Raw genomic sequence first — 70,340 nt, 5'->3', positions numbered from 1 at the left:
TCTCTGCAACTACTATTTTGCGTTGGGAACCCCGTTGGGAACCCCCCCCCCCTGTGCCCAAATTTGTACTTTATTATACAGGCCATACTAAGGAGGATGAAACGTATAAAGGTTATTACATTCAGACCAGCCTCTCGTACACCTGAGCCACCACACAGGAAGATGTTCCTCTTCCCCCTAAATTGGACAAACCTGTTCGCCACAAAGGAGGGAATTCAAACAAAGCCAGCCTAGTAGAGAACTGAGGAGTGAGAGTATTTGAAGGAAGGAGATCACAAAAATGTGTTTCTGGATATATGTGCTAACGGAGGTGGCTGTTGATCCAAGAACTGGCTGGTTTTGTTTCAACAATATTCCTGGACAGAGGCAAATGAGCTGATCCCCTGAAGCCTGATGAAAGATTTGGAAATTGGTCTAAACTTCTGGGATGGGCTGCGATCCCCTCTGTCCTGGTTGAACCATAAATTCCGAGTCTCTCCGTACTGAAACTCTCCTGGCTTCCCCGGTTCCGTTAGCCTTAAGTCAGTTACCCCTCAACCCTGTGGCTCCGCACCACGGTCACTACTGTGCAGACTCTGACTCAAAATAACACCAAAAGTGCGAGAGAATGTTATATCCAACATATTTGACCTCCATTTGTGTCAAACTAAAGGGAGTGGAGTTCTGTCATCCATCTATATTTACAGTCTGTGATACCGACATGTATGAAGACTGGTCTATGTCATGTTGAATTCTGTCACTATGATTTAACTCTGTATTACAACTCATAGAATCGTATTGTAATTTCCAACATTGGCGTGAATGTACATATGCAGGTCCTCGCACCTGTCAGAAGGGGGCGCTAAAATCTCTTAATACATAGGGATAAAAAAGTTTACCCTGTCTCTCTGTCGGACCTTCGCAGTGTGACACAGACCGGAAGTCAAGACAGCGCTAGCAGCGTTACCTCGGTACATGCTAGCTGTTAGCTGGAAGACAATAGAGTAGTTGTGTCTCGGGTAAATATTCAAGTAGTTGACGGAGCAGTGATGTCTTCGGTTCAGTGCTTGAGAGGTTTCATCAGTGAGCGACTAACCGCTGCTGCCGAAGAAATATTCACAGTGTTTGAAAAAATCATCATCCAGTACGAAGAAGAGGTCGCTCGCCAGCGCAGACTGCTAGACGTCGTTTTGAAGCCTGAAATAAGGCTACACAGGATCGGTATGTACAACCACAATGTGACTGATATGGGATTTCTTGGTTGCTCTGTGTTTCCTCCACTTAGATATCGGTCGACCCTGGTCTCATTTACAAACCTTGCCTTTCTTACTTTTTAAATAAAAATAATTTCGGATCACTTTCTTTCAAATGCACAACATGGGTCAAAAATGACCCGTATTCATCTATGTTTTTGGATGCATAGCTGAGTGGTTTTTTTTGCTATATCTTTGAAATCAATTTAATATTCTAAGTATTCAATAATTATCTTGTTTTTGATTAACAGATCATTATTTTTATGGGTCAACAATTACCCGTACAGGATGTATTCACATTAGGGCACCTGCCATTCATTTCACATAGCTGCAGATACAGGCCTTATTTTACAATCCATGGCTAGTGAGGAAGAGAAATATGCAAAATAATATTTAGCTTTTATCTAGTTGACATATTATTTTCTAGCTAGCTAATGATAGCTGCATCACCAAAATAAAACTTGGAATAGAACAGTATATAAAAAATAGACTGATTGATATGCCTTTGGAAATATTCTTGTGCTTTTTATTATTTTTATCCAGAGTGCTGGTATCGCCGTCACACATTTCTAGTTTTATTTTGTTGATCTAGCTATTGGTAGCTAGTTTGAAATGAATTATTCAATAGCTTTTTTGCATATTAAAGACTTGAGTGCATCAGTTGTGTAGAGTCAGCCATGTGAAATGAATGGCAGATGCTCTGTAGGGAATACACATCTGTATGGGTAATTTTTTACCCATGATGACTCAATTTCTTGAATTGATGTAGAAATACAAAATGTATGTTTTGTTCATGAAGTAAGCAAATCAAAATAATGATTTGAGATAATGTTTATAAAAAAACAATACTCAGCCAATGAACAATAGATTCAGATTGTTCAAGTCAGGACTAGATGATCACAAATAAGCAAATTACTCTTTAGAACATACTTTCATCTTTGTGAAAAGATGTAAAAAAAAAAAATGTATTCTATTTTAAAATAAGGAAGCTGGTTTACTTTCATGTCAAGACCACATCACACCAGGTCCTGATCAATAACATCTGAACCTGGACTGGTACCTAATACGGACCTGACCTTATATGGTCTGGATGGAGAAAACACTACATGTGTCCTTTATTTTGTTATTGCTTTATAATTATCTTCATGAATTTAAATGTTTGTTTCAAACAACAAATTATTCAATGAAAATATTAAACTCTTACACAACAATATGTAGAGCTAAAACTGGAGAAGCAGTTAATAATGTTACTTAGCTTTCACAGTAATTAACAAATCTGAAACTATATTGTCTTACTTATATCATCACAGTTTTAACCTCTATCTTGTGCCTCTTTGTTCCTCCAGAGCTCCCTCAACAGAATGCCTGTAATGAGGAGGAGGTTCTTACTGACCAGCAGCTCTGTAACCAGGAGAGGAACTCCAGTTTGGACCAAGAGAACCCAGAGCCACGACAAATTAAAGGGGAACAGGAGGAAATGTGCATCAGTCCGGAGGAAGAGCAGCTCGTACTGAAGCAGGAGACTGATACCTTAATTCTGACTCCTGATTCTGAGGAAAGTGATCCCAGAGAACCAGAATCAGAGGGTGAGCACCAGCTCCTCTCTCACAACTCTACTTTAGCTGAGAGTCAAGATCAGAACAGAAGAAAACATGTGGAATCAGGATCAACTAGAAATGAAGAACCAAACCCACAGAAGAGTCTTCATGAAACAAGGAGTCACAGTAAAAATGTTTACATATCAGAGATTACCGCTGATGCTCATAGTAGTGGAAATTCATTCAAATGTGACAACGGTGAAGGTTTTATGTATAAACATCAAATGAAAATACATCTGAGAAACTGCACGGGTGAGAAACCTTATTTATGCAAAATATGTCAGAAAAGTTTTATTGGGATGGTCTACTTCAACGTCCACATGAGGAGTCACGCAGGTGAGAAGCCATATTCTTGCAAAACATGTGGAAAACGTTTTTCAAACTGTGGGCATTTGAAAATCCACAAGAGAATTCACACAGGCGAGAAGCCATTTACTTGTCAAACATGTGCAAAACGTTTTAGAACCTGTGGGCATTTGAATGTCCACATGAGAATTCACTCAGATGAGAAGCCATTTACTTGCCAAACATGTCAGAAAAGTTTTGTAGATAATAGTACATTGAAAAGCCACATGAGAATGCACACAGGTGAGAAGCCATTTCATTGCAAACTATGTGGGAATGGTTTTGGACGTAGGAGTGATTTGAAAGTCCACATGAGAATTCACACAGGTGAGAGGCCGTATTCTTGCCAAACATGTGGGAAATGTTTTGGACGTAGTGGTGATTTGAAAGCCCACATGAAAGTTCACGGTGGTGAGAGGCCGTATTCTTGCCAAACCTGTGGGAAAACCTTTGCACGTAATAATGATTTGAAATCGCATGTGAGAACTCACACAGGTGAGAGGCCGTATTCTTGCCAAACATGTGGGAAATGTTTTGGACGTAGTGGTGATTTGAAAGCCCACATGAAAGTTCACAGTGGTGAGAGGCCGTATTCTTGCCAAACATGTGGGAAAACCTGTGCACGTATTAATGACTTGAAAGCGCATGTGAGAACTCACACTGGTGAGAGGCCATATTCTTGCAAAGCATGTGGGAAAGGTTTTGGTCAAAGTGGCCATTTGGCAGCACACATGAGGAGACACACAGATGAGAGGCCTTATTCCTGCCATATTTGTCAGACAAGTTTTGGAGAAAGAATTAAATTGAACGTCCACATGAGAACTCACACAGATGAGGAGCCATTTTCTTGCCAAACTTGTGGGAAATGTTTTGGACGTAGGGGTGATTTGAAAGCCCACATGATAGTTCACAGTGGTGAGAGGCCGTATTCTTGCCAAACATGTGGGAAAACCTTTGCACGTAATAATGACTTGAAAATGCATGTTAGAACTCACACTGGTGAGAGGCCATATTCTTGCAAAGCATGTGGGAAAAGTTTTGGTCAACGTAGGAATTTGGCAGTACACATGAGGAGACACAAAGAGCCTTATTCTTGCCCTACGTGTCAGACAAATTTTGGAGAAAGAAGTCAATTGAACGATCACATGATAACTCACACAGATGAGGAGCCTTCTCTTAATTTACAACCATGAAAGGGCATTTAAGATTCATACAGGTAAAAATGTTTATGTTTACAAAATGAGGCTTTATATAAATTTAGTGTTGTTGAAGATGATAAATGATCTGGTACTGCATGGTCATCCTGCAACTACTCTCTGCAGGGGAGATACCAACTCATGTAGTAGATCTTCTATGTGGCTTAATGAAATGTACCATATTAATAAACTTGTATTTGAATAACCATAATTTTTTCTTCAATGCTGGTTCTTCAGATCGATGTTGCCTATTTGAGGATAATTATGAGCATTTTTACTCGATCGACTATGAAAATATATAACTATTTCCAACTCTGTATTCATCACTGTCTACATACTACCATGTAGTGCCGGGAGATATGGAAAAAAAAGCTTAAATTAAGGGGGATAAACTTAGACTTTCTAACATTGACAACAACAGTATAAACCTATTTAATAGTGAATATGGATACATAATTAAATATGAATATCAAACTAGTCAAAGATTAACAACTAACAATCTAAATAAGGAAACAATGGGTCTCATTTACTAACGTGCGCAAAAATGTTCTTACTCCGCAGAAAATAAGTATGGGTCATTTTTGACAATTCTACATATAATGTAGAATTGATGTAGAAATACAAAATGCATGTTTGTTCATGATGTAAGCAAATCAAAATAATGATTTGAGATAATGTTTATAAAGAAAGATTTAACAAATACCTGCAATAATAAATGATAAAATCAATTTATTTCAAAGATACAGCAAAAACCATACTCAGTCAAGGAACAATAGACTTGGATTGTTCCAGTCAGGACTAGATTATCACAAAGAAGCAAATAACTCTTTAGAACATACTTTCATCTTTGTGATGATGTATTCTACTTTAAAATAAAGAAGCTGTTTTACTTTCATGTCAAGACAACATCACACCAGGTCCTGATCAATAACATCTGAACCTGGACTGGTGCTTTATACAGACCTGACCTTATATGGTCTGGATGGAGAAAACACTACATGTTCCTTTATTTAGTTATTGCTTTTTAATTTATATCATAAATTTGAATGTTTGTTTCAAACAACAAATTATTCAATGAAAATATTAAACACTTAAACAACAATATGTGGAGTTAAAACTGGAGAAGCAGTTAATAATGTTACTTAGCTTTCACAGTAATTAACAAATCTGAAACTATATTGTCTTTATTATATCATCACAGTTTTAACCTCTGTCTTGTGCCTCTTTGTTCCTCCAGAGCTCCCACAGCAGCATGCCTGTAATGAGGAGGAGGCTCTCACTGACCAGCAACTCTGTAACCAGGAGAGGAACTCCAGTTTGGACCAAGAGAACCCAGAGCCACGACAAATTAAAGGGGAGCAGGAGGACATGTGCATCAGTCCGGAAGAAGAGCAGCTCGTACTGAAGCAAGAGACTGATACCTTTATGTTGACTCCTGATTATGAGGAAAGTGATCCCAGACAACCAGAATCAGAGGGTGAGCACCAGCTCCTCTCTCACAATTCTACTGTAGCTGAGAGTCAAGATCAGAACAGAAGAAAACATGTGGAATCAGGATCAACTAGAAATGAAGAACCAAACCCACAGAAGAGTCTTCATGAAAACAGGAGTCACAGTAAAAATGTTTACATATCAGAGATTACCGCTGATACTCATAGTAGTGGAAATTCTTTCAAATGTGACAAAGGTGAAGTTATTATGTACAAACATCAAATGAAAATACATCTGAGAAACTACACAGGTGAGAAACCTTATTTATGCAAAATATGTCAGAAAAGTTTTATTGGGATGGTGTACTTCAACGTTCACATGAGGAGTCACGCAGGTGAGAAGCCATATTCTTGCAAAACATGTGGAAAACGTTTTTCAAACTGTGGGCATTTGAAGATCCACACGAGAATTCACACAGGTGAGAAGCCATTTACTTGTCAAACATGTGCAAAACGTTTTAGAACCTGTGGGCATTTGAAAGTCCACATGAGAATTCACTCAGATGAGAAGCCATTTACTTGCCAAACATGTGCAAAAAGTTTTAAAACCTGTGAGCATTTGAATGTCCACATGAGAATTCACTCAGATGAGAGGCCATATTCTTGCCAAACATGTCAGAAAAGTTTTGTAGCTAATAGTACGTTGAAAAGACACATGAAAATGCACACAGGTGAGAAGCCATTTCATTGCCAAATATGTGGGAATGGTTTTGGACGTAGGAGCGATTTGAAAGTCCACATGAGAATTCACACAGGTGAGAGGCCGTATTCTTGTCAAACATGTGGGAAAACCTATAAACGTAGTGGTGATTTGAAAACCCATGTGAGAACTCACACTGGTGAGAGACCATATTCTTGCAAAGCATGTGGGAAAGGTTTTGGTCAAAGTGGCCATTTGGCAGCACACATGAGGAGACACACAGATGAGGAGACATTTTCTTGCAAAACTTGTGGGAAATGTTTTGGACGTAGTGGTGATTTGAAAGTCCACATGATAGTTCACAGTGGTGAGAGGCCGTATTCTTGCCAAACATGTGGGAAAACCTTTGTGCGTAATAGTGACTTGAAAAAGCATGTGAGAACTCACACTTGTGAGAGGCCATATTCTTGCAAAACATGTGGGAAAGGTTATGGTCAACGTAGGCATTTGGCAGCACACATGAGGAGACACAAAGAGCCTTATTCTTGCCATACATGTCAGACAAGTTTTGGAGAAAGAAGTCAATTGAACGACCACATGAAAACTCACACAGATGACGAGCCTGCAACACTTGATAAAAGCTTCTCTTAATTTACAACCATGAAAAGGCATTTCAGATTCATACAGGAAAAAATTGTATATTTACAAAATGAGGCTTTATATAAATTTAGTGTTGTTGAAGATGATAAATTATCTGGTACTGCATGGTCATCCTGCAACTGCAGTCTGCAGGGGAGAAACAAACTCATGTAGTAGATCTTCTATGTGGTTTAATGAAATGTACCATATTAATAAACTTGTATTTGAATAACCATAATTTTTTCTTCAATGCTGGTTCTTCAGATCGATGTTGCCAATTTGAGGATAATTATGAGCACCATTTTTACTCGAATGACTATGAAAATATATATGTCTATTTCAAACTCTGTATTCATCACTGCCTACATACTACCATGTAGGGCTGGGAGATATGAAAAAAAAGCTTAAATTAAGGGGGATAGACTTAGACATTCTTACATTGACAACAACAGTATAAACCAATTTAATAGCAAATATGGACACATCATTAAATATGAATATCACAGTAGTCAAAGATTAACAACTAAAAATCTAAATAAGGAAACAAAGGGCTTCATTTACTAACGTGCGCAGAAATGTTCTTGCTCTCTGCAGAAAATAAGTGCGTGCCAAAAATTTCTCGCCGGATCACGACACCTGTGCACCAGCTGATTTTATTCTCACCACCATGCGTTTGTTTGTGAATTAGAATCAGTCTACAGTGGATATAAAAAGTCTACACACCCCTGTTAAAATGCAAGGTTTTTGTGATGTAAACAAATGAGACAAAGATAAAACCTTTAATGTGACCTTTAACGTGAACAATTCAATTGAAAAAACAAACTTCTTTTAGGGGGAAAAATAAAAATAAAAAAAATAAATAATGTGGTTGCATAAGTGTGCACACCCTCTTATAACTGGGGATGTGGCTGTATTTAAAATTTACCAATCACATTCAAACTCATGTTAAATAGTAGTCAGTACAACCCTGCCATCATTTACAGTGACTCTGATTAATCCCAAATAAAGTTCAACTGAGGGGGAAGTGAGTATGGCCTGTACTTCAGTCAGCCTCCAGGAGGCAGTCAAGACTCGGCATCACCATTCACATTGATATAAAGTCATCTATGAAAACAGATTTCATTGTGTGGGTGTGAGAAGATCTGTAAACCGGTTACTTTGGTTTGAGTTTGAAAACCACACTGAAATATAAACTGAGGGAGAAAAGTTTAAAAGGATTTTGAAGTTATCAGGTGCAATGAAAAATGCTTTAAAGTTGCATTATGGGAAATGTAGGTCACAGACAGTCCTCCCTTGGCCTCTGCTTCCATGTTTTTTTTTTTAAATAATTGTCTCTGACATCAACATTCAAACCCAAGAAACCAGAACTTTATAATGAAACAGGAAGTTAAACGACTTCACACACATGATCTGTTTATAGAGATTAGGAAATATTGAACTCTCACACGAAGCTCTCAACTTTCTCTCTGAGGATTCTACGTTCTTTTTACCCTGTTAAAGGGGATTTTGGTACTTTTTCCTTAGTGTAGTTAAGGCTTAAGGGCAGAGTATGTCACACCTTGTTAAAGCCCTATGACAGGGGTTTTCAAGTGGTTTTGTCCCAGGGACCACCATTCTGACTAGAAAGTAATCCGCTGTCCACTGATGTGCCTACGCGCGCGTGCGTGCCTACGTGTGTGTGTGTGTGTGTGTGTGTGTGTGTGTGTGTGTGTGTGTGTCTGTGTGTGTGTGTGTGTGCACACGTGCAAGTGGATAGAAGGAAGTTTTAACATTTGGTTTTCCATTTTGGTTATATTTAAAACCTCAAACAAATCTACAAAAATTTGTAAAATACAAAAAAAATGACCCCTGGTTGAAAACCCCTGCCTTATGAGACTAATATGTGATTTGTGAATATGTGCTGCACAAATAACATTTGATTGATTGATTGAACTTTATGGAGGGACGACACTCAGTTGCTGGAATATACCTGGGATAGTTTTACTGATCATCACTAACACATAGAATCTTGTTTTTATATGCAGTATATCAACAGAAAGATTTTCTACATGTTTTTGGGAGTATAAGTGTGTACTCATGATCTAGATATGTTGGTTGCTTCTTCCACACGTCTTTATGAATGTACTCTCTTGAATGCACAGTTTATATGTAGTGCAGTTACCCCCCCCCCCCCCCCCCCCCCCCCCCCCCCCCTCTTACCTTTCCTGAAGCCTCGTGGGGAAGGAGCGTCTCGTACAGATGTTACAGTAGCACCTTTGAGGCCCAGTGCAGGCTGCAGGCTCGAGGCCTTACTCCGTCCGAGAGCTTGCATGCCCTGCTGACCAGGGTTTTTACACACAAGCTTTTGTTTGCGTGTTTGAGTATGAACTGCAAATACACAAGGAGACAATCAATCAGAAGGGTTGTGTTTGTCTTACAGTTGCAATCAGAAATATTCAACCCCCCAAAGATTTTAAGGATTTATCAATTAAAGTTGACAGAATCTTGCTCTTGAGCAAGATTCTGCTTCGGATGACTTCTTTATGAGTTGAGTGATACAGAAAATCAACACGTAAAATGCATGATGTAGTATTTGTGTGTAGCAGTATATTTTGTTAAGATAGCCATGTCAACCCCTATATAATATTGTTGTTTTTAAAGCTGTCTGACAGTTTTTTGTCCTAAAGTTGAGTTGAAACATTATTAAGCCTTTGGGAACTCTATACTGATCCTTCATTTGCTTCAGCTGTGATGCGTATATAAACCCCACCCATGAAGGTATTCAAGGTGAGTTGCAATCATGGGAAAGACAAAGGAGCTTCCACAAAAGCTGAGGAAGGAGATTATTTCATCAAACCTGAAAGGCCTTGGGTAGAAGAAGATTTCCCTAAAAAATGATATTCCAAGAGACACAATTGGGAACATTATAAGGAAGTTTAAAACTGATGGAGCAGCTTCAAACCTGCCTGGCCGTGGAAGAAAGCCCAACATTTCATCAAGGACCCTCAGCAACTTAGTCAGAACAACTCAGATAAACCCCTGTGTGACTGCAAGACACCTACAGGATGACCTGATGAAGGCTGGTACAAGTGCGTCAGTGGCAACTATAAGACGTGCACTGAATAAAAAAGGACTTCATGGCCGGCTTCAAGACACACTCAGCTCTTGACCACAAGGAACATCAAAAGTCGACTAGAATATGCCAGGAGGAATTTGGATAAGACTACTGAGTTTTGGGTGACAGCTCTATGGACTGATGAAACCAAACTGGAACTGTTTGGACGTATGGACCAGCGGTATGTCTTGCGTGTGAAAGGCCAGGCTTAGGACCAGAAGAATACCATCCCCACAGTCCAGCATGAGGTTGGTCAAAGATGATGTTGGGCTGTTTTTTCTGCGGCAGGAACTAGCAATCTTTATTGTGTACATGGCATCATGGATTCACAGAAATACCAGGCTATGTTAAAGAGGAATGTGATGCCTTCTGTTGACAAATTAAACCTTGGTGATCATTGGACTTCCCAGCAAGACAATGATCCAAAGCAAAACCTCCAAGTCCACCAAAGCTTGGTTGAGAAAAAGATCCTGGAACGTCCTGGAGTGGCATTCACAGTCACCAGATTCAAATTTGATTGAAAATCTTTGGTGGGATTTAAAGAAGGCAGTTGCAGCATGGAAGCCATCAAATGAAACATCACTGATCTAGAGGCTTTTGCACTTGAAAAATGGGCAAAGATTCTGATCGAGAGGTGTGAGAAGCTTGTCTGCACTTACCGAAAACATTTTTTAGAAGTTATAAAAGCTAGAGGATGCGCCACAAAGTACTGAAGCTGGGGGATTGAATAATACTGCACATGCACATGTGTTGAAAGAGTTACATTTTTCATTTGAACTTCATAGTTAAGTCAGCTTCTGTTGTCAAAATAACTAAAATACACATCAATAAATATCTTTTGTTGTTTGATGAGTTTTTTTTGTCATTTATTGTCATTATCTGTCATCCACATCACCATAATGTCCATTGAGTTGAGGGGGTTGAATATTTCTGATTGCAACTGTATATGATGTCTTGTTACTCTTATATATTATTACTTATTTATTTGATTTGAGTTCTATACACTCAAAAACATTATTCAAACCCTTCTTAGAGGTGATACATTTAAATATCATTTGCTTTATTATTATATATCCATCTAAATAATGTACATAAATATTTTACAGATGAAACACACAATATTTAAATAGTTTCAGTCTCAGTGGTTGATTCTTCAGATTTTCTTTGGCGGCTATTTTCTCACTCTGCTTTGAGCTGCAAGCCAGAGTCACTGCTGCATGTGGAAGAACAAACCTTGGTGACTTGATATATTTAATGTTTCCTGCTGTCAAATAATGTGCATTCCATAATATTGACCGAAATATGTGCAACAGCCGTCAAAACTTAATCCACAAGCAGACAACTTCTGCTTGGTTTTTAGTCAAATCGGAATTGGCGGGCAATCTCGCCAACTAGCTAGTAATGTCCGCCTTTTCCTCACTGCAAAGTGAGGGTGACTGTAACTCACTAAAGGTTTAAGTAAGTTACAGTGGTAACTTGCCCAGGTCTATAACCACGAGTCTTAAGCCACGGGCATGTTTAGCCACCACAATGTGTATTATGTATAGGAATTATGAGCTCATATAGCCACCTAACGGCCGCAGGATGTCCGCACAACGCCGGCACTGCGGAACGTCGCTATCGTTGAATGGCTCAGTGTCACGGTTGTCAGTTGTTCACACCGGCAGCGGCTCTGTGTCATCATTACAACTTAGTATCTCATTATTATCAGATCTGAATAAACTAATAACGCGTAAAGAGCAACGTGAAAAATCCCAATTATTTTGCAGCTTTAATGTAAAAACATTGTTGGATGATAATCTTTAAATGTGGAAATAAACTTGATTCCCACACTGTGATGCACCGCTCTGCTTCTATTTACATTAGAACGACAGATCTGGCTGTTACTGCTGCCCTCGCTCCTCCCATCAATCCACAACAAGTGAAATGCATGATGGTATATATTGTTGGTTAGTGACCATTGGTTGTACACTACTTATCATGTTGCATTGAGGGAAACAATGACTCCATTATATAGGGTATAAAAAAAAATCTGTAAACATTTGGACACCAATGAAAAATGGCGAACTCAGCATTAAGTGCACTAAACAGTGATTAGTGAGGGATTTGGAACACAGCCCTAGACTCACAGATGAACTGATTCGTTCTAGTTGGTGGTTAACTTATAAAACATGTTTTGGCCTCTAGAACGTGATATTTCAAGTCTGTGTTTCGATAATTTCCTCACATTTTGAGCAGTTGTCACCTGAAGATGTTGAAGACAGACAGATTCGATTTCAGTGGTCAATGGTCAGGGTGACCTCATATGAGTCCAGAAAAAAAAATGATGCAGAAATAAACTGCACAGGTTGAAGGCGGAGAACGAACACAGGGTGAAAGTTTATTTCTGAGTTGCCTGGTTTTGTGAATTGTCTGACGGGCATGATAAAAACTGTCTTGTGGGCAACATGCAGCCTGGAGACCAGAGCTTCCTCACTGTGTTTTGAATAAAAGATCCAAGTATTTCTTCACAAAGCTAGTACCACTGTAAACTTGTGTTTTCTTTCTCTCCTCGTTCTTGAAGTGAAGCTGCAGGACTCCTCTGGACCTGAAGGACCCTGCTGTGAAAGCAGACATTCTGAAATCAGCAAGTTTCCAAAATCCACCCTGAAACACATTCACCCAGGACCCAGGACAGGACAGATATAATACAGAGTTGATGACATCAAATAACCCTGAGGGAGATGAGTGAATACAAAGAACTCCTGCCAGAGAGGATTTACAATGCAAAGCAGCCAGAACACTGGAAAGAAGAGTTATCATGTTGACTCCTCTGAATTATTTTAATAATTCTTCCAGGCATTGCTGCTGTTTTTGGTTGAGATCAGGAAACACACAACATGCTGGGGCTGAGGTGGTGCTCGGGCCTAGAAGGACTGGATCTGAGACATGTGGTGCAAATTGTGTCTCCATGAACACATCCATGTTGTACTGATGAACACTGGATACCTGAAAGCAGGCTTCAATATCCAGTGGGGTTACATTGTCAGATTGGTTGTTGTAATGAAAATAATAATAATAATAATATTTTTTAATAATACTCATCGTTTATTGTTCTTCTCTTTTCATCTGATCTACATTTTGGATGGAATTAGATTTTGTTTGCATCTTTGCCTTTTTGCATAAAGAGGCAAAGATGTCAGTGTTCTGTTAAACTCTTTTTGCATAAAGAGTTCAACAGAACACTGACTATTGTCAGTAGAAGAGGAGGAGCTGCTGTTACATTTCCCTAAAGCTGCACTAGAACTGGTTAAGTTAGGTGTTAGTGGTGAACACTGGCACAGACAGTCCACAGAGCAGGATCAGGATGGAAGGGATCTTCATTGGTGTCTTGTGTCTCTCAGGTCAGTCAATTTCACTGTTTGTATGATATCTAACAGGAAATCTGAATATAGAGATTAATTTGAGTCATCATACAAAACAAAAATAACTGGTTTCTCCTCAGGGTGCCTCACCTTCTCCACATGCCTCCTCCATCAGTACCACTTTGTGTCTGATGCAATGAATTGGACTGAAGCTCAGAGCTACTGCAGAGAGACGTACACAGACCTGGCCACTATTGAAAACATTGAAGAAATGGAGAAACTTAACGACACAGTTTCCACCGCTGGTCACAGCTCTGAGATTTGGATTGGCCTGTACGGTCATATTGACTGGAAGTGGTCAGATGGGTTCAACCAGAGTGGAGCTGAATATAGCAGATGGGATACATATAATCGTAACCCAAACTATTATGAAGCCAATGAGTTCTGTGTGGCCATGATCAATAGAACATGGCATGCTTATGACTGCAGTAAACAGATTCCATTTGTCTGCTCCACAGGTAATGTTGTGCTTTTAATTGATCTTTAATATACAACATAATGTATAAGATATGATTTTGAAAACCATTGTGTGATCTCAACAATCCCTCTTTTGTTCTCAAACTTAACTGCCGGAACATTAGATGATTTGGACCTTGTGCTAGTGAATCCAGCAAAGAATTGGTCTGAGGCTCGGAGGCACTGCAGAGAACACTTCACAGATCTGGCCACTGTGAGGAACGACACTGACTACAACAAGATACTGCGCAAGACATCGTACTTGAAGGAATGTCCAGAATCGGCGTGGATCGGTTTGTACGGAGATCGTCAGATTTACTGGTCCGACGGGAGTAACTACTCAGTCAGCTTCTGGTATCACGGTTACAACCCACTTGGCTCAATGGAGGTCGTATGTGGTGTTGCAGATTTGGAGAAGGGAGGAAAATGGAAGTTATTTTCCTGTCAAGAAAGAAAACCATTTGTCTGCTACAGCATGGACAAGCGTGGATGGTGCTTCCTTGAGTGAAAGAGAGAGAACACATCCTGACATTAGAAAAACAGTTATTGTCTCAATAGTGATCTAATAACATTATAGCATTAATGAATATTTGGATGATGTTTGTTCTGTCCATTGTTTGTTTACAGTGAGAGAAACTAGAAATGTCGTTTGATGTACTTGTATGTTGTCACTTCATGAATCTGCTCTGTAATGGTTCTTCAAGACAAACTGACACGTTGGAACATTTTGACTGTTAGTCAAAGCTCTTAGCTCTCAGCAGTTTTTTTGGGTTAGATTTTTTTAATATTCACTGGTTTTGGTTTTATGGAAATCCCTGTCTTATAGTAAATTGATTGGTAAGATTAATTAGATAGTCAAAAAGGTGTAAATGAATAAATGCATCAATAAATATATTAAATGCAACATAAATAAATGACTTGTATGTTCTTCTATTTTCTTTTTGATATAAAATACCTTGAGCAGCACACATTAGGAGCTTCATTAAATATATTGTATTGAAATAGTGACCAGCAGAGGTCGCTAAGTGTTACCAAATTCCTCATATCTCCAAACATGACCTGCTAATTAAAACTTTTAATGGATTTTTTCCTCCTCTGTAAACGGTGGACGAATCAATTGGCCACGGCAGTATTTAACATCGGCTTTTTAGGCTACTTATTTAATCATTAATATTTAAATGATAATAATGGATTGCTTTGGTGGTGAATACAATAAAAAATCTATGTAACAATAATATTTAGCTGCTCATTAGAAAACACATGAGGTACAGAAACATAAAATAAATGGAACACTTGGTTATATTGTAGTGTTGGTTCTCTGAGTGAAGAGACTACCTCTCCACTCTACAACATATTCTATATGTATAGGGAATGATCCCCCTGCTCTCAAGGTGCGTGGACATTTATTTTATATATACAAGCTTGCCCGGCCACACCCTGCAGTTCACCTATAAAACACCTGTGTTGGCGTGAAATCCATTGATAGTTTGATTGACACATGTGTCTGAGAGGCCTAAGAGTGGGAGAGACAGTCTCTTCACTCAGAGAACCAAGGTGACAACGTAACCGAGCATCATCAGTTGCATCAAGATTATCTCTAAAACATTTTCCATATGTAAAGGGCAACTCTTTTAGAAACCTTGCAAAGAGACAATACCTTCCCAAAAGCCGGTATTTGACAAATGCATAATTTACAAATCCACATAACATTCTGAAATCAGCAAGTATCCCAAATCCACCCTGAAACACATTCATAGACCCAGGACAGATATAATACAGAGTTTGATGACATCAAATAAACCTGAGGGAGACGAGTGAATACAAAGAACTCCTGCCAGAGAGGATTTACAATGCAAAGCAACCAGAACACTGGAAAGAAGAGTTATCATGTTGACTCCACTGAATTATTTCAGGATGTCGGATAATTCTTCCAGGCATTGCTGCTGTAGAGCTGCTTTGGTTGAGATCAGGAAACAGACAACATGCTGGGGCTGAGTTGGTGCTCGGGCCTAGAAGGACTGGATCTGAGACATGTGGTGCAAATTGTGTCTCAATGAACACATCCAGTGGTGTATAAAGTACTTGAAAATTGAAAATTTTGAACCCTAGATGCTGAGGTTTAAATACTATTGGACTAGTGCATCTGAACCTCTGTGGAAGACAGAGAACCAACACAACAGAATAAACAAGTGTCTCTTGTGTCTGCCTAAGAACACTAATAGTCACAGTATAACCACAAAAAAATACTGTAAATATCCCTAAACATGGACCTTCCACTTCCTAATCAGCAGGAATGATACGCAATGCCCCTTATGATAACTCCTCAAAAGGAAAAATGTTCTAGAAACACAAAATAGGATTGTTTTCCTCTTTTGTTAACAACTTGGACAGTGCTAGAGAAGAAAAAACCACTGGACACAGTATAGTTTTGCTGCGGGCCAAATGTCAAACAGAATAATAAAGACTGAAGTGAACTGAGCTCCTGCATGAGCACCTGGATAATTCTAATGGGAATAAATGGATGGGGAATGTGGTTTAGTGAGGTCCTCGGATCGGCCCGGCCAGAGTTGGTCACGATTTCATTATATTAGTATTTAAGAGTTTTGATATTTTATGTTTCTCTAATCTCTCCCAATGTTGAAGAAAATTAAAAAAAAATGGATTCCATCTGATCTGATTGCTAAGTTAGACTGTCTAATTAATATCAACAGTTGGAAGGCACAAAACTACGTGCAACTCAACAACTCAAAATCAGAAATAATATTATTCAAACCACCCAACCCCATCAATCACATTGAGCATATACTGTACCTGGTCATTTAATGTTAAGCCTGTTGCCAGAAACCTAAAAGTTAAAAATCAGAACCATCTCCAAAATCACACCTGTACTTTCACACCCAGACTTGTGTCGAGGGAATTTAACCCAGACATGTAACAATGCTGTAAGAACTGAATCAAACACCACACATACACGAGTACTCAGTTTTTACTTGCAAGGGAAGTCCTTGCAAGGGAAGTCCGCACCTCTGAAGCAGCCAACTTCAACGGACCTTCCCTAACACAGTGTATTTATTCACATAGCTCAGTATTACAACACATCGTGGGTTGGGTATTATAATTTCTTGATAATTCCTTAGTCTTCAGGGATTTGCCTTATCTGGTAATAACCCATTCTACACATAATGGAAAAATAACCTTTATGGTTTCATAACCATAACAGACAGTTCCTTAAAAATCAACTTTAGGCAAGGCACAGCTGTGGTTAGTCAGGCAAAAAAGAGGCTAACTCTTGTGTAAGAATGTCGCCTACAGCTTAGAAGCTTACTTCAGCATTTTCCAGACAGCACTGAATAACAACTCCTACACCAGGTCATATTCAGTTCATGCAGGTCATATTCAGTTCATGATAACTTATATACAATTATTCCAACACTTGCAAAAAGTAATTCATACACTAGTTTTCTCTAGACTGGAGTACTGTAACTCCCTCCTCTCTGGCATAAGCCAAAAGTCACTCTCCCACTTCCGACTAGTTCAGAACGCAGCAGTTTGGCTCCTCACTGGTCTTAAAGGAAACATCACATCGCCCTGATCCTTTCTTCTCTCCATTGGCTCCTTGTCCATTGTAGAATTGTTTTAGGATTTTACTGATCACTTTTAAAGCACGCCAGGGTTCAGCCCCAAGCTACAACACAGAACTGTTGACCCCTTATGTGCCTGCACGTACCTTAGATCTTCAGGTGGAGCCCTGCTTGCTGTTCAAAGGTCAAGATTGAAAACTAAAGGGCCCCACAGCTTTTAAATGGCCTACCAGAGGAGACAAGGCTCGCAGAGTCAGTGACATCCTTTAAGTCACTTTTTAAATCCCATTATTATAGACTTGCTTTTTATAGACCTTTTTTTTCCTTGTTCACTTGTTTTTATTGTCATAATACTGCTTTTACGTGTTCAAGTTTTTATTTACTTTTCTTGCTTGTTGTCAAAGCACTTTGTAAACTCTGTTTTTTTTTTTAAGTGCAACATAAATAAAGTTTCTTTTTATTAAAACTAACTAACAGACAATCAGACGAACACATCGCGGATGTAATAAAATCGATTCACTGTCTGTCTTCACAACATTAATTCTATAGACATTAAGACAACGTGCAGGTTGTCAGTATTCTTGATTGCATTGTTGGAATATTCCTATAGTTCTATAATGAGATGACATAAGAGGGCATGACAGTAGTTTGGCTGAAAAGACAAGGCTGCATACAGATAGGCCAGCATTATTTAAAATGTTCTATATGTTGAGATATAATAAAGAAAATTCGGATGTCAAATAGACATCAACTATGCACTGATAGAATATTTTTTACCACTTTAATTAAGGCTTTTTCAACAACTAATCACATAAAACCTGAGGCCGTTGGGTCAAACTATATTGTAACAATCATTGATCTATTAATTACTTTTGATTTGATCTTTATTTTCATCGTCTGCAGCCCGCACCACTTTTTGCCCTTCAGGATACAGATAAATAAATATATTCAACATTTTAAACTATATCAGCTTTTCAGAATGCATAAAGGAAATTAAAACCAAATAATGTGGTCCTTTGAACAACACTCAATAAAATATAATTAACCTCTTGGTTCTCTTAGTGCTGTTTATATATAAATGTCCAGTTACGCATTAATCCTTCCAGCTCCAGTTGCTTAAAATAAATTATCTTCCTCCATCTATTCCTCTCTTCTTCCTCTATGGTAGTATTTATACTCCACATGCACGTTTACCGGACTCAGAGTTAACTGAAATGACTCAGAACAGCTGAACCATCTCAGGGTTGATCAGCACAGAGGTCAGGGTTAGCCTCAGTTTGTTGCTTTCTGCAAATTACACTACAAACAACACCAACATCACAGAAAATTTTAACAAGTAAATGAAAACGTGTCAAAATGAATAGCTGGTACTCAGTTGATGAAGGCAAAGGCATTATTTGAACATAAAGTTAAATCATGACACGCAATAATTAATAAAATATATTAAAGATGACATTCATATATTTATATAAACTGTGAGTTAAAGGTGTGTTGATAAATGGAATTTCACTCATAAATTGTAACTCATGTTGCTATCTGGTGGTTGATATGCATATGGGTTCTTGTTTTTGAAGATACAGAAGATGTTGAAAAACAGCGATGAAATAAAAGTCATAGATGTAAAAGTATATCTTTTTTAATAAGGCACAAATGAATATTGCTTTATATAACCTTGGAGTAAAAAGAAAATCTGAACATGGTCCCATAGTCAATTTAAAAAGCTTTTATAAAGTATATTTAGAAAAATGGTTTATACAGGGAATGAGCCAACTGGCTCGTTAAAACCAAATCATCCTCAACATCACCACCCAGTCTTTCTTAGATCAATCACATCTGATGGTAAACAAGAGCTTCAGACAAATCTGCATATTTCACTCACAGAGAAACAACATCTTGAAGACATGTTTACGTTTTGACATCTGCAGATGAGTTATCTCCAGACATCCAAAATATTTAAAATAAGTTTTCAAAATTTCCCTTGAACCTTTGATCTTTTCCTTTCCACTTAACATTTACGTGGTAATTTCTTTCCAAATGAACCTTTGAAAAATCTGCATAAGCCATGACTGTCAACGTGCAGTACATGAAGCCACATTCCAACGTTGCACTGTGGAGGAGCAAAAGAGCCAGATTCCTTCCATGTTGAGAATTTCAGCTGGCATGATTATTGATCGGGGAGGATCTTGTCACATGGCAGCAGCGGGCTGACGCCGATTTTCTGCGCACATTCATTCTGCAGACAAATCAAAAATCAAGTCAGGTTAACTCAGCCTAAAAGATTGTTTGGCTTAATGCACTAGCGGGACATTTAGGGTAATATGCTCAACTGATTTCTTGCAGAAGTTATGCCCCTTTTCTACCCGTCAATAACCCACTAACATACATTCACTCCTGGATCAAGTGTTTCTGCAGTAGACAAGGGTTTTAATTGACTCTGGCCCCAATAGGAAGGGATGGAAACATGACACTTGGGTGAATCCGCCAATTTATTCTTCCTCTTTATTTTGCCGGTATCGTGTTGCTGAACTTTCGGGCATCGACACATAAGAGCCAGGAACAGGAACGACTCAACTGTTTAAAAACACCAATTGTACTTTCTGATTTTGGTCTGAGGGTTATTAGATAAGATGATCGATGTCATGTGTGTACAGTAAACATGAAGCTCGAGCGGCAGCTAACTGTCTCAGCTTAGCATATGAAGTAGAAGGGACACAGAGAGCCTGGTTTGGTCCAAAGATCAACCTACCGACACCTCTAAAGCTCACTAATACACAACATGCTCTACAGGGCTCCACGGGCCAGACTGTTTGGTGTCGTCACTTTCTGAAATCTTACCATGTAGTTGACAACATTGATGTGGTAGGGAATCCCACCCATCTCCTCACACTTCTTCATATTCATCCTCTCCGGGTCTCCAGCAGCCAGGACAGGACTCTCTGCCTCAGCCTAGGACCACAGAAAGAAGTTAAATTGTTACTTTGTTTTAAACTTGAATAGTTTTTCAGCATTGCACCATTAGGATGCACTCACGGGGTCCAGGCCTCTCTGGATGGACAGCAGGTCAGCCATCCTGTCGTTAAAACCATCAGCAAAGTTCTCTGGGTTGATCGCCACAAAACACTGACCCTGAGAACATAGAGAGGACAATGACCACACTGTGCACATAGAGCCAATATAAAGAAAAGGGACTTATAAACATGTCAAATTCGAGCCACGGCTGACTCTCTGATTTCTTTTAGATAACAGTGGCTGTAAAAGTCTGCTGATACAACTCGGCTCCACAGAACTCTGCCCATCATGCCTCATTTATTTGCTGTCGTTAACAAAGTAATAAATTATACTGATGCTTAGTCAACTGGGCAATAATAAAACAAACAGGTTGTTCATCTCCATGCAGGAGTTAAATACATTTCTAAAGATTACTTTTCCAATCCAGATTCATGAGGTGTTTTGAAGTAACTAATGTGTTCAAGTAAAAAACTAAACGTACCAGGTCTGCAACACGATCCGTTACTTTCCAAGTGCGGACATGTTTGCTGTACTTGGCGCCGGCCAAGATACCACAGAACACCTCCACCATCATTCCCAAGCCGTAGCCTTTATATCCTCCTGAAACAAACAGACACAGAATGACATGAATGTAATGAAGTCATTTAATATATAGAAAAAATCTGTACAGTATAGACAAAAAATGATATCATGGGGCAGAATGTACAATTATACAACAACAGAGTGAGCTAGGATATTGCCCCTCCCACCCATTAAGAACGCAAATTAAATCAGGTACATGTTATTTCATGTGGGCCTTTTGCATTTCTTATCTAGTGAATGATGAAGGAGAAAACAGCTCTGTTTATTTCTCCTCAAAGAGGATGTGATAAATTTCATCTCCTGACCAATGAAAATAAACTTCTACAAGAAGTATAAAGTGTGAAGGCTGTTTCTGTGTGTGTTCTTTCACTCTACACCTGCCGCTGACGGCTGTGTCACAACTCAGACACAGTCAGACACCTCCAACTCACCTAAACTCAGGGTAAACTGAGACAATTGATAACCAGCTTCGTAGTGCAGGTTATCAGAACGGCTTATGTTTGGTTGAGTGAGGCCGGAAAACAAAAATATGTCCTGGCTACGTTGAACTCGCTTTGCAGTAAAGGCCCCAGGATTTCTATCTCCCTGAGTTGAATGCCAACAGTTGTATCTTCTGGTTTCTGACCTGTGGCTTCACTGCCGCCGACGGGCACCAGTCCTCCTCCGTCTAGGACTCTCTTGGGATCTGTTGTCAGCTTTCCCTGAGCGTCACAGCCCCAGCCCTCGGGAATGGTGTCTCCACGACGCTCATGCAGCTCCACCTGTGCACATTACACATTCAGGACAAGAGTGGGATGACTTAACACACACACATCTCATTTAGCTGATAAGAACACAACATGTGATGTCATTGTATCAGGTAGTCAATTATTCTGAGTAGTCATTTCTGTTTAATCACAAACTTAAATAAGGCTGGGTGTACATTAGTCAAATAATTCAAAACTTCCTTGTGTAGGTGCAGTTTGTATGGCATGCCCTGAAGACCTAGAATGATAAACCTGATCTCACCTTTCCCAGTGCAACCGCGGATGTGGCCATATCCAGAACAAAGCTGTCTCCGTCTTTGGAAGGAGCTGCCACACTGATGGGGTTGGTGCCCAGAGTGCACTGCAAACAGCAGGATCACAGTGTTAGGAGGGGACAGATTTTCTACATGCAATATGTTTTTTCACTAAATAAATAAATACATACAGTAAATACATTAAACTTCCAGAGTACCAAAGGACCCGTTCATAAGTGGCATGCACTATGGTTTATATTATCAAATACATTTACCTCTTTAGCGCGTGAAGGAACCACCAGGGGGGATGTATTGGTAAAGGACATGCCCTGTGGTGGTCAGAAAATTATTAGAATACATGTTTAAATTCCAGCTTCCATCTGGATAAGAAAAAAGAAATGAAACTGAAAGATGAAAAGTGTTTAAACTAGATGCTAAATGCATGTAAGCAATCCTCATCCATTCTTCTCCCCTTTTTACATGACCTGCATCAGACTTGCAAAGATAATACAAGCCTTAATGAGAAAACAGGAGCTCCTTCAAAACCAGTGATGGGGAACCTCAGGTCTACATCAAAAGAATGAACTTCTTTATTGAACTGTCCACAAGGTCTTTGTGTCTACCCTCATCCCACTCACACTTCAGCATGTTAAATTAGAGATCTCTGTAAAGCTGAACCAAATCCCACACAAAACCCATTGCATCACAGTTCAGATTTTGTTTTCTTTCTCATCAATGCTCTCTACAAAGGACATCTGTGTCCACTCAGAGACAAAGTCCAATAATCAGGATCCTGCTGTCTTTCGGCCCAGACAGAAATCACTGCTTATACCCTAAACATGCAAATATGTCTGACATTTCCATTGATTCTTATCTTTAACTTAAATGCAGCAAAAAAGAGTCAATTCAATCAACCTCAACCCATCTTTCTTTCACATCCAGGCTTCCATCCCTGCTTGTAGGGAAGATGATGTGAAAACGTCTCAGTCACTGGTCTTCTCCAATATCCTTACCTACAATGTATGTAGATGTATAGTTTCTATAAAAGATCTACAACAATCCGGACACCATCTACATCTTTTCCAATGAAAATTGTCCTGGGGGCTTTATTCATCAAACTTACAGAGAGACAGGCCCCTGACTAGGAGTCTCAACTCCCCCGGGTCCCTATGGTTTTCCCACTGCTGCAGCTGGCATCAGCACATCTTCTCCCATGACCTTGATTCATAGCTTCATGTCTTTCCCTTCACCCCCATCTCTTAATTTTTCAACCATTACCCAAAGCCTTCACCCTTCAACCTTCCTCCAGACCCTCAATCATTTCACCTCACCTCCACCTACATTGTACAATAAAGTATTCTGATCCATACGATTATCGGTATGGTCTTGGTAATGAAATAAAATAGGAGAATCTTAAGATGATTTTAACTATTTGTCCTCAGCAGCAGTCTAAATGTTAAAGACAGATCAATAGGCTGATAAATGCTTCACTCACAATCATGTTTTCCTTCAGAGCTTGCATTGCATAGTATCCGGCAATACCATAATGATTGGAACCTACAAAAGAAAAGTGGCATCAGTCTATGATCAGCACACATGGTTTAAAAGAAATGGTATTTCATTGTCGATGTCAAAATCGACTCGAGAGGGATTTTAATTGCTGAAATTAAAGTGAATTGTATGGAAACACCAACTTGCTGAGTGCTTATTATCCTGTCATTCATCTTAACTACAGTTTACTGTTGTGTACCAAATACTATTCATCTTATAACAGGGAAAATAATTCCTTTTGAACACTGAACATTCAGTCTACTCAAATGAAGACCTGTATCTAATCCCTGAGCATGTTGGTGTGAAACATCGGCTCTCAATAAACCAGTTAACATGGTCTGAACCTTTATTGTTGTGGCCTTCTACAGTGTTGATGCAGTTAAAAAAAGACGGGACTGACCATGTGCCACCACCCAGCCAATGCCGACTTCCTTGGCTTTCTTTACGGCCATATTCATACAGAAGTTTCCCACCACAGGACCCAGGAGGTTCTTCCCATCTACCAGCGCAGTGGCCACGCTCTCCTTCTCGATCACAGGCTCACCGTCCTTGGCACAGATCCCTGTCTTGATGTCCTTCACATACATGTCTGTCAAAAAGTACAGCAATAGTTCTATTTGACCTACATCTTTATTACATGCAAAGACAATTGTGCTACTACCTTAAATTAAATGTGCAGATAAGTTCCGGCACTAACCCATCCTGTTGAGTCCATGGCTATAGTGGCCTCTGTGGTCTCCTTCCACCAGCACCTCAGCCAGGCTACGGGCATGATGCGGCTTGGTGCCAACAGCCGTCATACATCTCTCAATGAAGCCCTGCACCTCCAACTGGCTGATCAGACACCTGCAGAGAGGAAAATGGCATCAGATGTGAGAGGCGGACAACTTTGACGAAACAACCTTGATGACAAAGAGCCAGTCAGACACACATTTTCTCAGTTAAGGCACTTTAATAGCAGTTTTGGGTCAATACTGAACATGCAACTACACAGATATCCACAAAAGAGAAACCCATAACTTGTATAGGATAAGCATACAGATTGGATAAGATGTGGAGCTATCCTCATAGTATAGTCTGTATAGGGTGTCTCCTACACATCTGCAAACCATCAAACAGGCTGCACACCAACTGGTGCCCATGGAACAACAAATTTTTGAGGAATGTAGCCTGACGCCATCAGCAGATTATTACACAACAAGGAAAGATTGGTTGAGCATGGATCAATACAAACTAAATAGCAAGATGATCACATCATTGTTGGAATCGATTTTAGCTCTAGCAGAGTAATGCATTCAAAAGATGTAAGAAAAACTATTAGTATAACATTTCTTAAGAGATTACAGCAACATAGATACAGACAAAAAACCTTAATCCAAAACAAATCTGTGAAGTGAACACAATGAGCTCTTATAAGGATCTAACCATCAGAAAAGCAACTGCTGTAAAATCTTGAGAGTTGCATAACTGGTTCAAAAAACAGAGGCTCTGTTTTCGACATTAACTTTTTAAACATTTAGGGGGGAGGATGATGGGAAACTATCCTCCAGCCATTACTTAGGAGGAAACGTGTGTAAATCAAGATCTGGCAGAAGTGAGAACTCAAGAAAGAACTCTGTGTACGACCTCAAACTCCCTCACCAAACTTGAGCTGTGAGCAAAAACACACAACGTGTTGCATTTCTTTTTATCGGACACCACTGCGCTCTGAAGTGTTACATAATTGAAAGATCCCTCACCATCTTACAGCAAACACACTGAACTTTAACACTGATCCAAGGAGTCAAAGCAGAGAAGTGTGCATAGGGTTAGATGAGAAGATGCTACCATCATGTGCCTACAGTAAACATGAAGCTACAGCAAACAGCCAGTCAGTGAGGGTAACAAAAGTATCAGCACATCTAGACTGTAAAAACTAAACGTAGGTCACATCCTGAAGAGATAAACTCCCCAAATACTGCACATGCAACTACACAGATATTCACAAAGGAGAAACCCACAACTTGTATAGGGTATACAGGTATGATAAAATGTGGATCTATCCCCATATTATAGTCTGTATAGGGACTCTCCTATCCATCTGCAAAGACATACTGGTGCCTATGGAACAACAGAGGAATGTAGCATGAAGCCATTGGCAATTTGTTACACAACAAGTAAGAATTGGGAATGGTTCACAGCAAGATGATTACATCATTGTATGAATCAATTTTAGCTGCAGCAGAGTTATCCATTCAAATGATGTAAGAACAATAATTAGCATAACATCTCTTTAAATTAAGACAACCTAGACACAGATAAAAAACCTCAATCCAAAAAAAGTCGGATAAGTCAACACAACAGCTTTCGGTTTACATAAATGTTGGACTCTGACATCTGGTCTAAAAAGCAAAGCAAGGCAAATGCAAAGTTGCCAATGCATGTCATTTTCCACAAAGGTCAACACTGCCATTGCCCCACATTCTGCAGGGTTTGACAGCATGGACAGTGCCATGCTAACTCAAAGTTTGAAGTCTGTGTTTGCAGCACAGACTTCACAACCTGTAAACATACTGATGATGTAGGTCAAACAGTAAATTCCAATCGGGGTTGCATTACTACTGAAAATAGAGCTCAGAAGAAACATTAAGAAAGTTTGACCACTGGAAACTAAATTACAACCATACTGTTGATTTTGCAAAACAACGATAAGCTGAGTGAAGATTGGAAGTAGCAGGACATCATGTTCCAGATGTTTTGGAAAAAACTTTCTTGGTCCAAACTTTGAAAAATGGTATCACTGTCTCCGTCAAAGACTTATTTATTTATATACACATAATATTGCTTATACATTGTGCTAGCACAATACGGAAGTATAATTGAGCCACCTCAAATATGCCTATAATTCACAGTTTACAACCAGAACCTGAAGGAGCAGCAAATGAGACGTAAAAGTTGAAAGAAATAATAATGTTCACATTATCGAGATAAATATAGATATCCACTGAAGGGATATGATCTTCAAAAAAAATCAATTCCCTATGCAGTTAGTTTAATTAGGGATTAAGGAGTTACATGTTTGACTAAATGCATGACTATATTCAGCCCACTTACTCTTTGAATACACATTACGAAATTAGATAATGTTCCAGGGTGAATTTCAATAAATCTTAAAGGCCAATTTAAGTAGTAACATAATGATCAAGTGCCATTTCTACCATAATTCAGCAAACGCTATTTAACTGGAAAATGATGACCACAGTTATGAAAAAATCTTGTCTTAGCACTGATTTTTTTTTTTTTAAACAACCCACATCTGTGTTACTGAACTGTATTATGCAATGCTCCCTTCTTTTTCCTCTGTTCTTCTTCATTTCCCCCAGGTTTCCTCCACTGAGCTTTGTGGTATTTTTTATCGACTTGTGTCATAAATTTAGGAATGCACCATGATTGCATCCAGACCTAGGCAGGAGTGTTGGCGGGCTGGCCTCTCGCTTCCTGTGCAAAGAAACAGTTTTTCTGTACGAACGGCTTCACCAAGGACTGATGCAAATCAGTAGGAGCCTCTGCATTGAGCATCGAGACTGTATTTGGGTAATTACCGTGTGATGCATCACTTTTAGCTGGCTGGTTCTAGTTTCTTACAAGGACCTAATCATAAAAATATCACATGTTATAAAATCTTGACTTGCATAACTGGTTAAAAAAATAGATGCTCTGATTTCGACATCAACTTCTTGAACATTCAGGTTCCACACTGAAAAAATATTGGGGGAGAATAATGGAAAACTGTCCTTCAGCCGTTATTAAGGAGGAAACGTGTGCAAATCAAGATCTGACAGAAGCAAGAGCTCAAGAAGAACTCGCAGGACCTCAAGTCCTCCCCCCACCAATCTTCAGCTCTGAGCAAAAACACATAAAACGTGTTGCATTACTTTTATCCCAGACATCGGACACCACTGTGCTCTGATGTGTTACATAACTGAAGGATCCCTCCTCATCTTACAGCAAACATGCTGAACTTAAACACTGATCCAATAAGTCAAAGCAGAGAATTGTGCTGAGGGTTATATGAGAAGATGCCCCCGTCATGTGTACAGTAAACATGAAGCTACAACAAACAGCCAGTCAGTGAGGGTAACAAAAGTATCAGCACATCTAGACTGTAAAAACTAAACCTTAGCGTTTTGACTCCTTTTGGTTGGCAGTCACACCCTGAAGTTTTGCTAGTCGCCTGATAACTGCTTAATGAAGATATTTTCTGGCAGATAATCTCCCCGATTAGATGTTAAATATTTAAAACGTATTGACTGTATCTGAATTAAATAAATGAGGCAGATTTTGTAACATTTGTATAAAACTATGCTAGGCTAGCTAGCTACTGGCTCCTGCCACAATATTTAGCATACAGATGATTTATACCACTTGTATAGGTTTCCTACTAATAGCAGAAGGTCAAGCTTTAATTTGACCTCACTAGGAAATATTGGTATCAGATGTTATATTAATCCATTTATGCATAAATTCAGATTGCTCTGGTGTATACAAATCACCTGGACAGAACAAGGCCAGCAGCCTCCGTCTTTATCCAGTCTTTATGCTAAGCTAAGCAACAAGCTGCTGCCTCCAGCCACATATTAAGCACAAAGATGTGAGAGTTGCATCAATCTTTTCTCTGCATAAAATAATTTGTATATTTCCTTCAATGTTGCTCTCCTCTAAATAATTATATACAGCAGCACTTGAGTGCTACCGAGTTTATTTTCAGCAGGTCAAACCTTAACTTGACCTCACTTGCCAATAGTAAGTAGTGAAATCGATCAGTTTTACATGATATTTACCAGTTAACACATTAATTCAAATTGTCATTGTGTGTTTGTAACATTTGTACAGGAGTAGGCTATTTGTTTTCCTATTTGCAGTCTTTACGCTAAGCTAAGCAACCACATATTTAGCATACAGATAAGGGAATAAGATCAATCATCTCTTAGAACTAACCTAATAAGTATATGTTCTACAGTGTAATAAAGAATCTCAGCAACAGCAGTTGTGTACTTTCAGCAGAAGGTCAAGCATTTGACCTCACGAGCAAATAAGTAAGCTTAGAGAACTCCACCCAATGTCATAGCCACACATTCACACTATATTTGCATTCATTCACATTGTTATTATGTCTTCTCATGTTCACACAACTCTGCAGAAACCGCATGATATTGCAGTGGATGATCAACTAAAGCACATTGAATTGAACTGTTGGAACGAACTCAAAATGTACATATCTGCATCATGGTTCTGGTGAGGCGTCACAATAACACGCACACAAACACAGGTTCAATTGTTTGCACTGGTCTTTGAAAGTTAAAATAAGCACATCCGCCCGCGAACATGTGAACACGATGGTCACTTGTGCAGAATACAGGCTCTGTGCACAAAGGCAGAGATTGTAAACTGATAAAGCAGCCGAGAATCACACGATTCAACGTTAAAACCACTTTTAACCCTTGTATTCTCCGTTAAAACCCTTTCAGTGGAGCGGTACTTATTTCCTCTATTTCCTCATTGTCACATATATTGCTGACACCCACACGCTGTCCATTTTTGAGAAGTTGACTGAAGTTAAATGCAGTCCTGTATTTGCATTCATTGGAATTTGGGAGCGGCACAACCACAGCATGTTGCTTGCGGTGCAGTAGAAGTAAAGAAGATGCCTGGATCCTGAGGTGCAGAGCAAGCGGGCCTTCCTCTGAGTCCTGAAGCAAAGTGAAGTGTGTGAATCGGACTCATCTAGAGTGGAGATGCTTTCGGTTTCCGTTTGATACCTGCAGGACCCTGGCTCACCTCTGCACACGGACACACTGTGACTGGAGAGAGTTCCTTACCTGCTCATGTTGACTGTCCTTCGTGCTTCCACAGGTCGGTGTGAACGTCGTTCTTTCCTGGTTGCAGCAGCTTGTGACCTACAGCTGGAGTCGATGATTCACCATGGACTCCACCTCCTTCAGCCTCAGGCTCCACACAGCGGGGTTTGGAAACGCCTCCGTGTCATAGACTCTCCCAGGTATCCGGACTCCTGGCTGACTGGGTGTGTGTTCAGTGGGAGGGTTTGGTTTGGGGAGGAGAGGCCCGGAGGGGGAGAAAAGGGGGGGGGGGGGGGTCTCTCTCTGCCTCCTTAACATAGCATCAGTGCGTGATACTGTAAGTGGGGGCGGACGTGGGAAGTTATGTAAACCTTACGTGGTGTTGCTGCACACTTTGACATTGTTCCCTTGTAGGGAGGCCACCAAGAAGAATATCCACACAAACTTAATTTAAGGACTTCTTCTGTAGGTCACCTATAGACTGATCAATTAAGTCAATATAGCCTGTTCTCACTTGGAGTGACATTTAACCATAAGGTAATGGCCCTGAATGTAGCTGTGTGCATACTTATAATATATATATCATTATTCTGTGTGGGCATTTGGCCCGTCCCTTCTTGGAGTGACAAGACACCCCTAACTTACAAAAACATACAACCTATTAGATATTGTATCATATTTGTAATCATACTAAATATAAATACATACATAAAAACATGTGGGGGAAATGATAAAGAGAAGAGACGTAATAAAAAGAAAAATCTAAATGAATTCCAAATTAACTTAAAGAATTGTATTAGAAATCTGTCACTGGATTTGATAATGAGCTTTTTTCTCTTCTCCCAGGATTTCTCCAGGTAACTGTCTAGTTCATTAACTTATACTTATATAAATTAGCCTACTTATACAAATTTTAAAAAGTTTTCACACTGAACTGGTACATAGTGTACCTCATGAGACAATGTGTACATTTTGGTTAATACAATTATATATACACGATTTTTCTCTGTACATGCGAGATATTTTTCTCCTCATCTCCTCTTTCAAATAAACAATGATTTTTTCACTTATTGGCCGTCTAAAGTGTCTCGGGTAAATCTTTGTAATTGCACATTGTAAGAAAGGATCATGCACAATGCGTACTGCATATAATACTGACATGACTAGTGCCTTTCAGTTGGCTGTGCAGTCTGTCTGTGAAGCAAGAAAACATCTTAAGTGCTCGAAAGAAGTGGAAACATGAGACGTTCTTTAAACTTGGGGCGTTTTCAGTTACATAAGACCCATGGAGGAAGAGGATCACTGGAGAAAAACTTCTAACCATTCTGAGCATTGCTCCCCCTAGTGATGCTGATCATCTGTTTTAGATCAAGTCCACCATTGTACGTCTTGAGCTCATGGCGGAATGTGGGAGTGGAAGCAAGAGGAGCCGAGGAAAAACAAAACACAAAGTTGACTCTGGCTTCAAGCTTATACTTAAGGAATAGGAACCTGATTAGGATTTGGTTGTCACGTGTTTTTGTCTATTTTTTACAATATGTATATATATATAATTTACACAACATCTCTGAAGTTCAGCAGGCCACAGGATCAGCCACTCACTCATAAGGATGGTGAAGATGCACACAGCAAACTGCATATAACCTGTTCAACACACAAGTGTGTTCCAGTTGGACACAGTCCACACAGTCCGAGTTATGAACTTCAACCTCATTTACACGACAAATAAAACTAGATAAAAAAAGGCTTATCTTATTCAGAAGGGGAGAAAAGCGTATAGCTTAATGTGGCCAGTGTTTTCTTTTATAGGCTTAACATCTATAAATATGTTTGATAAAGGCTTAACCTAACTTTATCTTGCTTTTGAAACGGGGAGAGCAAAGTGTGTGGAAACCAGTTTAACGGCTCTATTAATTACCGGTCACATTACACAAGAGCTTCTACTGTTCCATGTTTCAGGCACTGTAACCAAATCATGTAGCAGGCTGTGCATAGATACAATAAGTTTACAACCTTTTGACTAAACTCTGTGCCCAATCACACATTTATGGTCTGGATATTTTAGAGCTACCACCTCCTGTGTCCAGGAAATCTCACCCTTGTAGTACTGGCCATAGTCAGTGGTTTATTGTTGTGTTCTCCAGCAGTCAATGACAGGAATTGTCCATTGCTACTTGCCTTCAGTCACTGTACGACATGCATCTGTTAAAAATACGGGCTGAGACAATGTGTTCGTCTGTTTACCAGCCGGAGGATTCCACTTGTCTGCAGTTAACCCCCGGGCTGGGAGGAGCACATCTGAAATGCCAGGAGACACAATGAAACCCTGCTGCTGCAACTTTGAAACATGGGTCATTTAGACGTTAATAATTTTCTTTCAGAGGATGGTCAGTTTACATTTGATTGCAGTGACTTCTTAAAAATGCAAATTGCAGATAGTGCCTAACTTTTACACATGATATAAATAATCTGAGTTTCAAAAAGAGTCCAATGTGGTGAGCAGCCTGTCTCAACAGCGGCAAACAATGAATCAACAGCTATAATGTGTCAGGAGCAATGATGGTGTCTGTAGATGGACGACACGTCTCCACTTCATCCCACTTTCCAGAAATATCCCCGATGTAAACACTGCCATCTTGCGGCGATTAAGAATCCACAGACCACACAGTTGCGATTGGGGGAGGGCCAAAGAGTCAATCTTTTTATAGCATCAAATAACTTACTGGAAAAACTTCAGTGTGACAAGAACTACCTAAAATTAACAGAAACCACTGAGAAAATATATTTGATCTGTACTTGGAAATTGGGAGTTTTTAACTTTGTCCAAATCGCTATCCTATAACACTGAAGAGGCAGGGTTGATGCTGTATACTATAACCAGCCAGCCAGCAGGGGGCGACCGAGACACTGTGGCCTCACTTTTGGAGAGCAGTCGTCCATTGTTTTTTAACAGCAGCAACCAAAGGCTCAGATCAACAGTTGCTTAATGAGTGTGTGTCACAGGATGTTTGCATATGACTCTGTGTACTTCACGTCCCTCTCTCTCCACTGGCATCTGCGAACAGGGCTGTCATTTAAGAACACCTCTGGGTGTCGTATCTGTATATGTGACACAATTCAGATGAGATTGCTGTGAAATGCTTTGAATAGTCTGGGCGTAACCTCAGAGTTGCTCCCTTGGCAGGTGTGTGTGTGTGTGTGTGTAGGGGGGCGGGGGGGCAGCTCATTTTGGTTGACGTCTCCTATAACTTCGGTTTGATCGTTAATGTTCTATTCATCCTTACAGAGACTTTAACTACCTGATGATGATAAGTCTAAAAATACCCCTTACTGTTAGTAAAAACATTTTTGTGTGTGTTCTTCCGGCATGTCTTCCAGGCAGAAGTCAGCGCCCTCTCCCTCAGCAACGCAAGCCTGTAATTCTCCACTGCTCGAGGACATCTGTAAGCCATTCTCTCCAGCCACAGGAGGAAAATAGAAAGTTGGAAGCTTGAGGCTGTGATTTGGGTATGTATAAATAAAGTAGCGAGCAGAGGAGAGGCTGCTAATATGATGGCTTTACGGGTGGGAGGTCAGCAGGAGCGGGACACCCAAGTCATCAAAGACGAGGGAGAAGGAGCGGATATGGCGTCCACATTTAGTGTCTGAATTGCTCAAGAGCTTCTTCGCTGGGTTTATTCCAAACTCTGACATGTACCGACTGGAATCGTTCTCAGCTATCACATCCTTCTTAATTTACATGTTGCCCCTCCCCCCATCTGTTCTAATCATCACATACTGTATGAGATGTTCGTTAACATGGCTTCACACTATACAAAAAGTGCACATCTATTGTCTGGCCCAAGCCCAACAGTCCCCTTAAATTCAAGACGCACCAAATTTCACACATTAATAGATATCAGCAACCTAAGCATGTAAAAAAAAATTCATCGGGACCAACGAATTATTCCCTTGTGAGTCATTGAAAACATTCTATTTCGCAATGTTGAACACAGCGAATATTATTTCCTAGATCCGCCCCCTGAAAAGCCTGATAGGTTGCCATGTTTAGTCCTTGGAAACATGGACTTTGGACTTTTGGTTGCGTTCTAATTTATTATTATGTGGTCCAACACAACATACAGCTGTGATGGTGATGCAAGAGGCATTGACTCAGGCTTTGTAGATGAACCAGGACCACTGGAGGAGTGGATACGAGCCATCGTACAGCTGCAGGCTTTCAGACTGCTGTTAACTCCTCTGTAGTGGTCTGCCCGGGCAGCCCTGCCTTACAGCTGGACAGCACATATACACTTCCCTTAAATGGTATGTTCTGTTTATAGCTGGTACAGCAGCGAGCTCACAGCTGGGATGAAAACAACCATGCCTCGCCTGTTTCACACAGACACCACCCCAGGATCAAACTCGAACATGGAGCCCATAAGTATCACTTTAAAGTTGGGTGTAGGTGCTGCAGCAGAACCGCAACCGCCATTTGAACCTTCATCGCTTCATCCATGTTTTCATTAGCTGAGAGGGGATCTGAAAAAGACCTGAACGTTTTGGTTTAGTTGGTAAAAGGAGAAAAAGAAGGTTAGTTTGTTTTCTAATACTGAGTTCACAGTATCTGTTTTATTAAGCTCACTCACAAGAGGTTGGAAGAAGATCAAGATACGTAAAACAACAAATAAATGAATAAAATACATGAATAATGACATAAAATATATGAAGCCTATTGTAGCAGTAATACAATAAAAAAAATCTTTAAGACATAAAATAGAGGACTTTCAATGAGAGGTGAGTGTTGATTGTTCTTTGAGTAAAGTGGTTTTTCATCATCACGGTCTTCAAACTCTGCAGTTCTCTCTTCTCTCTCTGCTCTCTCTGTCTCTCTCTCTCTCCTCTGTCTGCGCTGACCAGAGGGAACTTCAGCTGTCATCCAAATTCCACATTCATCATAAATACAATAAATAACAACAAATATGACTCAGAGTAGCTGCATGCTCAGTCTTTCAGTCTGGATTCAGCTCTAAGTCATTCTTTGTTTTATATTTTGTTTCAGGCATCTTCAATCTTTGCAGCAAATTTCTAACCATTTTCTCGAGACTGGCAGGTGCAGGCTGAACAGCCTCTAATACTGACATTACAATTAGGAATGTTCTGATACTTATGTTTTTTAATAAGAAATACAAATTAGGAGAAATGTCAAATCACAGGCACTGAAAATGTAGGTGATCTATTCAAAAGTCTTGCGCTTTATTTATAATTCTTTTAAATGTGTAACTCTCAGATATAGGTCAAATTTCCTGTCTAGCTTTTTTTTGACAAAATATTTGATTTCAGCATTTCAGTATCGGTGCATCCTTTGACAGTTATTCCTATAACACACAACCCCAAATTTACATTTACTTTTGCCAATAGGGTTATTTTAATACTGAACAGGTTTTCAAAAGCTCGGCAGTCTCTGACGTCCGTACAGAAAAGAACGCTCAGACTTGTATCACATGCCGTACTCTGGCTCAGGTTATAAGAAGCTGTCACGTCTGATCTAATCTGCGGAGCCTAATCAAATGCCCTCTCCTGACGGTGACTGTGAATGGGTCGACACTTTGAGATTGATGTGTTTGTTTGTTTGTTTCTTTTCTCTCTCCCTCCCCCCAGTCCATCTACCAACTGAAAAGTTTGAAGAAGTTTTTGAGGCCGTCCTCTCCGAGGAAGTCAAACGAGCCCTGGGACGAGCCCAGGTGGATGAGCAGGAGGACGAGGATGACGACAGCCAGGAGAGGGATCAGCATGTTCCAGCCGGCCGCCAGGATGTTGTACCACTTGGCTTTGTCCGAGCACTCCTGGGCCAGCTGCAGGTTACCCTGGGTCTTCTGGTCCCTGGCCTGCACACACACACACACACACACACACACACACACACACACACACACACACACACACACACACACACACACACACACACACAAACAATGTTTTTGTTTATGCCCATGTAAACAGTAGCTAAGTGTAGTGACAGGAGGAGACCAAACAAAGACATGTTATAAAGTTTACTTGTGTTTTTCTTTATAACCAGTTCATCACAATGTCTCCCATAGTTCTGAGTTGTTCCACACACAGTGCAGATAGACTGTGCAACAGTTGGCGAAATCTTTGAGCTGCTTCCGAGGCTATCTTAGTATTTCTTGAAGCAGACTGGGCCGAATCTTTCCCCAGCACTCTCTAATTTCCCATGAGTACTTGCCCATTACAGAGATGCCAATTACACCATTTTTAACTCCCCATGCAGACAAGCAGCCAGTCCCTGTCTTTAATTTGAGCATTGAGCCAATGCATGCCTGGCCTGTCATTCAGAGCGGCACCCTACACACAGACAGAAATAAAAGACTTAAGTAAAGGGTACCCACACATCTGTGGTGTAACCTTTTTATTCAGGTGACCTTACAGTCTGTCCCACCCTGCTTTGCACTCGGAGTGTTCAAGGATCTTTTGGTCGTCTTACAAGTGAGAAAGGATTTTGTTTAGGTTTTTGTTTCTGCACAGCCCCATTCCTGCGGTGAGGGGCACACCAACCTTCTCCTGTGTGTTCCAGCTGACCAGGGACAATACCAGGTCCCTATACACATCTGCATTTCTCCATTTTACAACAAATGTATTTGCATGGCATTTACACGGAAGACAAAATGCTAAACAACCCTTTTTAAGGAATCTACTCTACGTGTTGCAAAATTCTGGCATGGCAAATCCTGACATGGCAGTTTTTTACCTTGGCTTTGGCAGAGAATTGAAAGCGTGTTCCCACTTGTTGGTTTAGAAATCGGTCTGTGCTTCAGTTCCCAAAATGGCATTTGGCCTTGCAAACTGTTCTTTGTTTCTCTTGGCAGTTTGACACATCTATTGTCTGGTATTGCCAAGCTTGCATTACAGAGGGCTTCAAAATCATTATAGAGATGGTTTTGTTGCAGATTGGGATTCATCAGAGTGGCCTTTATTAAAATCTAGTGTGTTGTATTATTAACAAGTTTCAAAATAGTAAAATCTAATATTTCTGCCTGTGCTGTGTTCCAAATCACTCATCACTTAAAATTAAAAACACTTCTACAAATAGTGGTTATTATCAAAAGAACAAAGTTTAGTAAAACAGACTTTTATATTCGATCAATCGGATTTAAAAGACTTAAAAAGAACAGTGAAAGTGTCGATTGTCAAATTCAAGTATTTTCAAATGACAGTGAACAATTCAATTTTTGGGATCCCTCTATACATCACTTGCTGCGACATCCTTATTTAAGCATAAAACAGTTCATGCTCTTGCTATCTTTTCCCTTTTGACAAATTTTCTTTATAATAATAACGGCAAAACCTTAAACTTATCACTAAGGCTGGCACAAAAGTAAAAGACAAGGAGCTCACCTTGATGGAGTAGATGAGAGCCATGAATCCCAGGCAGCAGAAGTTAACGTACAAGGTGTTGCACAGTGACCAGAGGAGATAGTCCCGGGGAGGACTCTTGCCAGCGTTGCCCATGTTCACCACGGTGGATCCAGCCGGCTTACGGGCAGACTTGCAGTTGGTGAGCGGGGTGCAGTCAGAGGGGAAGTTGTATGAATGGTTGTCCATGGCTTCGTTAAATCAGGAGTCTTGAATAGAATGGATTGCTTTGCGAACTACAGCTAGCCCTTGTGTACAATCGCTCATTGGAAATTAGTGCCCCCCTCTGTTTGACACGCTTATAAAGGCCCACGGAGAGGGCGGTGACCGGCTGAGGACGCATGGGCAGGGTCCTTTAATACACAGCAGGTCTGTCATTATGTGGTGAGGCCTGACAGAGAGACTGAAATAGAGATAGAGAGACTCAGAACGTTGTATGAGAGAGAAGCCCAGAAAAAGAGACAGCAAATAGATACGGGCTATAGGAGAACAGTCCTCCTCAATTTGATTAGCGGTCCTTGTGGTGTGGGTCAGGTGGTTGTGTTGGAAGGTGGCGGCAGGGAACAGTGGAGGCAGGGCTGTGCTGGTGCGGAGGGGTTCATCTGAAATGTTGCCTGCCAGGGGCCACAAGGGATGAATCTAGTTCAGGAAGGAACCTGAGTCTGTATAAAAGGTCCCACTTTACAACAGATATACAAAACATATGACAACGCCACTATCTCCATGGTAAAAAGAACTCTTATAAAAGTTCTCGCTGAGTATCATCCGACACTTTTGTTGAGGGTAGAGCTGAAATGCTTGTTCAATTAATAGAAAATGATCCTGTAACTTTTGTCTAGGTCACAGAGGAACGATGCTGTAAGCTGTATGTAAAAAAGGTTGTGGAAGCCAGGTGTCTTCAAGATGTGGATTCAAACCTTCCTCTCTAGTGTTTTAAAGGTTCACTCTCTAGAATGTAGTGACATCCAGTATTGAAGTTATACTCAGCTGAAGTTGCAGCTAAGTACCCCCTCACCTCAGCTCCCCGCACGAACATGAAAGAGAACCTGCCTTCAGTTGTCATAGGAACTCTAAAGTTGCTTAGTTCGTCCAGTTTGGACGACTGTACAAAACATGGCCGCCTCCACAATGTATTTAAATATAAATGGTTAATTCTAGGGTAAAGAAAACAACACTTTGTACAATTCAGATGAAACACACTGGTGAAAACATCACTAGAATTATTTTACGTTCAATTTTCAGCCAAGAGATTCTTTCACCGAAATCTTACACACTGGGCATTAAACATTGTTGTCGACGTAAAGTCCCCAGATGTGGGGAAGATTTCAGGACAAATAGGGAGGGAGGGGGGGGGGGGGGGGGGGTTCACGGTTCAGATCGGCTTCTTCACTTATAGCCAATCTGTGAAAAATAAACTGTAAATTGTGTTATTCCTGCATTATGTGTAGTTTTGCCATAACATAAAAAACCTCTCTCTCTCTGCTTGGTTCTTCTTGGCAGAGGTTGTGATTTTTTTTTTTTTTCAGTTGGTTGCAATTTGCAAATGACATCACTAGGTGTCACTCAAACCTTCACAGGGAGCCCACAAAATGGCTTGGAGAAAATACATTATAAATACGTTATTGTGAAGTGTGCAGATAATGTTCCATGTCACATGATGTATAATAAGAAGAGGGAATAAAAGAAGCATTACAAAAAAATGATGCAACAACTGATGTTGTTTCTTTTTGCACGTTTTTCATGTTTGACCGTTAAACAGGAAACCCCCGAACTTATTTTTCTTTGAATGCTTGTAGAAGTTGTTACGGTTAATCATTGCATGGATTCAAATCTCATCACCGACGTGCTTTAAAAACACTTAGCTTGAGGTAAAACTGTTACCTCAAATATAAGGCTTTTAATCAGATTGTGTGTGGAAATTAAAATACAAACTAATATGCGGTCAGGAAAACGTCTGTAAATAGGAATCCATGTTACTGTCGCTTTATTGTTGTGTTAATATTTAAAAAACAAATGCGTAAGAAAAAAATAAAAACACATAGCAGAGGATGGTTTCGATCCATCGACCTCTGGGTTATGGGCCCAGCACGCTTCCGCTGCGCCACTCTGCTTCATGACGATATTGAGGTTACGTAGCAATATATAGCGTACGGGTTAGGGCTTTGATGACGCGCTATTGTTTTGTCCACACTCGATCGAGGGTTAGTTTATAATGACACCACGTCTTTCTCAGCAACATAGTCAACAATAAAGAACACAGCAAAGGAGACGTATAGGCAACATGTAAGAATAACAACGCCTCAATGAGAAGAGTGAAGCTTATCAAGGAAGTCCCCGTTTACCTCATATAATGCAGCTACGACCCGGCTCACGAGGGTAACGGAGGTAACGTAAAACCAGAAGATTTGGGAAAAAAAGGTCGTTTATAACAGCCCGGTGGGGTCTATTTCAAACCAAAGAAACAAATATGTAAAAACAGGACTCTTAACAAGAGCTGCACAACAAACCTAATGTAAAGCACAACGAAAAATAAATCCTCAATACCAAGACAACAGGTTCAAAGTAAAATAGCGCCCAACTCTTAGGTCTCAACCATATATACAGTCTATGGTTTCAACATACAATTCTCAAAGAAAGAACTCTGAAAACATAATTGTAGTCTGGGCGGACTCAGGCAACAGAAACAAGTGTCTCACAACAACAGTGGGACCAAACTCCAACCTGTATTTCTTGGACTATGGTAAGTTGGCTAAACAAACTTGACATTAAAGACATTTAGACAATCAAAACTAAATAAACCACAGGTTAATGGCTATTGGATGTTAAGAAGCCAAAGCCAATTCTGATAAAAAGTGTTCCCATACCCTACCAGAGGCTATACATATTTAACTAGAATAACTGCAATGAAGCAAGCCTCCGCCAATCAGTGCAGTGTCCATGTACATATTTTTTTCCAGATTCCTATAAGGTCACTGTGACCTTTGACCACTGAAACTTAATCACTTTATCTGAAAATCTTAGTCCAGGTGACAACTGATCAAAGTTGAAGAAATCCCTCACGCAGTTTTGAGATATCACATTCACGAGAACATCGAAATTGAATCAGTTAATCAGTGAGTCCAAGTAACATGTACCAGATGTAATCAAATTCCCGATGGGCAGTCCTAATGTGTCACATTAACATGAATGTGAGGTCACTGTGACATTGACCTTTAAAACTCCAAGCACCAAAGTCTAATCAGCTTTCTTTGAGTCCAGGTGAAAGTTGCTACCAAATTAAAATACTGCTGACAGAGACCCATGGTTAGTTGTGCCTGGTTAGTGATTAATTTTTGTGTTAGTGGCATGACTGAAGGCACAAAACTCCTGGTCCAGCATTTATACAGAGACATTTATGTTCCCCTGACGATGAATCCTAATACATTTTCTGCAGCACCTCCGGCGTGTCAAGGTTTTCACCTCATCTCAATACCTTCTTGATAACTATATGAACCTTGATTAGCAGCAGGATATAGTTTTGCGATAAGCACTGATGGGTCTGTAAAGACACAGGTCGCTGCTGTGTTCCAGTTCATGCTCAATGAGTGTGTAACAGGTTCACAATCCAGAAAAGTGGCAAAATAAACCAACATGCATGCAGACTAGTTACGATTGGTTTTCAAGTTATAATCATGGTGTAATTATTGTTATGGAAGTTTTCTGGAAGCTGATGAAAGGAAAACTCAGGCAGCAGCTGATGTCTTATGCAGAAGTGTTTAATGTAGAATTTATGCATCGAGGAGACCAGAAGGTGAAACAAACGCTATAACAGAGTTACATGAGCAGGTCTCCCCCCACCCCCAAGTCTGAAGATGTCTCCCACAGCATCCCAGTATATATCTCCCTTTACTTGCATCACCTATTTTAACAGCACATCCACTAATGGCTAGAATTTCCTCAACAATTATATTTTGATAAAATGAGTTGTATAATTGTTAGAATTGTTTAGTTGATGATGCAGAGTGGGATCAATCTGGATCAGAAATCAAGTGACATCAGTCGTTCAGAGGCGGAGACAGTATCTGTTAGTGTGTTCAGGAGGGTGTATGAAGACTGTCAGATATTTGATCAAACTGAAGTACATGATTTATTAAATGATGCATTCAAAGGAGAAGTGGAACGGAAGAAATGGAGACAAATAAAAGCTGCGGATAAACTTTGATTATAAAATAATTCATACAGACCAAGAAGACATCTCAGTTGAAAAAAAAAAATTCAGATGAGATCAACACATCAACAGCAGGTTAAATGGAAAATTCGTATTAGATAGCGATGCATTTGGTTTGAATAGCTTAGCGTTGTGATCATGCTCCAACACGACAAATGTATACTTCTCCAGTGACAACAATGTGTCACATCTGTAATATACCATTTAAACCCACAGAAATAATGAGATGAATGTTATTCATTTCAGATTTTAAAGTTTCACAACCTGTAGATCTGACCATTTAAATCTTCAAACATTATCTCTCCTTCTACATCTGAACAAGGAGGCATATTGTCTTAAATCCAAACCAGGAAAACAGATTATTTCAGATTAAAGTCACTTGTATTTTCCAGTTTTTGTACAAAAAAGGCACAGAAGAGTGTTTGGTTTTTTAAGCTGGGGGAGATATGTCATCTGGAAACATATTTTGGGTGAATTCCATTTCAGTAGAGACACGCAGACACCCACCGGGAAACAACCATCTAGTGATTTCTTACTGCCTTTTTTACTCATCTGAATTTAGCAATTAATTGTTGCTGGTGGTTCAATCTATCATGAGGAAAAGCTTCAAACTCGTCTTTACGTATAGTGAAAACTAAAACGCCACAGTCGGCAAAGTCTGGGTAAATCCTGAATCACAATTACAGGCTCAAAACCCAAATCCTGAATTTAAGTAGCTCTCATGCAAATTACATGACAATGACTTTTTTCCCTAACAGATGTTATTTGAACGTTGACAGCTGTACCCGTTTTCTTTCAACTTTACTTAAAGAGAAATCTGATCATAACAACATAGTAGCTAAATCACAACCTGAGGAATTATTGGAAACAAACTTAACTCAAACTACCTAGCAGTTGGAATTATTTCATTATAAGCCATACAATCATTAACATGAAAATCATTTTCAAGGCTTATTGTAGCAGAAGGTAAGACGTATAAACAAACAATGAGCTATGGTCTATGTTTTAATCAAAAAGAATCATGAGCCTCTTGAATATTGCCAGCTTTGAGAATGTTGAAAAAAATTATTTGTTCAGATTGAGTTAAAAATAAACTAACTCCAACTCTGACAATACAAGGTTTACATTTCAATCATGTTTAGTAATATCTAATCTGGTTACTGGTAAAAGCTGTTGGTAATCACATAAGTGCATTTGATCTGAGTCAGCGCTGATTCTCTGACAGAAATCTAAGGCATCACATCTTGGAGGCGGCAGCAATAGCTGAGGCACCTGGACGGCTGTAAACATGCACAGCTGAGTTCTGAGGAAGACAAAGAGGAAAAGACAGAAATATTTGTATCATTTAATGTACAGAATATGCAGTCGATGACAACAATGAAGTGGTGTAATGTAATATGCAGAGTTGCCTCAGTTGTCTTCGTTCTGTAAATGAGGCAAAATCTAATTCTATTTGTAAACTTACCTGCAATGTTCAAAATCGCTTTAAATAGCCTCACTTAAGTCAATTCACTTATTTTCACACAGTATCATTCAAGATCATTTTTCATGTTCACATATTCAGAGTTAATGAATAATTGGAAAATCTAAATAACTATGTAGAGTTATTTTTTGCTTCCAATGCTTGCAACCGCATTAAGACAAATTTCTGTATGTCACTAGTCTACAGAGAGGTTAACATCTCAGTGAAGCTGCACTCAGCCCAGTGCTGCTCTGAGCTAAATACTAACTAACTTCATTCTCTGGGGATAACAAATTACTGTTCCAAATTTTGTCAGGATTCCTAACCTTGAGTTCAACTTAACAGTGAATCATAAACCTGTGTTTACCTTCTCAGCCTCTGCATTGTGCTTGTTGAGAAGAGTCTGAACCCTGTTTCCATAGTCTGGATGGACGGCCTTCAAGTTCTCCACCTGCAGGAAGAACCAGACAATGACACTTAAAAAGACCCTGAAAACAAGTTAGCCTCTCACTATATGTAAACTAACATCTGCCAAAACCAAAGACCACCATCAACCATTCGTTTTTAAAATACATTTGTGCAATTAATGTGATTTAAAGAGTAGATTATCTGTTTTAAGAAAGTTGTTATTTGTGCTCAACCAAACAAAAATATGACTTTTTTATTTATTTATAAAAGCACATGAACAACAATAAGGTGAGACAGACTGTGGTCACTACAGTTGACGCACTCACCATGCGGTTCTGGATGAAGTACTGCGCTCCCTTCAGGGCCCCGGCCATATTCTGGCAAAGTCTCTGACGCTCCTCTTCATTCAGCACCTGGGTGTAGAAGGTGCGAACCTGAAATAATAAACACAGAGACACTCTCAGAAACTGAGGAAAGAGGATCACACCAAATTTTGGGTTTATTATATATTATTTTGGTGCCCTTCATAGAGGAATAGCAGTTTATAAACCTAAACCTATTATTATGCTCTATTTCAACTAACCATTCAGTGCCCTGCCGCTATACTGTTTGCAATGACAAGTCAAAAGATGCAAAGCAGCTCTTCCTGTCCTGGTCAATGTATAGCTGTGCTCATCTGGGTGAGCGTGTGTGTATAAGCGTATGTTATATACTTAAATCAAGAACACTCACTGATTGAACTCTTGTGTGCTCAAATGGCTTGGTCACAGAAGACATGCCCATAAAATGGTGACACTACGTTTACCTGTGTAACATTATCTTCGTCGTCACAGTGACGGTCCACATCTGGAGACACCTTAAACTTGCACTCCACACAGTGAGGCTGGGTCTCTGGGGCACTGAAGCTGTTGGGATAGTAGTTTGGAGCGCCACCTAGAGGCCAGACAGACCAAGCACCAGTGAGTCAGGTGGAAGCAAAAAAGTCTTGCTGAGGGGTGAAAACTGCAAAGTACTGAGACGACTACATTTTTTTTCGAGAGGAGCTGGCGAGTATATAGGTGTGTGTGTGTGTGTATGTGTTTAAATATTTTAAAAGGACTGTGTGATTTATTGTTGAATTTTTTGATGTGGTATCAAATTGGGTATCGGTATCAACTAGTAAATGTTTGGTATCGTGACATCCCTACATATAACAGGAATGGTTGTGGGACAGTAAAATTAAGTGTATAAATGACATCTACTGGTTATTAAAATGCAGAGCATACGATATAATGTAGAAGATTATTTAATCCTTGAACTAAGTCTGTTGGGCAGCAGCTCTCTGGTAAATATATTCTAAAGACTAAAATGTTTAAATTCAGATTGACAGTTGACCAAATATTATTAAAATAAATAGGGACTTTTGTTTTGTCTCAGGACTAAGGCTGTGTCTACATCTAAAAATAGCTGACATATTATTTCACCAAAACCTCAGATGACTCCAAACACGGATGTAGGTTTACACATTGGTTCATTTTTGTTATTATAACCTGTACAAAAAATACACACAGGTGGGACTTACCTTGGTTGTCAAACATACACATTGGACCGTCACGCTGGTAGTTAGCCACACGTGTCCTGAAGGGACAGTTGACGGGGATCTGCAGGTAGTTGGCTCCCAGCCGATGTCGGTGTGTGTCTGGGTAAGAGAAGAGACGACCCTGGAAACAGGCATGGGAGAAGACAAAGCAGTGTTTTGTCAGAACGAAAAGTATTCATAGATATCCCAAACTGCAACACTAAGTGGTGTCAGCTTTCACTAAAGATATTTGAAAATGGAGAAATTGCTTCACACGCTCATGTGGAAACGAGACATTGTTGTGTAACAAATGAAAAAGCAAGAGAGGTTCTGTCGAAGGTCTGTTTCTTACTTTCTCAGATTTCACCAATTTACAGTAAGAAGTGGGTGTGAATATCCAATCTCAAGTATCTGAAGCTTATCAGGTATATAGAGAATGAAGCAAGCTTATTTAGGTCACGAACATTCAGTCCAGCTTTAGTTCTGCTAAGTGAATGAAAACATCTGACCTAGAGTATATTGACACTGAGATAGCTGAACTTCCACAGGAACATGACACCAAAAGTTACAAAAGCAGTTTGACTTGTTGATTTCAGGTGTTCTCCATGATCTAGCATTGTTAGGATGTGAAATATACTGGATGGATATGTTGTACAATAGATGATAAATGTTTCCTCCTGGTTCAAATAACAAATAAAAAACGATGCCAAACATTAATACTCTAAGGACAGACAGTGCATCCGTCCAATCAGCTACGAGCCTTTTGGATAGTAGGTACCTACCCTTTCCATTAGAAGTTACATTGTGTTTTGCACTTAGGGTTCACTGTATATTTATGCTATGAATACATAGTTTGGTTGTATAACGGCAGCAAACTATGTTTTTTGTAGACTGTTTTTACTGTATTTACTTTCTGTCAGACCAATCTGAGAAGAGAGGACGCCGGTCGTGGCGTTACCTGCAGCATCTTGTCGGGGCTGGCTTCAATGCCTGGTGGCATGTTACTGGGGTCGAAGGCCAGCTGCTCCACCTCTGCAAAGTAGTTGACTGGGTTCCTGTTGAGAACCAATTTGCCCACGGGGATCAAGGGGTAATCTTTATGCGACCAAACCTGAATGAGAACCCACCATTATCAGATAAATGCCAAAAGTGACACACACAGGGAAGTTTTTTTCATGTAAGCAAACATTTTGACAACGTGTAACACCGATAATACGGTTTACTGCAGCAACCCTGGTCAACAGTTGCATGAAAGAAACACATGAAATAGCTCTGTGACAGGTTCAAATGTGATTGAAATTGGTGTCTTTATAACTTTAACCCTGATTGTTCTGCTGTGGAGGACGTTGTACCTTAGTAAGATCGAAAGGATTGAACTCGAACTTCTCAGCCTGCTCAAAGGTCATAACCTGGATGTAGAAGGTCCAGGATGGGAAGTTGCCATTGGCGATGGAATTAAACAGGTCTCCAATAGCATAATCTGGGTTGGTGGATGCCAGACGGTCTGCCTCCTCAACCGACAGATTCTTAATTCCTTGATCAGTCTAAAAAACAGGACATGAAACGCAAGTAAGCAATGACAATCTCAGGAGGCAGGATCTCTATAAAGTTAAACTCAAACTAACCTTGAAGTGGAACTTGCAGTAGACAACCTCTGCGTCAGCATTGACCAGTTTGAAGGTGTGGGAGCCGTAGCCGTTCATGTGACGATGGCCATCAGGCAAACCTCGATCACTGAAAAGGAAAGTCACCTACACAGAAGACAAGATAATGTCATCTATATATATTCCCTTGTTGTCTTCGAGAACAGTTTCATGCTCAGGAAGCAGTTACCTGATGCAGACTCTCAGGCCTCAGGCTCCAGAAGTCCCACACCATGTCAGGGTCTTTCATGTGGGTTTGGGGGTTGCGCTTCTGGGAGTGGATGAAGGACGGGAACTGTAAGTGGTAAAAGGCACAAGGTCAGCATGATGTATCTTACACTTGATTCATGCATCATCAGGTTTCTGATCATATTCAAGCTTCAGTTGGGATTACAGGTTTGGTTTAATTAAAATGATGAAATACTTTTTTCCAGAGAATACCAGAGTGTTATTCTGTAACATTGTGCCCCTCAACTATTAAGTGAAAGCAAATGATTTTCTAGCTCATGAATTCCCTCCACCCACTAACCAGCAGGGCGTCTCTGATGAAGAAAATGGGGGTGTTGTTGCCTGTCAGGTCCCAGTTGCCCTCCTCAGTGTAAAACTTGACAGCAAAGCCCCGGGGGTCTCGCACTGTATCTGCTGATCCCGACTCCCCAGCTAAAATAAAACAAAGAAAATAGAGAGGTGACAAGGTGAAGGCCGCTGAGAAGAGTGTGTGTCTGCACTCCCTGTGTATACATGGATATTTACGCAATTAACCACATGTTTACATTTCAACTAACCTACTTTCTACATCTCATTGCTTCATACAGTCACCGGGCTTTCGATCTCACACCCCTGTCCTTGCATCTTTTCCCTTCAGTTCCACACTGTTTTCATACATACACAACCTCTCTAGAACCAGTCAACAGAAAGGCATGTAAGAACGGAGAACTTATTTTTTCCAAAATACCCTTACAATAGTAACTTAAAGTGAGCATGTCATTGTGCGCCTTTAAATAGAGCATTAACCATCCAAACCGTATAAATGTGCCAAATTAACAGATTCAGAGATCACCAGTGTGCTGCCAGTTTCATACAATCAAAAAACTGAATACACAAAATATACACACATACGCAGTATACCAAATACATGCCTATTTTTTTTAGAGCTGATAAAAAACAATATATGATCTCGGAGGAATAAATATCAGATTTCGGTTATATCATTTTATAGAAAAGGTCTCAAATATTATAACCTTATGAAAGCAGACAAACATGAATTGAATACACCATCAGAGGACCACTGTGTTAAGTCAATTTGTTTCCATCACTGATATAAAACTAAATGAATAAATAATGCACAACTTATTCAGTATTTTACAATCCACTTCTACAATGGAAAAGAAATAGTGAAGAAAGTTTTCGGCATAACTTTGACAGCAATAGTAATGATAAGATAATAAACTTTATTATAGCAATTTTCTCAAAATGTGTGCTTAACAACAAAACCAGATATGGCAGTTGAATAAAAGGGCGTTGGTCACGTAAGATAAGAAACAGTAAAAATAAAACCATTAAAAACAGTATAAACAAATGCATATCAAACATTCTTAAAAGCTTCCAAAGAGAGATGGGATTTTAAAAACGCTAGGAAGTGGGAAACATTAAAATGTTTAAGGCCATAAAACCATCCTATCTTTAAAAAGAATACAAAATATGTGTTTTGGATATTTTACAGGGAAATGTAACTCCCAATAATCAATGACTTTGCATTGAATCATGCTTAAACACAATGAAGGTATTCTTACCGACAGTGGAGAAACGAATAGCGATAGGTGTCGTCTTTCCGACATGCTCAAACACCTTGGCCTTGGAGTAGCGAGTAATGTCATGAGTCACCTCCAAGTACCCAAAGGCCCCTGCATCATGGAGGAAAAACAAAAAGACATGTCTTTATCAGCCAAGGCAAGTCTGGTGTCAAATATTTGTGGCCGACTTCTCAGACACTGGAAAGAATGGGTCCCTTCAACAAAATAAATAATTCAGCATCTTCCCTGTGACTGTGAGTGATCTTGAATAGATCTTGAAACTTGAATAGATTTGTATTTGACTGGAGCTAATCCACAAACAAGAATTACCCTCATTTGCCTTTTGCATACTTTATGGTTAGTTAGTTCTGTTGACTTTGTAGGTTTACTGTAATTGCATCCGTGTCATTTCCTAGGATTTCACAAGGATTTTTTAATCTATGAGTCTTTACAATTCGGTGCACTATTTCCTTTTTTGTTTCTATTCTAAGAGCCGTACAGACGTCTGTTGACCCGTGTGGCCTTGGCGGAGGTTTGTGCTCGACTGTGCCATTCCAGATACAAATTTTCTCAGTCTTCCAAGTCTCTAAGTTTTTGGTGCAGAGTAGGAATGGATCATAACCATCGCAGCATGTGGAACAATGCTGTGTTGGCAAATAGTGCTTAGTGGGTAAAGATTACATTACCGCACAAAATAGGAACCAAAAATCTGTCCAAGACACCGAGTATCAAAACCAGTGCTGAACAAGTTTGTACAAGTTTGGTTTCTTCTGTAACAAGTTTATTATGTCTTCCCTACATAGTAATAATAACAATAACAATTATTATATTAAGAACAATCTTTTACATTAGCTTTTATGCTGATGTTTATTTATCCTGTAAGAGTACATATTTACAGTTTCCTTAAGGAGGAATAAGCCACAGTATCCTTTTTGTAATAGGGGAACAACCATGATATGAAATGTGACAGTTATGTGAAAATATGTGTTACAACAGTTCCTTTATTGTGCAACGTCAGCCAACCAGAGACATGGCACAGAGCAGGCTGCACGGTAGTAGCTGATCCAGGTTCAACACTCACCTGCACCTTTGGCGTGCACCACTCTCTCTGGGATTCTCTCCCGGTCAAAGTGGGCCATCTCATCGGTGAAGACCACATCCTGGACCAGCAGGGGGCCCCTAGGTCCTGCAGTCTGCAGGTTCAGCTTGTCTCCAACAGGATGACCAGCTCCTGTAGTCAGTGTGTCTGGCTTCTGAAAACAAACACATTCATGTACCAAAGATGCATGTTAGATGAGTGACATGTATGTTTGTATGACAATCTACATTTCAAGTCATGCTGAAAGCAGATCATTATGGCTAAGTAATAGTAGAGACTGACAATACTTGTTTTATTAATGACAATGCTGTTGATTATTTTCTGCTCAATTTGATTTAGTCAAATTTCACACAAAAATGGAAAATGGTCGATATTGTATTTTCAAATTAAAAACACACAGACCTTTACATTAAACTACAACAAAGAAGGAGTTGGAGCTGTCAGGGAACTTCATTATTCGTACTGCAGGGGCAGTACGTTTGCCAAGAAGAGGAGTTGGCTGACAGAATCGTTTTTGAAACTCAAAATTTCATGTGGCACGATTCTGTCATCTTCCGTGTTGCAGCAGAAACGTAAACATGTCCACCAGATGAACGATGATAATAATGATTATTCTATGATCTTACAGCTGCCAACCATTCTGAGAAGTTGCGCCGTGTACATGAATGTTACAGCAACATCCAGGCAGCTGCAATAATACAATACAGAGACAAGGAGCAAATCATCGTAGAGTGGTTTCAGTGTCTTTACGATTTCCAGGTTTTCTGTGCTGAGCTCGTCTTATGTAACAAACAGGGTCGAAGTTCATCTGCTGGACACTGGCCCGCTTCATATCTTCAACACTCTGGGCTTAAGGTCATTTTCGCTGTTTGTGTGTTTAATAATTAACTGTAAAACACTCAGTGGCTACTCGTGGGTTTATATAGGAGGCTCAATTAGCCCGTAGCAGGTTAGCAAACAGCTGCTTACAGGTTAGCTAGTGCTATGAAAACAAGCTAGCTGCAGGTTCAGGCTGTTAGCTGGTTCACCCCAAACGACCCGAGTCTCCCCTAGCGCCTCAGAGAGAGGCGGCGCTGCGCAGCCACAACTCCTCGTCCAACCCCGGGTAAATACAGACCTGCCGGGCTTTGCCCTGCTGCCACATCTTCATCTGGTCCGTGGTTTTCTCTCTGTTCTCCGCCATGTCGACCGATCCGCGCCACTGGACGTTACACACAAACACTGACAGTCAAACAGTGTCTAAGAAAAAGTCGTTATGGTATTTTTTTATCCGGACTACTTTGCTCGATGTGGCCCCTCCCTCTCCTCTGATTGGCTGAGGGGAGCAAGTTGACCTATTTTTGAGGCAAGAGGAGAGAGAGAGAGAGAGAGAGAGAGAGAGAGAGCACCATATCACCTATCGTCAATTGTTTTCACGTTATCCACTATCATGGTTAATAGCCTCATTAAATAAGTTGTATGCTTTACATCTCTTCTGTATAGAAACAATATTTCACATGTTTCTTAAAGGGTTGTAGTTTTGCTTTTTTTCTGTTTTTGTCTGCAAAATGTTAAACACAACTTTACACAACTGAATTCAATACAAAAAGATAGATTGTCCCCTTCTCACTCAGAAGGCGGCTCAGGTTCTGGTCCAGGCTCTAGTCCTGGCAGGTCTACCTGCTTGTGCCATCCGACCTCTGCAGCTCATCCAGAATGCAGCAGCCCGACTGGTCTTTAACCTAAATTAACTCACACCACTGCATACCGTGCAAATAACGGATCAGGTCCTGGATGTAGACTGGACCCGATCCATTTAGCTCCCCTCACTGCGAGCTAAACCCTCAATAAAATCACGACTGTTTGTTGTCCTGGCTCCTTAATGTTGGAATGAGCTCCCCATCAGGACAGCACAAAGTTTACACATTCTTTCGACTATACGTTGAATAAAACAAGACTTTAGTTTGAACAAACATTTTTGTTGCATTTAAATGGTACTTACTTATAGCACTATAGACAATTTTACTTTCTTGATTCTTGTTGTTCTGGGTTTGTACCCACCTATTAAAAAGTAAGCTGGGGGCTGCTGGGGGTCCAGGTGGTCTGTGGCTGCCTGCTTTACCTGGTTGATAATCAAGCCTTGATTCTTGAGGTTCCAAATGTTAGTGGTGGAAAGAAAAAAGGGACAACATGGAATTACCATGCATTTGATTATAATTTCCATGTTGCACTGTTCTGTGACAGTAGAACATAGTAGCCTTCATTGTCGTTTATATGCTTTACAGCATAACATTATTCCTGTAGTTTATTGTATTTTCGATTAAACTGATGCAGTGATGTACAATCTTATCGGCATTTTGTCTTCTATATATGAAGATTTACTGAAAGAAATGAACAGATCATGTGATCTGAGAGAGAGATCACTAACAGCTATTAAATGGATCTTGTGGTGAGATTGTTTTGTCAACTCCTTTTGCAGAGATAATGATGAACTTTCAATTGCAGCTTATTCTCATTATATGTTAAATAATTAATTAACCTCATTTCACAGATGATATCTAAAAAATATATACCAACAACAATATTGTTATATGGTATATGGGACACATTTTAGTCTGCATTAATGATTCTTTGAGATGAATTATGTGGCAGAGTGAGACATCTTTCTTTTAGCCCCCTCTCAGAGCACAATAAAGATAAACAAGTGGCCAGTGTTACGGCTGAATTGCTTTTATTTCAAACAGCATTCACACAATACATTGAATTCTTGAGGCACATTCACATCAAGTGCTAAATAATTTCATGCATGGTCTGATGTAGGCTACAGCTCTGTTGGGTTGAATGCAAATGCAGATTGTAAAATGAAAATATTGCTTTATTATTTGGCACAATAGGAAATATTGTCTGTTCTATGACCACAGGTTTGTTGTTTTGTAACAGTGAGGAACGTGGTCGGAGCTCAACCAAAAAATGTGAAGTGGGTTCTGCTGGAAGAAAAAATTCAAACAATTCGTGAGGCTGACGATGCTTTTAGAGTTAGCAGATATTCCACATGATAATTCACATTCAGAGAGTTACAACAAAACAGCACTATTGCACAATGTTTTAGAGAATGTCTCAGACAGATCAAAATCCACCTTGATGTTCTGACTTTCACAAGACTTGTCACATTATTTTAATTTTAACCCCCAAAAAACTTTTAATCCACATTACCATTATAACTGAGAGCTGCACAGTGGCGGACTCACCTAGGAATCCCCCATGTTTGCAGGTGGTTTTACGACAAAAGCTATCAAGGTGTTACCTCTGACATTTAATAAATTAAAACCTGTTTAAAGGGGTTAGTATACTTTACATCACAAGTTAAATTCCCAGAGGTGTTTTAATCATAATACATTATTGATCAGCAACAATACTGGTGTTAAATACAGTGTTGTGTAAATTAAGTTCATTAATGTGTGATTGTATGAAAAAACATGATTTGCACCCAAAATTTAGGGGAGACAATGGCAATGATGAAGACTGTTGTACTATTTACACTGTTAAATATGCTTCTGCAACTAGTATTGCCATTAGTGTGGTTAAAAATAGAACAAACGTGAAGTGATATTTATATGTTGAGTACATCTGATTTGGCCACCCTGTAACAACTGCTACAAATTACAATAATTTCACCTGGATAAGAGTACCTGGATTTAGATTTTTTTTGTTTTCATTTTCTTAAAAGCACAATAAATACTGAACATACCAAAAACCTCTACTGTTTGTGGGTCTCACTGTTGACACAAACACAAACCACATCCAATAGAGCGGACTCGATCGAGTAGGCCCCAATCGATGACTTGGTTCGAAAAAGATAAATGAGAGTTTTCCTGAAAGAGAAGCAATCTCCCCCCCTCCCGTCCAGCCGTTCATTCTCTAGACAACTATAATAGGCTACAACCAGAGTAGGCACCATGCAGAGAGGAGGGTGGAGGGGGTAGGGCGTATGGCGTGGTCACGTTTTTCTGAATTAGAACTCCACACTGACGTTTCTGATGGAGATATTTAAGAATGAATGGGGGAGTCGGGCCAGTTCTCAAACCAAAGGGGGGAACTTGCTAATGTAGGGAGTGCAGGATTAGTTTGGGTTGACTTCTCCCTGCCAAACACCACCCTCTGCCATAGTGCATCTGATCCAGGATGAAGCCAAATAATAAAGACAGGATTCAATGTATAATTTATCCCTGTGCACCCAGAAACACCCAGTTCAGGGTCAAACACTTGCCTTATATGAATGTAAGGTGTTTACTCCAACTTCTTACATATCAGAAAAAAACACCACCAGAGAGACATAAGCCACAAAGAGTATTCTCCTGTGGGCCATAGAATAAACTCTTATCTCCAGACACAGATTCGAGTATGGCACCGCATGAGCGGGGGAGACTCTGCAGAAGCAAGTGTTTTAACTTGAAACAGGTCTGGTGTGTAGAAGGGCAGACAGGACTAGATCCTGCGCAGGGGGTGCCACATGGACACGGGTTTCCTCAGAGTGGCCAGCATCTGGTTCCAGTGGGTGATCCCCATCCCGCTGGCCTCGGGACCTATGATCACGTGACCCAGGTTCTCCCCCCGACCGTCGTCTGTGGCCTCGGCCACCGTCACCCTCAGCGACAGCTCCTGCAAACAGCATAACATGGTTACACAGCCTGCTAAGTAAGCATGACTCAGCATCTATTTTACAGCAGGGTATCAGTTTAATGGACATGAGCAATAACAGCATTTGCTGCTTTTACTGCTTTGGCATTTTGACCACATCACCTTCTTATTCACAATTAAATTGTATTACTGTTTGGCTCATTTAAAAAAAAAAGTGTGCTTTAAAAATTTTTTGTCAAGTCTTTAAGGGGCACATGTTAAGCTGCGGGAGTAATTTAATGAGTTTGTCGTTGTTATTTTTTATAATATTCTAGGAATGGTTTTGTCAGTCTTGAAGTCAGTCAGCTAGTGGATTGCTGTGACATTTGGTAAACACACATTCATTTACCCTGAGGAGACTGGGGCGGATCCAGTGGTGGGGCCAGGGGGGCATTATCAAATTAAATTTGATTGCCCCCCCAGGTTCCCCTGGACATATAATTATTTAGAAATTTAGAAAATTCCACCACTGGTCATTTGTCATAATTTCTGTGATCCCTTATCCCCTTAAATAGTTTGCATTATGACCAATAACCTGTAAAACAGTCCAGAGGACTTCATACTAACTCAATATGCTGAACATGGTGAAAATTATACCTCCATCAGCAGGTAAACACTGTGTGACACTGACATTAAGCTCAAAACTTTAACCAGGAAATCTTTTGAGAGGCCAAAAGAGACCAGTACACATAAACACACATAAATTTACAATATTTAGGTTTAGTCCAATAATAATCCAAGCACAGAGGTGTGAGTATTTATAATTATAGATCTTTCTATGCATTAAAGAAGTTATAATTGTCAGCAGCAAGTACACATCTGTTTTAATCACATCACAATTTATTCACATTTAATTTCATACTGGTTGGTTCATTTTCTAAACACCCAGAAGTGTAGATCACATATTATTTAAAGACTTTGTAAGGCACATGTTACACAGCAGGAAGTTTTTAATGACTCTTTTAGCCTCGCTGAGAGTGAAGCTGTTGGGATGACACTGTCAGTGTCATATCTGTTTACTGTTTATGTTATTTTTGTTGCTTTAGTAGTGTAACTACTGTAGCTAGAGACACTGCTGCTAATGCTGCTTTGTGAAACACCCTGCAAGGAGTTTTTAACGGGTTATGAAATGTTCTTATTTTAATATTTATGACCTACAACGGAAAATTAGACAATCAGGAAGAAAATTGCCTTGTTCCTATAAACTATTCTCAATATCTGTGATCAGGTCGGATTACCCGCGACGTCAGAGCAACGATTTACTGAATTCAGGCTGTAAATGCCCATGTTCAGGCTCTCGAGTCTGTTCCTTGCCAGTTCTCCTACAAACAAGTTGCATGAGATCAGAATGAGAATTAGGATACATTACCTCATCACTATGCATCCTGCAAACAGTTGTGTAATGGTGTGGTTTGATATTCCAGCCAACTTTAGGCCCTTATACATTGAATGACTTGGTGTCAGGTGGGATGTTCCACTCACCCACTATAAGATGATGGATGGGTTTCTAGTACCTGTGTTTAAAATTGAATGATTATGTTGAATCAGTTCTATTATTGTTAGAAGATGGTCTTTTCTGACGAGTGGGTTCATATTTTCTGTATCTTAATTTTATGTGAATATGTTGAGTATTTTGTTTTCGTAGGTGAGGGACTTTCTTATTGTCGAGCCAATTGTGTGTGCGCTCCCAAATGTGTTTTGTCCAGATAAGGTTACAACTGGGAGTGGTTTCTTTCCCATACTGCAGCCAAGTTTGGGAAAAACAAGTTAAGCGGAAACACTACTGCTTTTGTCCACAGAGGCGCCAAAACCGACCAAAATTTAAAGTTCCTTGTAGGAGCTTTAAGGGATAGGGGTTAGGGTTACGGTTATTTGATCACACATGTATCACATTTCATCTCTCTTATCTTTTACTTTGACATAAATTTGGTGTGGATATAAAAGTTTTCATCTTATTGTTGCCTCATCAAGAGTCTGAAGTGTCACCTGCAGGACGAGGGACGGCACAGAGAAGATCATGGCTTCGTTGAAGATGGGGTTTGTGTCGTCCCTTTTGGTGGACGTCTTCTTCTTGCTGATCTTCTTGCCGTCTTGCAGGAGATAAACTTTGACGAACGGGTCTGACAATGAGAATGAGTGAAGGTAAGATTACATCCGCGTGTCAGGCCTCTAAAACCCAACATACACACACACACGTTAATAGACAACACCCCCTCACATAGTTCTTAGTGCAACAGACTATGATGGGCTCAATTAGAAGCACAGTCCTGTACATGCTGTTAGTCAGTGGATGATAACGACATTGTTTCAGTAAGTGACCTTTATCAGTGCAATGTTAAAGCACTTATGGACGTTTAATGTGATGAACAAGTCAATTGAATCACATCTGCCTCTCTGAATATTAAGAGAATCTTCTCCTCTTATTAACAGTCATTAACAGTCTGTGATTCAATACGTGTTTTGTTCAGTGGTGAGATGAGTCACTTTGAAACGACAGATTTGAAGGCAGAGAGACAGACAGACGTGTACAGTGCATAGGTCAAAGACTGAGGAAGATAAGATAGACAAATACACTACAGACACACACATACACTACAGCCAACAGATGAAGGTCCCTGACCTGCCGTGTTCTTGCTGTTGGTCCACACTAGGCTCTTGCACTTGGCCACAACCACAGTGAGGCGCTCTGCTGTGGGCAAATAGCTGAGAGACAAGAGGATCTCGCCAACTGCATCTACAGCCTGTGGAGTCAAAGCAGAACATGGCAACACATGTCATATAACACAGGATGAGAGACATGTGTTGGCAGGGGCCTGACCAATCGGAGTTCAGTGCTTTTTGGTGGAATACTGCTAACATATCTTCAGATGAACTATTTAAACTAAACATCATAATTTAAAATGTAACATGAGGCCGACATATGTAATATTTAAAACCTTTTAAACATGTTTGATTCCATTTTAATATCAAATTGATAATCAATCACTGTTAGAGAAAATACGGATATTAAAATAATAATTGCTACATTTAAGGACCTTTTATTGTTTTACTGTGCATTAGTTAATGTAAATCAACAAAGTTACAGCCTTTTAAATATGCTCCATCCATTCAGTTGATTAGAATTAATAATGGTAAAAGCCAATAACTATTCCAGAGGCAAACTCTAGTCCCTGTACTGGTCAATATTATTGATATCTAAATTTGAGGTTTAGTTAATTTGTTAAACTTGCTAAACTTACATATATATTTTTTTAAATAACTCAGTATTGTCACCATGGTAACCTCAAATCGTATATACCTGCCGCACTGAATCTGAGTCAAGCCAAACGAAAACATGTGTTTCAATGAAATAATCTTTACGATATAAATGACGTCATCACCAATCACATCAGTTCTGCATTATATTGTGCAGGTAAGTCTTGTTGCTATTTATTCTATATGACATGTAGTGTGGCTGAATGTCCAGCAGGGGGTCTCAGACACCACTTTGCGCTCCAACACATTGCAATGTAGACCTCATATCATATGGAAACTGTGCTTTAAAACCCATACTTCTGTCTTTCCTTGTGTCCTATCAACTTGCACATTATGAAACATGTCAGTATTGAAATTCACCTTATTGACATCTTGAAGGTAGAGCCACGCGTTGAAGGGTCTGATGGTCAGGTCCAAATCTGACAGCTTGAGATCTGCCACTCCTGCGCTTGTGTTCCTCTCTTCAGCGTCGATGCCGAACGCGGAGAATAGCAGGCTGTACTCCTCCAAATTGGACGATTCCATGGGGATGGAGAAGCGCTCTACAAAAATCACGGTGAATGCATTGGTCTGGACCTGTGGGAGGCAGAGGGTTGAAGGTGATATGTTGGTAAACGCAGAGGAACCAAAACCACAAGCACAAAATGTCGTGCTTTCGAGATGAATCAAACAAGTTTCAAAGAAAAGATGTGGTGTAGGCTGTAACATATGTTCCTCTCCTCATCCTCTCCTTGACTCACTCAGAACCACAGAAGGACAATACACTTTCTATTTATGACAGGATAACTCACTCAACTGTGGAGAAACCTCTGGTTCAAGCAGGCTGAATGAATCCATCACCAAGGTCTCACATACAGACGACCCCAAACAAAGCAGGTCTGCAGGAAGTTTTTAAAGACAACTTAAAAAAAAGAAATAGTCATTTGGAAGAAGAGGATGCTTGGATATCTATGTTGTAGCCCAGACTCAGGGTAGTAGTAGACAGTTTAATACATGTAACAGAATAAAAAGAGGAGGAGAAGACGCTGCCATGAAACCAAATGTACGATTAAATGTGTACTGTATCATCTTTAACTACATTTGTTGAAGGATCAATTTACCAAAACAACAACAAAGTATGCTATCTCACCTAACTCCATGTGGCTCGAGGTGTTAAAACATCAGTTTTAACACCGTTTTTTTTAATTCCAAACAGTGAAGGTGAACTTTCTTATTTTTTGGTTCTGACCTACTCTCTCCTGAAGAAATAGTTCCTACAACACTCTTGGCAGTGTGTGCTATGGTCGGTCATTGTCAGGTATCTCAGAGGAAATCCGTAGAGTGTTCCAACAAATATTAAAGTTTCATCTATTCAATAGTACATATAGTCCATATCGGCTCACTGTTCATGCTGTGCACATCTCACCATAATGCATTTAGCTACTGTTTGCACTTTCAGGCTTAATGCCAAACTGTCTTCGTAGCTTCTTCTGTGAAATGACAGCAAAGCGTTGACCGGGAATCACTGACTAAATGGGTAAGACATATTTCAAATGTATACTCTTTATGTTTGCATGTAGGATTTCCAAAACTATTCCTTCACCCTGCTGCTATATACTCAGTTGTGAGTCTTAAGTAACATCTTGTGTGGTTTTTTTTCAGCAACCCACATCAAAACCAAGCAGAATCACGTCACAAGTCACTGTTGCTGTTTTTACTATGAAAAAACCCAGTCTGACGGCAGTTTGACCAGCAGAGCACACCATGACTCCCACAGATACCAGTGAGAGACTCAGTCATTCAGCCACAGTGACCAACACCAGCTTAGTGTCTGGTGCTGAGTTCAACTTCAGATGCTGAAGCCCACGTGGAAACAGGGTGGTTTTCAAAGCGGTGGGAAGTTACCAGGCAACTAGTACATGCGTAGAGGGGAGTGGGTTTAATAATAGCATTTTTTTTTCTCACACCAGTGTTTATTCTTGAAATGTGAAATACGAGGAGGAATCTCTCTGATAATTTACACAAGAGCAAAAGCTGCTGCGATGTAAAGTCACCAGAAGATGTTATGAATAGGAAAATAATATCTGCCTGAATCGAATGAGTCGTGAATTCAGAGTACAGCATCCACAAATCAGCCTGTGTGAGGCCGACCTTGGTCTACACCTCACATAAAACATGGGAATATCATCATAATCATACATCCAACACCTACAGCATCCAGTATACGGCCCTGCTGCTGCTGCTGTGCAAAGACAGAATGTACATGAGGATATAAAGCATCCAAAGAGGTATCTCTCTCTCCTTCCATAACATGAGACTGTCTGTCTTCAGTATTCTCCTTATCGCCTTTGGGATAACAATGGTGATGTGTGTGGGGAAAATCAAGCAATGAAAATAGAGAGGAAGAGAGAGAGGAAGAGAGGATGGCACGTGTGTGAAGATGGGACCGTGATTTCAACAGGAGACAGCGATAGAGAGAATGAAGACTGGCATGAGCATTATTACAGGCAAAACAAAATCAAGAAGCAGTGACAGCAAATAAATGAGATGGAAGAAAAGGGGATGAGGGTGAAAATAAGAAAGGAAAGGTGAGTGAAAGGAAAAAAACAAGGAGCTGGGGATGAAAGTGAGTGAGAGACAGAGAGCAAAAGAAAACAAAGGCAGAAAAAATCTGGCTTGACCAGCAGGGCGAGTGGAGCTGATGTAAGCATTTCCTTTGGTCGTCAACATTAAAGAGAGAGCCAGTGAATCTGATGCATGAGAGGCTGCTTCCCTTTCTTATTACACCCAGTGTTAACATCAACATGCTCAGGTGATCGGAGCCCCGATGAGTGTGTGTGTGTGTGTGTCCCTGTCAGCCTGCACAAGCTTTACAAAGCGACAGGCACACACACGAGGAGCCGTCCACTCACAGCACAGCCAGGCAGGAATCAGAAAAAGCTCTGGCAGCGTGGAGCCCAGAGCAGAAGGCCAGTGGCGGGTGGAGCAGATGGAGGAGTGACGCTCTGTTCTTTTCCTCAGAGTCACTCCACCATACAGAAAAGCACTTCAGTAGAAAATGTAACAATTAAGATAATATCTTTCATATATTTTAAAACTTTTAAAGATATGCATGACTAAAAAAGGAAAAACATGAAAAAAATGAATGTAAATTTTCAATTTAAATAATTTTTTTATTGTTAAAGTTATGAGATTTAGTTTTAAAGTTTTGAGTTGATTGGTAAATCATTACGTAATAATTAGAATAATTAGAATATGGATAAATACAAATTAATATATTAGCTTAAAAAATATGCTCTTTAATACCAAATTAAAAGAACAAATGTAAATAAAATAAAATATAATTAAAATATTATTCTTAACTTGTTTGTTTAAAAAATATAGATTCAGACAAAGACTAAGAAATATGAACTGAGTATTTGTATTTTGATTATGTTCATCTTTTATCTTATTTTATCTGTTTTCTGGTAAAAACATATGTTTGCACACATTCATAAATCCTAAATTTCAAAATATGTACATGTTAATATGTATATACTGATATATATATATATATATATATATATATATATATATATATACTCACATATTTTCAGGGATAAATATTATATAATACACAGTTTGAATGTAACCAGACAGAAATATCTGTTTTTCACAAATTCAGAAAATAAGATCCCAGAAACATCAATGCACTTCATCACGGTATGTGGTTCATTGACTTGAAGAACTGTCCACGGAGCCTATTTATACATCCAGAGGTATTAACAGGATATTATGGAGGAAAAATCCAGAACCGTCTCATAGTGAATATATCAGCCAACACTATTATCTAATCTAAACTCATTGTGACCTGCATCATTGGTCATTTTAAACTGTGAACAAAACACAGCCGATCATTATAACCTAAACTGCAGAAAAACAGAATACATGTTCCATCTCAAACCACAGAGAGTTAATCACATGCACTCCTGATGAAGGTAAAATCTTCAACAAAATTTACCTCGCTTTGTACATTCAGCCCCCAGGGGGCCTCACTGCCCTTCCACATGAAACAGGCTCTGTGTCAGACAGGAGAGGATCGGGCTCATCCAGGATCAAGTCTCTCAACCCGCGGGACGTATCGCTGTCGAAACTTCACCCAGGGCTAAAATCTTAACCACAGTTCAATCGAGCCGAAGCTTCTCCATGAGCGACAATGTTTCAGACACAACTGTCTTCAGTCCTTTTGTCGAAGTTCAATCACTACTGCTTCACTGCATATCACCTGTCTGAGAAGCTGTTCCTGTCGTTTCCACCTTCTCTATAGAAAGTCTGCTAGTCTGTGGGTGATGTGTTGGAAGTCCCTCATATGAAGATTCACTGTATAAATTGGATTGCCTTTATTTCACATTAACATAAATCCATCTATCTATAAAGATGCCCTCACGCTTAGAAAAACACATACGGTTCTGAAATAATCAACTCAGTGATTTATGAGATGATCAATTTTGACAATAAGATAAACTGTTGGAGGTGTTTATCCATATAACAGATTGTCAAAAATGAGTGTTTTGTGAGTGAGTGAGTGGCTACTACCACTTTTTTGGCTCCAGGTTTGACAAATGCCAGCCCGACACTTAAATATTTAAATTTCACTATATGCTCTTCTGTCTGCCACCATGCAAGAAAGATAATGGGACAATAATGGCCATTGTGCAACCAAAAGAGAAGCATTCCACAGTTTATAGAAATGGCACAGGGTGGAACAAATATGGCGACACCTGCGAGCTAGTTCTGGCAGACAACTCGAGCTGCGCTGCGCCAATCATGTTACATACATCATGTGACATACATCATGGGACATACCTCAATCTCCACAACCATCTATAATACACACCCACCTTATCAGGTGGTCTATTTAACCAGAGAGACATTTCCCATCAACCCCTCTTGCTCGCACTGCTTCTGCAGTATTGTTACCTGTTGCTTCAAACCCTCCACCACCCCAGCATCCACCTGTAGGCTCCAACGGGGGGTTACAAGTATTTGCTCATCACTCCCATCATTCCTGTGTAATCATATGGCGGAGTGGTTAAGTTGGAGCCTAGACGCCAAACACTAAATCTGTTGAAATAAATATATTACATGATCGAACGTGAGTTGTCTGACTGAACTACAGTAACTGTGGAAACTGACAAAGGAGAGAAAGAGAGTTTTAGAAACCAAGGTAAAACCAAAGGGAACTTGGCATTCACTAAAGCTCAATCTCATGCACATCCCTGACGTCAGGCACATGGAGAGGCACGCAGACTGATGGGGACGGCAAGATCTCAAAAAAATGAAACCTGCCCTCTTATTAACACAACCAGGCGCTTTACTTTGCTTTTACCATAGCAAGGAGTTATTTAAGGCTGTAGCCATGTTGCTAGTGCTTAACAGCCAAACTCAAATATCTGGCCCTGCTGCTAACATCTGTCCCATGTGATCTGAACAGGTCCTATGATCTGTATTATTTGTGAAAATCACTTTAAACTGTTTTGATCAAGTGGATATAACAGGAATAACAGCAACGGCAGCACCAACTTCAATACAACTCTTATCATCACTTTAATACAATCATCAAAATATGATACGTTGCAGCCCTAAGACACAAAACAGTGTCAGTCCAGCTGTGAGGAACTTCCCTTTAAAGATACCGTCTGGATATTTATGTTATTCAAACATAAGTTATTTTTACATTCAGTGTTTCATCTCACAATACATTATGTGAATCCTTGAGGTCTAACAAATGAGCTGAATTGATTTTCCACATAAAACACAAAGCTGATTATTTAAACACCAGCAGCATTCGTATTCTCATATCTCTCTAAATCCTGCTGGTGAATACTCCATGTGTGTTACCACCATCTGCACATCACTCTTACACTTTAAAACCATTGGAGGAAATCTGTGTTGCATCTTTGTTGTATCACCCACATGCACGTGCATGTCACTGTACACATGCTTGAGACCAAGTAACACTGATCTATAGAGTAGCCAAACTCTCCATCGGGTACCTTACCTTATTAATTACCTATAATCCATAACTAAATTATAACCCATATTGCTTTATCATTAATGGATGGACAGTTATATCCACCAGGAAACACAGAAAAATGTTTCTAACGTGTCGTAATCAGATGAATCAATGTCGTTGAAAGTCATTTTTTGATTGTAACTATTTCTAATGTCATTCTTTGATGCTAAATATCAAGTAGCTCCACATGCTGAAAATAAACAATTGTATATATTACTTATTTTTTTCTGATAATTTTGAAGACATCAAATATAAATCAAAAAGACAAAAACAAACAACTCCTCACCCGTGTGACTCCCACATGTAGGTCCTCTGGCCCGAGGGTGACTCTGATGAAGCAGCCTGGGAAGTCTCCCTCCTCTTTCTCCAGCAGGTCCTTCCCCTGGTGCAGGGTGATGTGAAGCATCCCCATCCCCTGGCCCGGCTGCCTGGGCGGTTCGAACTCCAGCGTCACCTCCAACTGGCCCACCGTATAGTCGTGGCCGAAGTTGTTGGCGATGGAGGAGATGGAGCTGAGCGAGTCGGTGGAGATGGAGCGGTTGAGTTGGGCGATGCCGGTCGGGTCCAGCTCCCTGTTCATCAGCTCCAGGTGGCCCAGGTCCCTGAAGCAATCCGTGGTTTCGCCGAGGGCCAGGCTGGGTTTTCGGCTGGAGGTGGTGGAGGTCCTCCGGTGGTTGTTGGCCACCACTCTCTAGACCAAAAAACATATTAAAGTTAGGGGGCTGTGGAAATCAAAAACTTCCTGTTACCTTCTCTGCTTGTCTGCAACTGGATCATATTTCAGTGAAAAGTTAAGCTGCATGGTTGAATGGTTTTGTTTTTGTTGTTGTTATTTTTGCAGTTCAGACCATTTCCTAACAAGACACTAGTGAGTTCTGTTCCTTAGGTCCAAAAACTATTTACCAAAAGACAAACATTTTAGCATGTGTTTAAAACGTAGGGCTTAGTAGACAAACAACTTAGATCTTCAAACTTCAATTTGACTTATATGCTGGTTTTATAAGTAAGTTCAGTAAGTTCAATGTTGTCTGTTCTGCAATAGAAGCTCACCAAGGCCATTGGTCGCAACTAAAACGGAATGAAACGTCATGATTGATATCTGAGATTGGTCAATAATTATTCTTAATAGCTTTAGCTCAATGTATCAAATTGCCCTTTTGTTGTAGTAACGTCGCTGTTTCCAGGTCTCTAAAACTACTTTATTTTGCACTTGTTAGCATAACCTATGCTAACAAGTGCAAATAGACTAAATACTATTTAAAAAATAAAACAAACTAAAACTGGAAACTCCATTTGGTCTTGTGTTCAAATCCTGTATTTATCAAGCACCTTGTAGTAGAAAACCGTTTGTACTGGTAAAACTGGCTCCATCTGTTTTAAAGAGCTTAACTTAATATACTGTTCCTAAAATATTTCCCTCTTGTGGATTATCTGAATGACATCTATTGACTCTCTTAAGCGTTGCAATAAGTTTTGAGTTATTTAATAAATTGATAAAATTCTTTAAGTTGTCGTCCATTGTTTAGTTGTTGATTTGGCCAGTTAATTTTCTTCATTGTTCTTAGATGCAACACCTGCGACTAGGGGGGTCGGAGAAGCGGCTGCAGCAGTGGCAACAGCATCTGCGGAAGCAGCAGGGACAACAGCAGTGGCAGCAGTTGTGGCCGTCGCGGTAGTTGCAGCAATCGTGGCAGCTTCGGCATCAGCATCAGCGAGAGCATCAGCAGGTGTGCTGCTTCCGCAGTTTGGAGAGGTCACAAAACCTCAACACCAGCCAGGAGGAGATCCTAGAGCTCAACAAGCTGATGAAGGGGTTAAGGGTTAACCCTAACCCTAACCCTAACCCTAGCCTCTTCCTCACACACTAAGGGTCTGTTTGGAATGGATGGTTGAGACGCTGCATACTGTTAAGTGTCATCCCTAAACATCTGTTTTATTATTTTCTACTTTCTGTGCTCATCTGAACTGTATTTTGATACCGTCGAAGTATCCTAATAAATCATTTTCCTAATAAATATCCAGTTATATTGGTGGTTTTCATCTGAAAAATTATAATCTATATCTAATCTATATATATTACTGAGTTTAGGCTGAGTTAAGTCTGAACAACCCTTGACCTACATGCTCCAGGTAAGTTGAGGTCTGTATGGTTTAAATCAAGTCAATCGGGCCTCACGTCTGTCAGTGCCTGTCAGTGCTCGGGCCCTGATAGTAATCCTTACAATTTCAATAGGGCCTCACTGTCTGTCAGTGCCTGTCAGTACTCGGGCCCTGATAAATCTCAATCATAAAGTAGATTCGATTTATGCTATTGAGGGCCAAGACTCTGAAGGTGGTGCTGAAGTGAATTTGAACCTTCAGGCACAGGAAGCTTTCAAAAACCAGCTGCTGCAGCTCAGAAAGAAGACCTTGGAGACATGTTTGCTCATCACAGCTCCAGGTGAAGAAACCCCTAACATCTACTTCACAAAACCTCTCAGCTCCCTGCTTTCAGACATACACAGCATCTTTTGTGCACAACACTGACAACATACAGACCCAGTTGGCTTGTGTACATACACTCATGGTGTGTAATTTCATGGGATTGGTCATTAGTCTTTCTAATATATTGCATATTCTCCTACTTTCTTTCACATCTTTTTACCTTTCTTTGACATGTTGTGTTGTTGTTGTTGTTGTTGTTGTTGTTGTTGTTGTCCTCGTCCATACAGCTATATGTGTATTTCTATGTAAGTACATATTATAAAAGGTACAAGTACCCGTACCTTTTGTCTGACTTCTGAGAAGGAAGTTCCATATTTCTCTTGCAGGTACCGATAGTCAAAGTTGGGGAAGGGCGACGGCTTGGGGAAGGTGCCAGACTTCCACAGCTTCCAGAGGTTGAGCCCAGCCACACCAAGCAGCACGAGGAAGCCCACCAGGTAGATGCCCACCTCCCAGCCGGGCGGGTTACGCACCACTGAAACAGACAGAACGAGCTGGAATCTCTCCTAATGCATTTCCATTTCCTCAGCGGCATGCAGCTTAAAGCTAGGCGTCATAACCGTGTCTGTATTTATGGGCAGAGTTTGATCACTGTGCACAGCAAAGATTGTTTAGAAAAGGCTTTTTATGTCAAGAGCAGCAGGAGTCTTAACAAGCTCACAGTCACTGGGCTCAGCCACTTGTGTCAAGACTCCTCATTAAGCAGTGAGTTATGGCTGTAGGTGGTCGTCCGGTTTAAACGTGTTGTGTCAATCAGATAATGGTTTGGGAAGAAACCTGAGAGACAAATTGGAACGCTGCTCTGAATTCAATGTCGGAGTTTCTCACATTACTTTGAATGTGAGAAGACTGAGCCGTCTTCCTCCAGATGAATTGCATCTGTGGGAGGACTCTGACAGCTTTATCTCCACTTTCAAACACCAGAGATAGGTCAATTATGGGGCAAGTCCAAATGTTCCAAATTCAACAGCTGCAACAGCTTGAAGCTACACGGAGGCAGCTAGCTCCCCCCAGCTTCCACACACAGTCAGCACGGACACCCGATACTAGCTACTACCAAGTGTTTGCTTCTAACCTGACGGTGTTTGAGAAACAGTGTCATGAGAGCCGTGGGATTAAAGTCAGCGGGTTTTTGCGCTGTTCCCACCGCAGTTAGCATGGTGGCTAGCCCGCTATCCCCGTTATCAAAGTTCGTTATAACCGTATGTGACCGTACACACATGCTGTAAGTGCTCTAACCAGCCACCGTCAGCCGGACAACGCCGCTGGCTTAACACATTTTTCTAACTACACGTCGAAATGGCGGACAGCCCACGGATAGCACTTGGCTGTGATTGGTCCACTAAAAACATAATTTCCGCCCGGCGTCATTTCCGGTCCTCTAACTTCCTGTTTCATTCCCTAAATCACAATAAACCTAAATCACAACTAAGACTCTACGATTAATGTGACAAGTGTGTTAAGCCAGCGGCGTTGTCCGGCTGACGGTGGCTGGTTAGAGCACTTACAGCATGTGTTTACGGTCACATACGGTTATAACGAACTTTCATAACGGGGGTAGCGGGCTAGCCACCATGCTAACTGCGGTGGGAACAGCGCAAAAACCCGCTGACTTTAATCCCACGGCTCTCATGACACTGTTTCTCAAACACCGTCAGGTTAGAAGCAAACACTTGGTAGTAGCTAGTATCGGGTGTCCCTGCTGACTGTGTGTGGAAGCTGGAGGGGAAGCTAGCTGCCTCCGTGTAGCTTCAAGCTGTTGCAGCTGTTGAATTAGCAACGCAGTTTGGAAACAAGACCGGGGAACCGCTGCGCTAAGACACGATAACAAAAGCATTTTGACCCGCTGGGTGTCACTTTATTCAGCAAAAACTGTCGCGTCATCAACAGCCCTTTTCTGTTGTCATCGTTCACTGTGTGTGAGGAGCCGGGGGGACGTAAATAAACCAGCGTGGACTTCTTCTATATACCTCATGAGGTAGGCTTGTCTAAGCTCGACTTCCGTTTCGCCATCTACTGTTCTGGCGGTGAATTGTTTTCACAACAATAAGGCTCGTAGAACTATAAATCAAAAAGGGTCCGTCCGATCCGTCTGTCCGTCATTCCGAAACGGACTCGGAGAAGCATACTGAGGCCTTTAGAAAAATTAAGGCCAATGTATGCTTCTCCGTTTTGACGGACACGGACAGATAGGACCGCCCTCTCCAACGTGGAACGCCCTCTCCGTGCCTCTCCGAGGCTCCTCTGAGAGCTTTTCGTGCAGCTCTCATTTTTCTAACTACACGTCGAAATGACGGACAGCCCACTGATAGCACTTGGCTGTGATTGGTCCGCTAACGCCAGCATTTCGGAATGGAAACTTCCTGTTCCATTCCCTACATCACAATAAACCAAAATCACAACTACGACTCTATGATTAATGTGACAAGTGTGTTAAGCCAGCGGCGTTGTCCGGCTGACGGTGGCTGGTTAGAGCACTTACAGCATGTGTGTACGGTCACATACGGTTATAACGAACTTTGATAACGGGGCTAGCGGGCTAGCCACCATGCTAACTGCGGTGGGAACAGCGCAAAAACCCGCTGACTTAATCCCATGGCTGTCATGACACTGTTTCTCAAACACCGTCAGGTTAGAAGCAAACACTTGGTAGTAGTTAGTATCGGGTGTCCCTGCTGACTGTGTGTGGAAGCTGGAGGGGAAGCTAGCTGCCTCCGTGTAGCTTCAAGCTGTTGCAGCTGTTGAATTAGCAACGCAGTTTGGAAACAAGACCGGGGAACCGCTGCGTTAAGACACGATAACATAAGCATTTTGACCCGCTGGGTGTCACTTTATTTCAGCAAAACTGTCGCGTCATCAACAGCCCTTTTCTGTTGTCATCGTTCACTGTGTGTGAGGAGCCGGGGATCAGCGTCTACTAATTCTATGTCTATTGGCTGGCGGGCTAAAAACCTCCAGGCTGCCTGCGCGCGTTTGAATGACGTCGTGTAATGGCACTCACGTGATTGGCTGTACAGGAGTGAGACATCTGATTGGCTACAGACGATCCCCTCTTAGAAAAAACGCATTTGTGAAACAGAGTCACGTCAGGGGAGTCTCAAAAGTCTCACACACAAATGCAGCGAGGTTTACAAATTAAAAGCACTTTGTAAATGCAGGTCCAACAGTTTGTATATGAATGTAACAAGCTCCAAATATGTATTTGATGAAGATTGCAAATACTTTTACATGCATATATTTGTGAATTTTTTTTCTATTTGTGTGTGCATCGGAAATATGTTTATGAATCTTATATTTTACATGTGAATTTTTTTTACTTATATATGGAATGAAACATATTTGTGTGTGCATTGAAAATGTATTTGTGGATCTTTTTTGCGCATGTATTCATTTCTGTGTGCATTTAATCCTATTGAGACTGTTCTGGCTCCATAGACAAGCATTCATCGACACAGGGATTCATGCAGAGATCAGGGCTGTGCTGGAAACTGTGTCTGACGTGCAGCGCTGTCCACTCACCACTCTGATGGTAGCCTGATATATCGCCACTTTGAGCTGAGGACATGGTGCTGCGGCCAGCCTGCAAAAAAACATCCAGACCATAAACAAGTGGCTTTAATGTCAAAGGCTGTAACAGAGCAAAATCTGACAAGGGCCACCAGGGAAAAAATTATAGACTTCACTCAAAATGGCAATTTGTGTAATCGTGCAGAATAAAGTTTGAGCACATTTTCCTCAAAAAAATATTGTAAAATACAACTGAAGGAGCTTTTTATTAAAGGCTTGAAAAATGATCTTGTAACATCCAGATCTGAATCGTTCTCCTTCAACATGAATCAGAATAACCCTGTAGTTTAACCTGCTTTGAGCCGCAGGGCCAGAATGCACCATGGGACACTAGCAACTCCTTTCATCCATTGCAAGGTTCAAGATGAAATACATGAACAAGATACAAGCACAATGACATGCATGCATAACAAGGAAGGTCAGGGCTCATGATGTATTTAAACATTTCTACACAGGGGCCAACAGAGAGCAAACATTCAGATTTTAATTTCAACCAACGATTTATCAAGAACCACTATTTAAAGTAATAATCCAGTTTTAGCTGACGGTGGGAGGACAATGTGAAACGCAGACTCCAGGGTTGAAGTCAGACCACGTTCTCCAGACTTTCCTCTTGACACAAACCCTGATGCACTACAGCAGTGTTAATATGGTCTCACCGTCACTTATTAGAGTGAACACCCGGTATTTGTTAAACCATAAGAAGTTGATGTCAGGAAGATTATAGAAGCTCATATAACAAAACAATATGTTGTGTTTCAGTCATGAACCAACAATGGGGGAAATCTTGCAGTTTTGAAGGAGTTATGTTTTTTCTACAGACGGATTACACCTTCAGCAGAAGTTCTCACAATACCAGATGCATCAGGGAGACCAGACGGACAGAAGGTTAACAGGTAAACAGTCGTATTGCCATCACCAAATCTGACAAATATCTAAACGTTGGCTCGTCCATTGTTGTGTCCCCTCTCGATGTCTAAAAAGAAGTCAGTGTTCTCTTGCTGAGACATTATGTACTTTCCTCCAGTTGTTATCTTTCTAGCATCCTCACTCAAATACAAAAAATGGGGACTCTGTATTATAACTCAAATCCTCCTGGGTTAGAGA

The 70,340-nt window shown here is 40.2% G+C and overlaps 6 protein-coding genes and 1 long non-coding RNA gene across 14 annotated transcripts; 3 read left to right on the top strand and 4 right to left on the bottom strand.

Annotated features, from left to right (window-relative positions):
* Positions 1 to 902: 902 nt before the first annotated feature.
* LOC128444560 (gastrula zinc finger protein XlCGF57.1) lies at positions 903 to 7,378 on the top strand. Of its 2 annotated transcripts, none has more exons than XM_053427104.1 (3): positions 903 to 1,200; positions 2,579 to 2,818; positions 5,609 to 7,378. In XM_053427104.1, exons 1-3 carry the CDS (start codon positions 1,029 to 1,031, stop codon positions 7,150 to 7,152), a joined length of 1,956 nt encoding a protein of 651 aa, XP_053283079.1. In that variant the 5' UTR covers positions 903 to 1,028; the 3' UTR covers positions 7,153 to 7,378. The 2 variants fall into 2 exon arrangements, with proteins under 2 accessions (XP_053283079.1, XP_053283077.1); XM_053427102.1 differs by having other exon boundaries at positions 2,579 to 3,166.
* A 6,088-nt stretch (positions 7,379 to 13,466) lies between these two features.
* LOC128444554 (lymphocyte antigen 75) lies at positions 13,467 to 15,008 on the top strand. Its single transcript, XM_053427097.1, has 3 exons — positions 13,467 to 13,617; positions 13,719 to 14,096; positions 14,220 to 15,008. Exons 1-3 carry the CDS (start codon positions 13,581 to 13,583, stop codon positions 14,600 to 14,602), a joined length of 798 nt encoding a protein of 265 aa, XP_053283072.1. The 5' UTR covers positions 13,467 to 13,580; the 3' UTR covers positions 14,603 to 15,008.
* A 4,287-nt stretch (positions 15,009 to 19,295) lies between these two features.
* On the bottom strand, positions 19,296 to 29,895 carry LOC128444553 (uncharacterized oxidoreductase YjmC). Its single transcript, XM_053427096.1, has 11 exons — positions 29,676 to 29,895; positions 24,515 to 24,663; positions 24,218 to 24,406; positions 23,762 to 23,823; positions 22,542 to 22,595; positions 22,275 to 22,373; positions 21,892 to 22,027; positions 21,166 to 21,284; positions 20,706 to 20,801; positions 20,511 to 20,621; positions 19,296 to 19,908 (listed from the first exon to the last, which is right to left on the bottom strand). Exons 1-11 carry the CDS (start codon positions 29,681 to 29,683, stop codon positions 19,840 to 19,842), a joined length of 1,092 nt encoding a protein of 363 aa, XP_053283071.1. The 5' UTR covers positions 29,684 to 29,895; the 3' UTR covers positions 19,296 to 19,839.
* A 4,336-nt stretch (positions 29,896 to 34,231) lies between these two features.
* ifitm5 (interferon induced transmembrane protein 5) lies at positions 34,232 to 42,070 on the bottom strand. 2 transcript variants are annotated; one of them, XM_053426356.1, is made up of 3 exons: positions 39,410 to 42,070; positions 37,050 to 37,470; positions 34,232 to 35,521 (listed from the first exon to the last, which is right to left on the bottom strand). In XM_053426356.1, the coding sequence occupies exons 2-3, from the start codon at positions 37,254 to 37,256 to the stop codon at positions 35,300 to 35,302; spliced, it is 429 nt and encodes a 142-aa protein (XP_053282331.1). In that variant the 5' UTR covers positions 37,257 to 37,470; positions 39,410 to 42,070; the 3' UTR covers positions 34,232 to 35,299. The 2 variants fall into 2 exon arrangements, with proteins under 2 accessions (XP_053282331.1, XP_053282332.1); XM_053426357.1 differs by lacking the exon at positions 39,410 to 42,070 and having other exon boundaries at positions 37,050 to 37,596.
* Positions 42,071 to 42,209: 139 nt separating this feature from the next.
* On the bottom strand, positions 42,210 to 50,524 carry cat (catalase). Its single transcript, XM_053426355.1, has 13 exons — positions 50,355 to 50,524; positions 49,220 to 49,391; positions 48,139 to 48,249; positions 46,875 to 47,005; positions 46,536 to 46,640; positions 46,328 to 46,453; positions 46,055 to 46,246; positions 45,661 to 45,813; positions 44,706 to 44,844; positions 43,950 to 44,077; positions 43,471 to 43,578; positions 43,104 to 43,187; positions 42,210 to 42,577 (listed from the first exon to the last, which is right to left on the bottom strand). The coding sequence occupies exons 1-13, from the start codon at positions 50,418 to 50,420 to the stop codon at positions 42,512 to 42,514; spliced, it is 1,581 nt and encodes a 526-aa protein (XP_053282330.1). The 5' UTR covers positions 50,421 to 50,524; the 3' UTR covers positions 42,210 to 42,511.
* A 1,406-nt stretch (positions 50,525 to 51,930) lies between these two features.
* On the bottom strand, positions 51,931 to 69,231 carry syt12 (synaptotagmin XII). Its single transcript, XM_053427658.1, has 7 exons — positions 69,186 to 69,231; positions 65,948 to 66,141; positions 63,469 to 63,873; positions 57,509 to 57,724; positions 56,514 to 56,634; positions 55,880 to 56,013; positions 51,931 to 53,875 (listed from the first exon to the last, which is right to left on the bottom strand). The coding sequence occupies exons 1-7, from the start codon at positions 69,229 to 69,231 to the stop codon at positions 53,702 to 53,704; spliced, it is 1,290 nt and encodes a 429-aa protein (XP_053283633.1). The 3' UTR covers positions 51,931 to 53,701.
* Positions 55,451 to 60,608, top strand: LOC128444942 (uncharacterized). Of its 6 annotated transcripts, none has more exons than XR_008339213.1 (5): positions 55,451 to 56,035; positions 56,545 to 57,305; positions 57,527 to 58,445; positions 58,587 to 58,664; positions 58,790 to 60,608. It is a non-coding gene; the product is annotated as an uncharacterized LOC128444942 (long non-coding RNA). The 6 variants fall into 6 exon arrangements; XR_008339211.1 differs by lacking the exon at positions 56,545 to 57,305 and having other exon boundaries at positions 55,457 to 56,035; positions 57,527 to 57,704; positions 57,930 to 58,445; XR_008339212.1 differs by lacking the exon at positions 56,545 to 57,305 and having other exon boundaries at positions 55,461 to 56,035; positions 57,527 to 57,704; positions 57,930 to 58,024.
* Positions 69,232 to 70,340: the final 1,109 nt, after the last annotated feature.

The sequence above is a fragment of the Pleuronectes platessa genome, chromosome 7 (assembly GCF_947347685.1).
Source record: "Pleuronectes platessa chromosome 7, fPlePla1.1, whole genome shotgun sequence".
Lineage (NCBI taxonomy): Eukaryota > Metazoa > Chordata > Actinopteri > Pleuronectiformes > Pleuronectidae > Pleuronectes > Pleuronectes platessa.
Note: the sequence above shows the minus strand (reverse complement) of the source record. Positions and strands in the feature narration are given on the sequence as shown.

Excerpts from the sequence above, each read along its gene's own strand:
- LOC128444560 (XM_053427102.1), top strand. The coding sequence starts at position 1,029 with ATGTCTTCGGTTCAGTGCTTGAGAGGTTTCATCAGTGAGCGACTAACC. Across the intron at positions 1,201-2,578 it reads AATAAGGCTACACAGGATCG|AGCTCCCTCAACAGAATGCC; the intron begins GTATGTACAACC and ends TTGTTCCTCCAG. Across the intron at positions 3,167-5,608 it reads CCACATGAGGAGTCACGCAG|AGCTCCCACAGCAGCATGCC; the intron begins GTGAGAAGCCAT and ends TTGTTCCTCCAG.
- LOC128444554 (XM_053427097.1), top strand. The coding sequence starts at position 13,581 with ATGGAAGGGATCTTCATTGGTGTCTTGTGTCTCTCAG. Across the intron at positions 13,618-13,718 it reads TGGTGTCTTGTGTCTCTCAG|GGTGCCTCACCTTCTCCACA; the intron begins GTCAGTCAATTT and ends GTTTCTCCTCAG. Across the intron at positions 14,097-14,219 it reads TCCATTTGTCTGCTCCACAG|ATGATTTGGACCTTGTGCTA; the intron begins GTAATGTTGTGC and ends CCGGAACATTAG.
- LOC128444553 (XM_053427096.1), bottom strand. Across the intron at positions 22,028-22,274 it reads CCGCGGTTGCACTGGGAAAG|GTGGAGCTGCATGAGCGTCG; the intron begins GTGAGATCAGGT and ends TAATGTGCACAG. Across the intron at positions 21,285-21,891 it reads CGGCGGCAGTGAAGCCACAG|GAGGATATAAAGGCTACGGC; the intron begins GTCAGAAACCAG and ends TGTTTGTTTCAG.
- ifitm5 (XM_053426356.1), bottom strand. The coding sequence starts at position 37,256 with ATGGACAACCATTCATACAACTTCCCCTCTGACTGCACCCCGCTCACC. Across the intron at positions 35,522-37,049 it reads CTCTCATCTACTCCATCAAG|GCCAGGGACCAGAAGACCCA; the intron begins GTGAGCTCCTTG and ends GTGTGTGTGCAG.
- cat (XM_053426355.1), bottom strand. The coding sequence starts at position 50,420 with ATGGCGGAGAACAGAGAGAAAACCACGGACCAGATGAAGATGTGGCAG. Across the intron at positions 47,006-48,138 it reads TATTCGTTTCTCCACTGTCG|CTGGGGAGTCGGGATCAGCA; the intron begins GTAAGAATACCT and ends GTTTTATTTTAG. Across the intron at positions 42,578-43,103 it reads ACAATGCAGAGGCTGAGAAG|AACTCAGCTGTGCATGTTTA; the intron begins GTAAACACAGGT and ends TGTCTTCCTCAG.
- syt12 (XM_053427658.1), bottom strand. The coding sequence starts at position 69,231 with ATGTCCTCAGCTCAAAGTGGCGATATATCAGGCTACCATCAGAGTG. Across the intron at positions 66,142-69,185 it reads ATCAGGCTACCATCAGAGTG|TGGTGCGTAACCCGCCCGGC; the intron begins GTGAGTGGACAG and ends TGTCTGTTTCAG. Across the intron at positions 63,874-65,947 it reads TCTCAGAAGTCAGACAAAAG|AGAGTGGTGGCCAACAACCA; the intron begins GTACGGGTACTT and ends TTTTTGGTCTAG.